Source organism: Triticum urartu, chromosome 2A (genome assembly GCF_056163025.1).
Source record: "Triticum urartu cultivar PI428250 chromosome 2A, HENAU_Tu73, whole genome shotgun sequence".
NCBI classification, from domain to species: domain Eukaryota; kingdom Viridiplantae; phylum Streptophyta; class Magnoliopsida; order Poales; family Poaceae; genus Triticum; species Triticum urartu.
This window is the reverse complement of record NC_141874.1, coordinates 707,686,710-707,758,798: the sequence shown is the minus strand read 5'-3', so window position 1 is coordinate 707,758,798 and position 72,089 is coordinate 707,686,710. Positions and strand designations below refer to the sequence as shown.

Here is a 72,089-nt window from a genome sequence, read left to right as displayed (position 1 = left end):
ATCTATCATGTGGGGCCGGCTTTGGAGAGGAGATATCCGGCGCTCCACGAAGGCGGCCACCAAGTCGGCCCCGCTTAGGCCTTCCGACTGGATCATCACCCGAAGCCGGGAGACGGCGGCGTTCCCGGCCTGAGACAGTGACCGGGACCGGAAACTCCATGAGGGCTGCCTCCCAGCCGGTGGGCCGGCTACGTAAGCCGGCAGGTTGACGTGGTCCCCTTGCTCGGCGACATTCTTCACGTAGAAGTATGATTTCTGCCAGATCTTCACCAACTGGATCAAGGGGATGGGCGGGAATGGGTTGTTCTCGCTCTCCCTCCTCATGGCGATGAAGGCCCCGCAGGGGGCGGGCACGCCCGCGACGATGGTGCCGAGTTTGCTCTGGAAGAACTCCCCCCAGAGCTCCAGCGTGGGGAGCAGCCCCAAGAAACCTTCGCAGAGGGAGACGAAGGCCGACAGCAGCATCACCGCATTGGGCGTGAGGTGATGCAGCTGAAGGTTGTAGAACTCGAGGAAGGAGCATAGAAATCCACTCGCCGGAAGGCCGAAGCCGCGCAGGAAGTGCGAGCGGAAGACGACCCGCTCGCCCTCCTCCGGCGCCGGCGAAATCTTCGTCTTCGGCGCCAGGTGGACCCGCACAAGGTTGGCGTCGGGCAGGCGCCGAGTCTGGCGGAGGAACTCAACGTGGTCCTCATGGACGTTGGAGCCGTCCCACGAGCTTGACAGCGCCATGGGAGCGAGACGATGTGGAGGCGCGGCGGCGCTGAGACGGGAGGCTGCGGCGGCAACGAGAGGAAGAAACGAGATGAGAAGGGGCGGAGCGAGAGAGAGCGTGCGAACCTCTGTTGCTCCCCCTCCTCCCCCTACTTATAGGCTCGCGTGGCGGAGCCGAGGAGGCGCGGCATGGGGAAACGTGGGGATCGATCGTGCCCACTCCCCCATGTCCCACGCTTATTGTGCCTTAACGGCGAAATAAAACCGCCGCGGGAAGGCGAGCAGCCCATGTGGGCCACGGAAGATCCGCGCTCGGACCAAGGCCTGCGAGTGGCGGGCCCGGGCTTGCGGCGGCGTCCCGTCGCGCGCGTGCGCTGGCAGGATCTCGCTGCCACGTGTCCGTGGGAGGGCCCGCGGTCAGCACGCAGGTCGCCCCCTTTCCCGCTTGCAAGACGCGGAGCTCTCTGAAGTCGGCATACACCCGCAAAGCCGGCTCTTCAGGATGGGAAGCTGACCAAGCTTCTCGTCCCTTTGTCCGCCTCGGAGCTCGATCAGCTTCGGGGACTACTGTCGGAGTAAATAGCCATGGGTAGCCTAGCCGGCTTCCCCTGGCCCTTCTGAAAAAATTACGAGCCCGTCCGGCTCTCGAGAGCCCAAGACATGGGGCCGCCTTCCCCTTGCTGGCTGACATCCAGGCCGACTTTCGGAAGGCGGCCCGACTTTAGCCCTCATGAAGAAAGCCATGGGAGGGCCGACTTCGGGAAGCCGCCCATGAGAAGGCCGACTCCAAGAAGCCGGCTCCCATAAAGCGGTCGAGACCATACCCTCAAAGTTTGCACCCACCTAACGGCGGTGCGACGGGGCGTCGCTACAGTGAAGCCTGCCACCCCCGAATCCCGGAGCACGCCTGGCACAGTGCGCCGTACGGAGTGGCCATGACCCGTCCGGCGCGGCACTGTTGCCATGTTGACCCTAATGTCTCCCACGACGGGCCGCCAGTGTGGCCCACAGACGGTGGGCCCCTTCGGGCAGAGAGACACCCGAAGGTGGCTACGCCTCCCCCAGTCGGCCCGATACAGAGCCGGCTCCCCGCAGCCGGCCTGCCACCTCCCTCGAAGGAGACGCCCCATTAAGGAGACAAGACGCGGTGAGGCTACAGCGATCGCCCGACGGGCGGCAGCACTGTAGCCACGCCTACCACGATGAATCCCACATCACCAAGATGGAGCCACAGTAACCCGCCGCCGACCAGGCCCTGGACAGTGGGGCCTGCCTGTCGACCAAGGGGCCGGGAGCCGGCAGGACCCACCAGTCGGCGGGCCCCAGCAGCCGGCGAGCGCAGTCACAGACGGCTGGGCCCCGTGCCCAGTCGGATTACCATTGTACCCCCGGGGGGTAGGCTTATATAAACCCCCCGGGCACCCATGCAAAGGGTTGGACCCCTGCTAGTCCTAGACACCACGCAAGGAGAAGAAGCAGGCTAGCCGTGCCCTTCTTCCTCCTCCCACCAAACAGCTCAAGGAGCATTGTGTAGCTACTTGTTCATCTAGTGATCAAGCGGAGACCCCGCATAGCAGCAATAGGGGTGTTATCTCCACGGAGAGCCCCGAAGCTGGGAAAGATCCGCCAGCGTGCATGTATTCGCCTTATCCCGTTTCCAGGCACCGGCGATGTCTTACTGGCTCCCACAATGATAAGCCACGCGTTGGCATATGTCGCACCTACCACCCGACAATGCCCATTAGTCCCGGTTGGTGGCACCAACCGGGACTAAAGGTTAGACCTTTAGTACCGGTTGGTGCCACCAACCGGTACTAATGGGTTTTGAGGCATTAGTACCGGTTCACCTGGGCCCTTTAGTCCCGGTTCGTGCCACGAACCAGGACTAAAGGGTGCGATTCCCATTAGTCCCGGTTGGTGGCACCAACCGGGACTAAAGGTTAGACCTTTAGTACCGGTTGGTGCCACCAACCGGTACTAATGGGTTTTGAGGCATTAGTACCGGTTCATGGCACGAACCGGTACTAAAGGTCCCATTTTCAAACTCCCCCCCTCCCCCGTGGACCGCCTTTTTAGTTTTAGAAAAAACAAAAGAAAATGATGGAAATGTCAAAAAAATAAAATAAAATAAGTTTCCCATGTGATATGTGGTCTACTTGTTGGGAAAATTTACAAATATGAATTTCGACTTTATTTGCAAAATCTCTCTGGAATTTGTAAAATGGGCATAACTTTTGCATACGAACTCGGATTAAAAAAAATTTATATGAAAAATCATCTACTCGAAAAGTTACTTCCGAATTTAACAGGGGGTTACGGGGCTTTTAAGATCTAGAGTGGAAAAAATCGAAAAAATTACTAGTCAAATCTGGTCAAACAGTGGTCAAGCTGTCGTCAAACAATGGTCAAACTAATTATTCTAGAATATTAGTGTTACTAAATAATTATTTCAGTTATTTTGAATTTTGGTCAAATCTGGTCAAACTGTGGTCAAACTGTGGTCAAACTAATTATTCAAGAAATATTAGTGTTACTAAATAATTATCGTTTTTTAAAACAATAGTTTCAAACTCAAACAGTGAAATGTCTCACTTCATGCTCAAGCAAAATTCATGAAGGTTAATAGGATTGACATCTTACTATTGTCAGGAAAACAACAAGTGCAGACTTGGAAACGAGAGAGAATAGAACCCGGAAGTTAAGTGTGCTCAGGCTGGGGGAGTGGGAGGATGGGTGACCGTTCGGGAAGTTAGATGATTTGGAATGATGAGGGGTGGTTAGAGGATAAATTGAGCAGTGATGAGGGGTGGTGATTACACACTAGAGGTTAAAATAATTCAGAAATTTGAAAATAATAAAAATAATTCAAAAAAATCATAAAATTTCCTTTAGTCCCGGTTGGTGTTACCAACCGGGACTAAAGGTGGAGCTCCACGTGGCCGCGCCATTTAGTCCCGGTTCGTGTAACAACCGGGACTAAAGGGGAGAGGCATTAGTACCGACCCTTTAGTCCCGGTTTGAAAACCGGGACTAAAGGGGCCTTACCAACCGGGACAAAAGCCCCTTTTTCTACTAGTGAAGAGACCATATAGGATGCCCGCAAAGGATTTGGAAGAGATTAAGAAGCAGATTAAGGAGTTACTGGATAAAGGTTATATTCGCCCAAGTTCTTCACCTTGGGGATCACCCGTACTTCTAATGGAGAAGAAGGATGGATTGTTAAGGATGGTTGTTGATTATCGAGGATTGAATGAAGTAACCATCAAGAACAAGTACCCACAACCGATGATCAATGATCTGTTTGATCGATTGCAAGGAGCTAAGGTATTTTCCAAGATCGATCTGTGATCAGGATACCACCAGTTGAAGATTCGAGAACAGGATATACCTAAGACGGCTTTTACCACCAGGTATGGGCTGTACGAGTATACCGTTATGTCATTTGGTCTGACTAACGCACCTGCATATTTTATGAACATGATGAACAAAGTGTTTATGGAATTTTTGGATAAGTTTGTCGTGGTGTTCATTGATGATATTTTAGTCTACTCGAAGAATGAAGAGGAGCATAAGGAGCATTTGCGTTTGGTACTTGGTAAGCTCGGAGAACATCAGTTATATGCCAAGTTTAGCAAATGTGAGTTTTGGTTGAAGGAAGTTGGATTTCTCGGACACGTTATATCCGGAGAAGGTATAGCAGTAGATCCCACCAAGGTTGACACTGTGACAAGTTGGGAAGCGCCAACAACAGTGGGAGAGATCCGGAGTTTTCTTGGACTCGCAGGATACTACCGAAGATTCATCGAAAATTTCTCGAAGATTGCGAAGCCTATGACAGAATTGTTGAAGAAGGATACCAAGTTCATATGGACTGAGGAATGTGAGGCCAGTTTCCAGGATTTGAAGAAACGTTTGGTTACATCACCAGTGTTGATTTTTCCAGATCAGACCAAGGATTATGAGGTGTATTGCGACGCTTCACGTCGAGGACTTGGAGAAGTGCTTATGCAGGAAGGAAGAGTTGTTTCTTATGCCTCACGACAGCTCAAGCCTCATGAGTTGAATTATGCCACACATGATTTGGAGTTAGCAGCCGTAGTGGATGCATTGAAAACCTAGAGACACTTTCTCATTGGAAATCATTGTGAGGTGTACACAGATCACAAGAGTTTGAAGTATATTTTCACGCAGAAGGAGTTGAATCTCAGACAAAGGAGATGGTTGGAACTCATCAACGACTATGACATGAGATTGCTTTATCACCCTGGAAAGGCTAACGTAGTAGCTGACGCGTTGAGCCGTAAAAGCCATGTCAACACCATAATGACGGGAGATTTACCAAGAGAGTTAGCCAAAAATCTTCGAGAGCTATGTTTGGAGATAGTCCCGAGAGGCTATGTAGAAGCATTGGAGATTCAGTCTACTTTGATGGATAAGATCAGAGAATCCCAGAAGGCCGACAAGGAGATCGCTTCTATTAAGGAGAAAATAAGCAAAGAAAAATCTAAAGGATTTCGTGAGGATGAGCACGATACCTTATGGTTTGAAGACCGTGTTTATGTGCCTAATGACCCGGAGATCAGGAAGTTAATTCTGCAAGAGGCCCATGATTCACCATATTCGATTCACCCAGGAAATACCAAGATGTATTTGGATTTGAAGGATATTTTCTGGTGGACCGGAATGAAGAAGGATATTGCGGAGTATGTAGCAGTTTGTGATGTATGTCAGAGAGTAAAGGCAGAGCATCAGAAGCCAGCAGGATTGCTACAGCCATTGCCGATACCCGAATGGAAGTGGGATAAGTTAGTGATATGTCTCCGTCGTATCTACTTTTCCAAACACTTTTGCCCTTGTTTAGGACTCTAACTTGTATGATTTGAATGGAACTAACCCGGACTGACGCTGTTATCAGTAGAATTGCCATGGTGTTGTTTTATATGAAGAAAACAAATATTCTCGGAATGACCTGAAACTCCACGGAACATCTTAGAAAAAAATGATAAAAAATCCTCGCCAAAGATGAAGACTAGGGGGCCCACACCCTTCTCACAAGGGTGGGGGGCGCCCCCCCTAGGGCGCGCCCCCCTACCTCGTAGGCCCCCTGGATGCCCTCCGACGCCAACTCCAACTCTATATATTTGCTTTCGGAGAGAAAAAAAATCAGAGAGAAGAAATCATCGCATTTTACGATACGGAGCTGCCGCCAAGCCCTATAACCTCTCGGGAGGGCTGATCTGGAGTCCGTTCGGGGCTCCGGGGAGGGGGATTCATCGCCGTCGTCATCATCAACCATCCTCCATCACCAATTTCATGATGCTCACCGCCGTGCGTGAGTAATTCCATCGTAGGCTTGTTGGACGGTGATGGGTTGGATGAGATTTATCATGTAATCGAGTTAGTTTTGTTAGGGTTCGATCCCTAGTATCCACTATGTTCTGAGATTGATGTTGCTATGACATTGCTATGCTTAATGCTTGTCACTAGGGCCCGAGTGCCATGATTTTAGATCTGAACCTATTATGTTTTCACGAATATATGTGAGTTCTTGATCCTATCTTGCAAGTCTATAGTCACCTACTATGTGTTATGATCCGGCAACCCCGAAGTGACAATAATCGGGACCACTCCTGGTGATGACCATAGTTTGAGGAGTTCATGTATTCACTATGTGCTAATGCTTTGTTCTGGTTCTCTATTAAAAGGAGGCCTTAATATCCCTTAGTTTCCAATAGGACCCCGCTGCCACGGGAGGGTAGGACAAAAGATGTCATGCAAGTTCTTTTCCATAAGCACGTATGACTATATATGGAATGCAGTCGTACATTACATTGATGAATTGGAGATAGTTCTGTGTCACCCTATGTTATGACTGTTACATGATGAATCGCATCCGGCATAATTATCCATCACTGATCCGGTGCCTACGAGTTTCCCATATACTGGTTTACGCTTATTTACTTTTCCGCTTCTACTGTTACAATCACTACAAAATACCAAAAACATTACTTTTGCTGTCTTTACTTTTGTTGCCGCTACCACCACTATCATATTACTTTTCAACTAAACACTTTGCTGCATATACTAAGTTTCCAGGTGCGGTTGAATTGATAACTCAGCTGCTAATACTTGAGAATATTCTTTGGCTTCCCTTGTGTCAAATCAATAAATTTGGGTTGAATACACTACCCTCGAAAGTTGTTGCGATCCCCTATACTTGTGGGTTATCAAGACTAATTTCTGGTGCCGTTGCCGGGGAGCATAGCTCTATTCTTTGAGTCACTTGGGATTTATATCTGCTGGACACTATGAAGAACTTGAGAGATCCAAACACCAAGATCTATCCCTCAACTATGAGGGGAGGTAAGGAACTACCATCTAGCTCCGCACTTGATTCACCTTCTATTATGAGTAAGCTAGCGACACCTACACCTGCTTCTGCTATTCGTTCTGATATGTCGCTTGTTATTGATGATGCCACTTCTGCTATGCATGATACTTATGATGAAACTGCTTCTATGCCTGATACTACTGTGCCCCTTAGTGAATTTCTTGATGAAAAAATTGCTAGGGCTATAGAAAAAGAAATTATTGAATCTGAATACGATGATGATAGTGATGATGAAAATATGCCTGTTATTCCTGAGGGTTATCTTTTCAATATGGAATCTTCTGCCGCTATTTTAGCTTGCAAAGATAGATATGAGCTTAAGAGGTTATTATTTAAATGGAACAAAGAATCACTTAGAGATAAAATGAAACCCGACTCTGCTTTTGCTACTTCACCTATCTGTGTTCCTGATAAGGATTATGAATTCTCTGTTGATCCTGATATAATTACTTTGGTTGAATCTGATCCGTTTTATGGCTATGAATCTGAAACTGTTGTGGCACATCTTACTAAGTTAAATGATATAGCTGCCATGTTTACGAATGATGAGAGATCGCGTTACTTCTATATACTCAAAATATTTTCGTTCTCATTAAAGGGTGATGCTAAGATATGGTTTAATTCTCTTGATCCTGGTTGTGTGCATAGTCCCCAGGATATGATTTATTACTTCTCTGCTAAATATTTCCCTGCTCATAAGAAACAAGCTGCTTTGAGGGAAATATACAACTTCGTGGAAATTAAAGAAGAGAGTCTCCCACAAGCTTGGGGAAGGCTTCTCAAGTTACTTAATGCTTTGCCTGATCATCCTCCTAAGAAACCTGAAATACTTGATATCCTTTATAATGGACTAACCGATACTTCCAGAGATTACCTGGATAGTTGTGCTGGTTCTCTTTTCAGGGAAAGAACACCGGATGAAGCTGAAATTCTATTGAATAATATGTTGACAAATGAAAATAATTGGGCACCTCCTGAGCCAACTCCTGCTCCAATTACTGAGCTCATTCCTAAACCAACTCCGAAGAAGAGAGGTGTTTTATTCCTCAGTCCCGAAGATATGCAAGAGGCAAAGAAATCTATGAAAGAGAAAGGTATTAAAGCTGAAGACGTTAAGAATTTACCTCCTATTGAAGAAATACATGGTCTTAATATACCGCCTGTTGAAGAAACATATGATCTCAATTCTTTATTTACTGAAGAACCTCCTGATCCCGATATCCCGACACAGGTAGTAAAGGTAAATTCTCTCTATAGATATGATAAAGCTGAGGTTCCTCCTACTAAAATTGCTAGTTAGTGCTTGGATGAGTTTGATAACTTTATGTTTAAGCAAGACGACTTCAATGCTTATTTTGGTAGACAATTAAAAGAAAATGCTTATGTGATTAGACTCTTGGGTGATTATATGGCTAATATTAAAGGTGAACTTAAACTTGTTAGAAAACATGCTTCTATGGTTACCACTCAAGTAGAACAAGTACTTAAGGCTCAAAAAGAAGTGCTTGATGAAATGAATAGTAAGAAAAATGACTATGCTGTTAGAGTGGCTACTAGAACTGGTAGAATGACTCAGGAACCTTTGTATCCTGAAGGCCACCCTAAGAGAATCGAGCAAGATTCTCAAATAAATAATATTGATGTTCCTAGTTCTTCTAAAAACAAGAAGAAGAAAAATGATAGAACTGTGCAAACTTCTAGTGAACCTATTGCTGAACCACCTGATAATCCAAATGATATCTCTATGTCTGATGCTGAAACACAATCTGGTAATGAACATGAACCTAATGAAAATATTAATAATGATGTTCATGATGATACTCAACCTAGTAATGATAATGATGTAGAAATTGAACCTGTTGTTGATCTTGATAACCCACAATCAAAGAATCAACGTTATGATAAAAGAGACTTTGTTGCTAGGAAACATGGTAAAGAAAGGGAACCTTGGGTTCAGAAACCCATGCCTTTTCCTCCGAAACCATCCAAGAAAAAGGATGATGAGAATTTTGAGCGCTTTGCTGAAATGATTAGGCCTATCTTTTTGCGTATGAGATTAACTGATGTACTCAGAACAAATCCTTATGCTAAATATATGAAGGATATCATTACTAATAAAAGAAAGATACCGGAAGCTGAAATTTCCACCATGCTTGCTAATTATACTTTTAAGGGTGGAATACCAAAGAAACTTGGAGACCCCGGAGTACTTACTATACCTTGCTCCATTAAAAGAAATTATATTAAAACTGCTTTATGTGATCTTGGAGCCGGTGTTAGTGTTATGCCTCTCTCTTTATATCGTAGACTTGACTTGAATAAGTTGACACCTACTGAAATATCTTTGCAAATGGCTGATAAATCAACTGCTATACCTGTAGGTATCTGTGAGGATGTGCCTGTTGTGGTTGCAAACGTTACTATTTTAACGAACTTTGTTATTCTTGATATTCCCGAGGATGATAGTATGTCTATTATTCTTGGAAGACTTTTTCTTAATACTGCAGGGGCTGTTATTGATTGCAACAAAGGCAATGTCACTTTTCATGTTAATGGTAATGAGCATACGGTACACTTCCCGAGGAAACAACCTCAGGTTCATAGTATCAACTCTATTGGAAAAATTCCATCGATTATATTTGGAGGTTTTGAATTTCCTATTCCTACTGTCAAGAAGAAATATGATATACTTATTATAGGGGATGTGCATATCCCCGTTGAGGTAACTTAGTGTTATTCAAAATTTCTCTGGTTTCATGATTATCGGAATGAGTTTGTTAACAAGACTTGATCAACCTTGTTAGTGGATTCTTTTTGACGAGCATGAGATGGATGAAACTAGAAGCACAACCTTCTATACCCCACTTTTACTTTCTGTTATTTATATTAAATAAAGTAAAAATAGTATTTTTCTATCTGTTTCCTGACTTATCCGTGCAATATAAAAATATCCCAAAAATAAAAGTCCTCAGAATGACATGCCAATTTAATATAATTTTTTCGGGAATATTTGATGATTTACTGTGCAAAAATTACCGCGGGAGGAGCTGCCACTTGGCCACGAGGGTGGTGGGCGCCCCCCCCCACTAGGGCGCGCCCCCTGCCTCGTGGGCCCACGATGGCCCTCCTCCACTTATCCCAGCACCCATCTTCTTCCTCTGTCTCACACAAACCCGAAAAACCAACTCAAGCACGAGTTCCAGCCACTTTTGCTGTGATTTTCGATCTCCTTGCTCAAAGCACCTCTCGCAAAACTGCTTGGGCAGATTGTTCCTTGGTATGTGACTCCTCCATTGGTCCAATTAGTTTTCGTTATAGTGCTTTATTCTTTGCAAATTTGTGCTGCATAGGTGACCATGTTCTTGAGCTTGCATGTCAAATTTACATGGTTCCAAGTAGTTCTAATGCTTGATATAGGCTCTAGGCACTTGTAGGAGTAGTTGCCATCAGTTTTATTTAAGTTGGTTCACTTTTGTTTGAAGTTACTACAAATTTCAGAATTTTTCAGAGAAAAACAATATGCTTAGGAAGATGTTCCAAGGTTCCTCTAAGAAGCAAGGGCCCAGGATTGCTATGCGCGATGCTGATGAGGATCCACCACGAGACGCTCCAGTACGGCCTTGCGAATGGCCGTCGAAAAATTTCATGGACCGTGCGGGAATTAAAGAAGAATTCAAAGCATATTTGCGCAATGCCGGTCTTGAGGATTTTGAGGCTAACAAATGCCCCCAGTATCATGATCTCACAAGTTCATTTGTGAGGAGGTTTGAGTATTCATCTTCACGTAATTCTCCTTCAGTCATGTTTGATCTTTATGACAAATCTTATACCATGGACCTAGAGGATTTCACTCTTGCATGCAAACTTCCATCATGGGGCAGTATTAGGGATCCCCCTAAATCTGAATTTAGAAACTTTCTTGCTAGTATAACTGTAGGGGAATCTAGAGATATAACGCAGGCTACCATAGGGAGCATTCACTTTCCTGCTATACATTATTTTGCTCTCTTCATTGGTAGATGCATAAATGCTAAGGATGAAGTATGTCACATGTGTGTCCCTGATCTTAGCATTCTTAGGAGTGCTGTGTTAGGGAACCAATCTTATCATATGGGAGCCATTGTAGCTCGTAGGTTGCATCATAATAGACATAATGGAGATTTCTTTGGAGGAATTTATGCAACCCGCTTAGCTTATTTTCTTGAGATAGACATTCATGAGGGTGATACGGAGTTGCCTCCTGCACATTTAGATTATGACTCTAAGGCTTCGCGCCAGTTTGTCGAGAGGCCTGAATCACCTCTCTTATATCGTTTAATTTTTGATAAACAACGTGTTTTCCGTATTACTCTCCCTGTTCCTGCCTTCTTTGATTCACAGACAAAAAGAAGATATGTTATTACTAGAGAAGAGGCAGAAGAGTACGAGAGGAGAGCGGAGGCAGCTCGGCTCCACGCTGCAGCTCAGCAGGCGATAACCGCTGCACATCAGTATGATCCCAACTATTCCTCCTCATCACAGTACGACCCCAACAACTATTATTATGGATATTCGCCAGGCCAGCCGTGGCCATAGACCAACTTAGGCCAAAAGCCTAAGCTTGGGGGAGTACGTATTTCTCACCGACATTACATTTATGTTCACACACACTCATTACTAGATGTCGGTGCTCATACTTTTTCACTGTAATATCCATGCTAGTTTATTTCCTTTTTCCTGCTTTCTTCTTGTGTGTTTGCTAAACCTTAAGAAAAAACAAAGAAAATTAGTAGTAGTTTATTTTTCTGCTGTAGTCATAATAATTAAAAAGAAAACCCAAAAATATTTCCCATTCTTTTTTTGCTTGTTGGGAGCTTTCCCGTGTAAATAGTTTTATTTCTTTTCTTTTCTTTGGGGGTCAGTAGGAGAAGACCATAATTAAATTGTTGAAGTGGCTCTTATATGCATATTTGTTGAATTAACCCAGAGCCCATATTGCCTTGTCTTCTCCTGTTTATTGTATGCTCGTAGATTCCAGCTCAGTCCAATGCACGTACACTCTTACTATTATTCACACCATTCGGTCGTGCAAGTGAAAGGCAATTATGATGATATATGATGGGCTGACTGAGATGAGAAAAGCTGGTATGAACTCGACCTCTTTTGTTTTTGTAAATATGATGAGTCCCTCGTTCTTGATTCAGCTTATTATGAATAAACATGTTTTCAATTACAATTAGAGATCATAGTTGCTTGTGCCATGCTTGATTAGCTATGAGTTATAATGGTTTACCTTGTGTGCCAACATGCTATTGAGATGATTATGATGTGGTATGATGGGGTGGTATCCTCCTTTGAATGATTTAAGTGACTTGACTTAGCACATGTTCACGCATGTAGTTGAAACAAAATCAACATAGCCTTCACGATATTTATGTTCATGGTGGATTATATCCTACTCATGCTTGCATCCAATGTTTATTAGTTTTAATGCATGTACATGACTGTTGTCGCTCTCTAGTTGGTCGCTTCCCAGTCTTTTGCTAGCCTTCACCTGTACTAAGCGGGAATACTGCTTGTGCATCCAATCCCTTAAACCCCAAAGTTATTCCAGATGAGTCCACCATACCTTCCTATATGTGGTATTTACCTGCCGTTCCAAGTAAATTTGTATGTGCCAAACTCTAAACCTTCAAATAATCATTCTGTTTTGTATGCTCGAATAGCTCATGTATCAACCAAGGTTGTCCTTATCTTCCCTATTAGGCGGGTTATTCTCAAGAGGAGTGGACTCCGCTCCTCACTCACGAGAAAATGGCTGGTCACCGGGATGCCCAGTCCCATGCTTTATGCAAACTAAATCAAAAGTAATTGCAAACAAAACTCCCCCTGGGACCTGATGTATGTTGGAGGCACTCGTTGTTTCGAGCAAGTCATGGATTGATGCTTGTTGGTGGAGGGGGAGTATAAACTTTACCATTCTGTTTGGGAACCGCCTATAATGTGTTTAACATGGAAGATATCGCCATCTCTTAGTTGTTACGTTGACAATCAAAGTATACCGCTCAAAATACAATTTATCTCTATTTAAAAACCGAGCTCTGGCACCTCTACAAATCCCTGCTTCCCTCTGCGAAGGGCCTATCCATTTACTTTTATGTTGAGTGATCACCCTCTTATTAAAAAGCACTAGCTGGAGAGCACAGCCGTCATTTGCATTCATCACTGTTAATTTATATTGGGTATGACTATGATTGGATCTCTTTTACCATGAATTACAATGTCTAGTCAGTCCTTGATCTTTGAAGGTGCTCTGCATTTATGTTTTGCAGTCTTAGAAAGGGCTAGCGAGATACCATCTTGTTATATCATATTATGATTGTTTTGAGAAAGTGTTGTCATCCGAGATTTATTATTATGACTTGCTAGTTGATTATGCTATTGATATGAGTAATTATGAGACCTGAGAATTATTGCAAATGTGGTTAGTTATGATCTATGCTGAAAACTTGAATGCTGGCTTGACATAGTTACAACAACAAGAGCAAACAGAGTTTGTAAAAGTTTTTCTTTCTTTCTTTCAGTTTGTCAACTGAATTGCTTAAGGACAAGCAAGGGTTTAAGCTTGGGGGAGTTGATATGTCTCCGTCGTATCTACTTTTCTAAACACTTTTGCCCTTGTTTTGGACTCTAACTTGTATGATTTGAATGGAACTAACTCGGACTGGCGCTGTTTTCAGCAGAATTGCCATGGCGTTGTTTGATATGCAGAAAACAAATATTCTCGGAATGACCTGAAACTCCACGGAACATCTTAGAAAAAAATAATAAAAAATCCTCGCCAAAGATGAAGACCAGGGGGCCCACACCCTTCTCACGAGGGTGGGGGCGCCCCCCCTAGGGCACGCCCCCGTACCTCGTGGGCCCCCTGGATGCCCTCCGACGCCAACTCCAACTCTATATATTTGCTTTCGAAGAGAAAAAAATCAGAGAGAAGAAATCATCACGTTTTACGATACGGAGCCGCCGCCAAGCCCTAAAACCTCTCGGGAGGGCTGATATGGAGTCCGTTCGGGGCGACAGTGAGGGGGATTCGTCGCCGTCATCATCATCAACCATCCTCCATCACCAATTTCATGATGCTCACCGCCGTGCGTGAGTAATACCATCGTAGGCTTGCTGGACGTTGATGGGTTGGATGAGATTTATCATGTAATCGAGTTAGTTTTGTTAGGGTTCGATCCCTAGTATCCACTATGTTCTGAGATTGATGTTGCTATGACTTTGCTATGCTTAATGCTTGTCACTAGGGCCCGAGTGCCATGATTTCAGATCTGAACCTATTATGTTTTCACGAATATATGTGAGTTCTTGATCCTATCTTGCAAGTCTATAGTCACCTACTATGCGTTATGATCCGGCAACCCCGAAGTGACAATAATCGGGACCACTCCCGATGATGAGCATAGTTTGAGGAGTTCATGTATTCACTATGTGCTAATGCTTTGTTCCGATTCTCTATTAAAAGGAGGCCTTAATATACCTTAGTTTCCAATAGGACCCCGCTGCCACGGGAGGGTAGGACAAAAGTGTTGGGAAACGTAGCAGAAATTCAAAATTTTCTACGCATCACCAAGATCAATCTAAGGAGTAATCTAGCAACGAGGGGAAGGAGAGTGCATCTACATACCCTTGTAGATCGCTAAGCGGAAGCGTTCAAGTGAACGGGGTTGATGGATTCGTACTCGTCGTGATCCAAATCACCGATGATCCTAGTGCCGAACGGATGGCACCTCCGTGTTCAACACACGTACAGCCCGGTGACGTCTCCTACGCCTTGATCCAGCAAGGGGAGAAGGAGAGGTTGGGGAAGACTCCATCCAGCAGCAGCACGACGGCGTGGTGGTGGTGGAGGAGCGCGGGACTCCAGCAGGGCTTCGCCAAGCACTACGAGAGACGAGGAGGGAGAGGGGTAGGGCTGCGCCTACAGGGAGAGCAAATCACACGTGTTGGGCAGCCCCAAACCTCAAGTATATATAGGGGAAGGGGAGGGGCTGCGCCCCCACCTAGGGTTCCCTCCCTAGGGGTGGCGGCAGCCCCCAGATCCCATCTGGGTGGTGACCACAAGGGGGAGAGGGGGAGGCGCACCTCGGGTTGGCCTTAGGGCCCATCTGCCCTAGGGTTTGCCCCCTTCCCCTCTTGGAGGCGCCTTGGGCCTTGGTGGGAGGTGCCCCAGCCCACCTAGGGGCTGGTCCCTTCCCACTATTGGCCCATGTAGGCCTACGGGGCTGGTGGCCCCACCTGGTGGACCCTCGGACCCCTCCGGTGGTCCCGGTACACTACCGGTGATGCCCGGAACACTTCCGGTGGCCAAAACCATACTTCCTATATATCAATCTTTACCTCCAGACCATTCCGGAACTCCTCGTGACATCTGGGATCTCATCCGGGACTCCGAACAACATTCGGTAACCGCGTACATACTTTCCCTATAACCCTAGCGTCATCAAACCTTAAGTGTGTAGACCCTACGGGTTCGAGAACCAAGCAGACATGACCGAGACAACTCTCCGGTCAATAACCAACAGTGGGATCTGGATACCCATGTTGGCTCCCACATGCTCCACGATGATCTCATCGGATGAAACATGATGTCAAGGACTTTATCAATCCCGTATACAATTCCCTTTGTCTAGCGGTACGATACTTGCCCGAGATTCGATCGTCGGTATCGCGATACCTTGTTCAATCTCGTTATAGGCAAGTCTCTTTACTCGTTCCGTAACACATCATCCCGTGATCAACTCCTTGATCACATTGTGCACATTATGATGATGTCCTACCGAGTGGGCCCAGAGATACCTCTCCGTTTACACGGAGTGACAAATTCCAGTCTCGATTCGTGCCAACCCAACAGACACTTTCGGAGATACCTGTAGTGTACCTTTATAGCCACCCAGTTACGTTGTGACGTTTGGCACACCCAAAGCACTCCTACGGTATCCGGGAGTTGCACAATCTCATGGTCTAAGGAAATGATACTTGACATTAGAAAAGCTTTAGCATACGAACTACACGATCTTTGTGCTAGGCTTAGGATTGGGTCTTGTCCATCACATCATTCTCCTAATGATGTGATCCCGTTATCAACGACATCCAATGTCCATGGTCAGGAAACCGTAACCATCTATTGATCAATGAGCTAGTCAACTAGAGGCTTACTAGGGACATGGTGTTGTCTATGTATCCACACATGTATCTGAGTTTCCTATCAATACAATTCTATCATGGATAATAAACAATTATCATGAACAATGAAATATAATAATAATAACTAATTTATTATTGCCTCTAGGGCATATTTCCAACAGTCTCCCACTTGCACTAGATTCAATAATCTAGTTCACATCGCCATGTGATTAACACTCACAGGTCACATCGCCATGTGACCAACATCCAAGAGTCTACTAGACTCAATGATCTAGTTCACATCACTACGTGATAAACACTCAAAGAGTTCTGGGTTTGATCATGTTATGCTTGTGAGAGAGGTTGTAGTCAACGGGTCTTGCCATATTCAGATCCCTATGTGTTTCGCAAAACTTTATGTCATATCATAGATGCTGCTACCACATTCCACTTGGAGCTATTCCAAATTATTGCTCCATTATACGTATCCGGTATCTCTACTCAAAGCTATCCGGATAGGTGTTAAGCTTGCATCGACGTAACTCTTTACGTCGAACTCTTTACCACCTCCATAACCGAGAAACATTTCCTTATTCCTCTAAGGACAATTTTGACCGCTATCTGGTGATCCAGTCCTAGATCACCTTTGTACCCTCTTGCCAGACATGTGGCAAGGCACACATCAGGTGCGGTACTTCAGCATGGCATACCGTATAGAGCCTATGACAAAAGCATAGGGGACGACCTTCGTCCTTTCTCTTTCTTCTGCCGTGGTCAAGCTTTGAGTCTTACTCAACTTCACACCTTACAACTCAGGTAAGAACCCCTTCTTTGACTGATCTATTTTGAACTCCTTCAAAAACATGTCAAGGTGTGCGTTCTTTGAAAGTACCATCAGGCGTCTTGATCTACCTCTATAGATCTTGATGCCCAATATGTAAACAGCTTTATCCAGGTCTTCCTTTGAAAAACACTCTTCAAACAACCGTTTATGCTTTCCAGAAATTCTACATCATTTCGGATCAACAATATGTCATCCACATATACTTATCAGAAATGTTGTAGTGCTCCCACTCACTTTCTTGTAAATACAAGTTTCTAGCAAACATTGTATAAACCTAAAAGCTTTGATCACTCCATCAAAGCATATATTCCGATTCCGAGATGCTTGCTCTAGTCCATAGAAGGATTGCTGGAGCCAGCATACCTTTTAGCATCCTTAGGATCGACAAAACTCTTTATTGTATCACATACAACTTTTCTTACGAAAAACTGGTAAGAAAACTTGTTTTGACATCCATCTGTAAGATTTCATAATCGAAAAATACAGCTAATGCTATCATAATTCCGTCGGACTTAAGCATCGCTACGGGTGAGAAATTCTCATCGTAGTCAACTCCTTGAACTTGTGAAAAGACTCTTTCCCACAAGTCGAGCTTCATAGATGGTAACATTACCACCCACGTCCGTCTTCTTCTTAAAGATCCATTTATCTCAATGGCTTGCCGATCATCGGGCAAGTCCACCAAAGTCCATACTTTGTTCTGATATATGGATCCTATCTCGGATTTCATGGCTTCTAACCATTTGTCAGAATACGGGCCCACCATCGCTTCTCCATAGCTTGTAGGTTCATTGTTGTCTAACAACATGATATCTAAGACAGGATTACCGTACCACTTAGGAGTAGTACATATCCTTGTCGACCTACGAGGTTCGATAGTAACTTGATCTGAAGCTTCATGATCACTATCATTAACTTCCTATTCAACAGACGTAGGCGCCACAGAAAACATCTTTCTGTGTTGCGTCACTCTCTGGTTGAAGTGAAGGTTCGACAACCTCATCAAGTTCTATCTTCCTCCCACTCAATTCTTTCGAGAGAAACTCCTTCTCGAGAAAGGACACGTTCTTAGCGACAAACAATTTGCCCTCGGATCTGAGATAGAAGGTATACCCAACTGTCACCTTTAGGTATCCTATGAAGATGTGTTTGTCCGCTTTGGGTTCGAGCTTCTCCGGTTGAAGCCTTAAGCATCGCAGCCCCAAACATTAAGAAACGACAACTTTGGTTTCTTGCCAAACCAATGTTCATACGACGTCGTCTCAACGGACTTATATGGTGTCCTATCTAAAGTGAATGCAGCTGTCTCTAATGCATAACCTCAAAATAATAGCAGTAGATCGGTAAGAGACATCATAGATCGCACCATATCTCATAAGGCTCGATTATGACGTCCGGACACACCATTACCTTGTGGTGTTCCAGGTGGCTTCAACTGCGAAACAATTCCACAATGTCTTAAGTGATTGCCAAACTCATAACTCAGAAAATCCCCTTTTGATCAGATCGTAGGAACATGATCTTCTTTGTTATGATGATTCTTAACTTCACTCTAAAATCGCTTGAATTTTTCAAACATTTCAGACTTGTGCTTCATTAGGTAGATATACCTATATCTACCCAAATCGTCAGTGAAGATGAGAAAATAGCGATATCCACCGCATGCTTCAATTCTCATTGGATCACACGCATCAGCATGCATGATTTTCAACAAGTCACTTGCCCGTTTCATTGTACCTGAAAACGGGGTCTTAGTCATCCTGCCCATGAGGCATGGCTCGCATGTGTCAAGTGATTCAAAAACAAGTGACTCCAAACATCCATCGACATGGAGTTTCTTCATGCATCTTACGCCAATATGACCTAAGGGGAAGTGCCACGAGAAAGTGGTACTATCATTATTAACTCTACATCTTTTGGCATGAACATGTGTATTACCACGACCGAGATTCAATGAACCATTCACATAGGGTGCATGACCATGAAAGGTATCATTCATGTAAACAGAATAACCATTATTCTCTAACTTAAATGAATGACCGTATTGCAATGAACATGATCTAATCATATTCATGCTCAACGTAGACACCTGATAACATTTATCTAGGTTCAATACTAATCCCGAAGGCAGATGGAGCGTGTGATGGTGATCTCATCAACTTTGGAAACACTTCCAACACACATCGTCACCTCGCCCTCAGCCAGTCTCTGTTTAGTCCGTAGCTTTTGCTTCAAGTCACCAATAATAGTAACTGAACCGGTATCCAATACCCAGGTGCTACCAGGAGTACTAGCGAGGTACACATTAATAACACGTATATACTTTGTTGAAGTTGCCAGCCTTCTTATCTACCATGCATTTGGGGTAATTCCGCTACCAGTGACCGTTCCCCTTACAATAGAAGCACTTAGTCTCGGGTTTGGGTTCAACCTTGGGTTCCTTCACTAGAGCGGCAACTGGTTTGCCATCCATGAAGTTTCCCTTCTAGCCCTTGCCCTTCTTGAAACCAGTGGTCTTATTAAACCATCAACACTTGATGCTCCTTCTTGATTTCTACCTTTTGCGGTCTTAAGCACCGCGAACAGCTCCGGGATCAACTCCATCCCTTGCATGTCATAGTTCATCACAAAGATCTAGTAGCTTAGTGATAGTGGCTAGAGAACTCTATCAATCACTATCTTATCTGGAAGTTTAACTCCCACTTGATTGTAGCACCCAGACATTCTGAGCACATGCTCACTAGCTGAGCTATTCTCCTCCATCTTGTTGGCAAAAGAACTTGTCAGAGGTCTCACACCTCTCAACACGGGCATGAGCCTGAAATCCCAATTTCAGCTCTTGGAACATCTCATATGTTCTATGGCGTTCAAAACGTCATTGGAATCCCGATTCTAAGCCGTAAAGTATGGTGCACTAAACTATCAAGTAGTCATCAGGATGTGTCTGTCAGGTGTTCACAACATCCACAGACGACGTTGTAGGGGTTTGCACATCGAGCGGTGCATCAAAGACGTAAGCCTTCTGTGTAGCAGTGAGGACACTCCTCGGACTACGGACCTAGTCCGCATCAGTGCTTACAATATCTTTCAACTTGGTCTTTCTCTAGGAACGTATTGAAACAGGGAGCTACAACGTGAGCTATTCATCTACAACATATTTGCAAAGACAATTTAGACTATGTTCATGATAATTGAGTTCATCTAATCAAATTATTTAATGAACTCCCACTCAGATAGACATCCCTCTAGTCATCTAAGTGAAACATGATCCGAGTCAACTAGGCCGTGTCCGATCATCACGCGAGACGGACTAGTCAACATCGATGAACATCTTCATGTTGATCGTATCTTCTATACGACTCATGCTCGACCTTTCGGTCTTCCGTGTTTCGAGGCCATGTCTGTACATGCTAGGCTCGTCAAGTCAACCTAACTGTATTGCGTGTGTAAATCTGTCTTACACCCGTTGTATTCGAACGTTAGAATCTATCACACCCGATCATCATGTGGTGCTTCGAAACGACGAACCTTCGCAACGGTGCACAGTTAGGGGGAACACTTTTCTTGAAATTTTAGTGAGGGATCATCTTATTTAAGCTACCGTCATTCTAAGCAAATAAGATTTAAAACATGATAAACATCACATGCAATCAAATAGTGACATGATATGGCCAATATCATTTTGCTCCTTTTGATCTCCATCTTCGGGGCTCCATGATCATCATTGTCACCGGCATGACACCATGATCTCCATCATCATGATCTCCATCATCGTGTCTTCTTGAAGTTGTCTCGTCATCTATTACTTCTACTACTATAGCTAACGCTTTAGCAATAAAGTAAAGTAATTACATGACGTTTATGTTGACACGCAGGTCATAAATAAATTAAGACAACTCCTATGGCTCCTGCCGGTTGTCATACTCATCAACATGCAAGTCGTGATTCCAATTACAAGAACATGATCAATCTCATACATCACATATATCATTCATCACATCCTTTTGGCCATATCACATCACAAGGCATATGCTGCAAAAACAAGTTAGACGTCCTCTAATTGTTGTTGCAAGTTTTTACGTGGCTGCTATAGGTTTCTAGCAAGAACATTTCTTACCTACGCCAAAACCACAACGTGATATGCCAATTTCTATTTACCCTTCATAAGGACCCTTTTCATCGAATCCGATCCGACTAAAGTGGGAGAGACAGACACCCGCTAGTCTCCGGTCAATAACCAATAGTGGAACCTGGATGCTCATATTGGCTCCCACATATTCTACGAAGATCTTTATCGGTCAGACCGCATAACAACATACGGTGTTCCCTTTGTCATCGGTATGTTACTTGCCCGAGATTCGATCGTCGGTATCTTAATACCTAGTTCAATCTCGTTACCGGCAAGTCTCTTTACTCGTTCCGTAATACATCATCTCACAACTAACTCATTAGTTGCAATGGTTGCAAGGCTTATGTGATGTGCATTACCGAGAGGGCCCAGAGATACCTCTCCGACAATCGGAGTGACAAATCCTAATCTCGAAATACGCCAACCCAACATGTACCTTTGGAGACACCTATAGAGCTCCTTTGTAATCACCCAGTTACGTTGTGACGTTTGGTAGCACACAAAGTGTTTCTCCGGCAAACGGGAGTTGCATAATCTTATAGTCATAGGAACATGTATAAGTCATGAAGAAAGCAATAGCAACATACTAAACGATCGGGTGCTAAGCTAATGGAATGGGTCATGTCAATCACATCATTCTTCTAATGATGTGATCCCGTTAATCAAATAAAAACTCTTTTGTTCATGGTTAGGAAACATAACCATCTTCGATTAACGGGCTAGTCAAGTAGAGGCATACTAGTGACACTCTGTTTGTCTATGTATTCACACATGTATTATGTTTCCGGTTAATACAATTCTAGCATGAATAATAAACATTTATCATGATATAAGGAAATAAATAATAACTTTATTATTGCTTCTAGGGCATATTTCCTTCACATTGGCCCCTGGGCCTCAGATTGGGTGAGGTTTCGGATTTGATTCCACCCACCCACCCGTACATAAGCGATCTATCCCAAATTACGCAAGAACCCGAAGAAACAGTACATCATTACTGGGCCAGATTCCTCCTGGTTATGAACAGGATAAAGGACTGCCGCGAGGAAGACACAATTTCATTCTTCTGCAATAATTGCACGGACAAGGGAATCCTCAATGCCATAAGTCGCTGTGATATTACATGCTTTGCGGACTTGGCGTCCATAGTACAAAAGTACTGTGCGATGGAAAGTGCCTGGAAAACCGAAAAAAAATTGGGAGAATCCGGCCTTGAATACAAACCCAGTCCGAAATAAAAGGGTGCATCATCGCCAGACACCCGGGTTCGATACCAAAAAGCAAAAGCCCTCTATAGGGCACGGAACGTGCTGGAAGGATGGCTTAATGGACCCTGTAAAATTCACAGTGCAGAGGGCGCCACACCAACTCATAGCCTTAGAACATGTTGGATACTCCGGCAGATGGCAAAAATTGGCGAAGATCTTCTAATTCCAGAAGCCACAGAAAGCCACCCCAGAGACACCAGTACGGTATTAACAGTCTTCGAGACTTTCGCATCAAATAATATGTGAAAAAGAACACTCCGCAGCCTTGCCGAAGTCTACCAAGTAGCAACAATAAACCCATGGAGCGACACGGCTATTACTTTAAACGCCAGTGATGAACCTAAATTCCGAACAGCCCGAGCACCAGTCGCATTGGTCCTCAGTCCAATAGTGGACGGCTTTCGTCTTACCAAGGTACTCATGGATGGCGACAGCGGATTGAACCTCATTTATGAGGAAATCCTTCAAAAAAATGGAAATAGACTGGAACCACATTGAGCGAAGCAGCACAACCTTTAGAGGAATAATCCCCAGTCAGGAAGCGCGCTGTACAGGAAAAATCACATTAGATGTGGTGTTCGGCACGCTGGATAATTATAGGCCCGAAGAGGTCACGTTCCAGGTGGCCCCGTTCAGTAGCGGATATCACGCTCTGCTAGGGCAGGAAGCGTTTACAGTCTTCCAAGCAATACCCCATTACGGGTACATGAAGCTCAAGATGCTTGGGCCTAACGGAATCATCACTCTCGCTAGTGATCCGGACATAGCACTCCGCGCCGAAAACAAGACAGCCGCACTGGCTCTCGAGGCGCTATCCGAAGCCCTAGCGGTTGAGGAACTGACCGTGCTGCGCTCCACGGTGAATAGGGACGATGTGATACTCGATAAAAGATCCAAGTCCACCTCCTTTAAACCGGCGGATGAAATAGTCAAAGTCCAGGTCCATCCAATGGACCCCAATAAAACAGCTTCCATCAGGGCACAGATAAACCCTGATGTAGACGCCGCACTGCGAAAGTTCCTATGAGAGAACTGGGACATTTTCGCCTGGCACCCTTCAGACATGCCAGGAATCCCACGTAGGTTGGCCGAATACAGCTTAAATATCCTAAAAGGATTCAAGCCAGTCAAACAGGCTCTTCGGCGTTTTTCCAAACCTAAGAGACAGGCCATGGGAGAAGAACTAGCCAAGCTATTGGAGGTCGGATTCATCAAAGATATAAAACACCCGGACTGGCTAGCAAACCTGGTGATGGTACCAAAGAAGGACAAATCCTGGCGCCTGTGCGTTGATTTTAAAGACCTTAACAAGGCTTGCCCAAAGGATCCCTTCCCTCTCCCCCGCATCGATCAAATTATCGACGCTACCGCAGGACACGATTCGTTGAGTTTCCTCGCCGCATACTCCGGCTACCATCAAATAAAGATGGCAGAGTCGGACCAAGCTGCAACGGCATTCATCACACCATACGGCCCATTCTGCTTCAACACAATGCCCTTCGGGCTCAAAAATGCCGGCGCAACATATCAGCGCATGATTCAGACATGTCTGGCAAACCAGATCGGCAAAACAGTGGAGGCATACATAGATGATGTGGTCGTTAAAACAAGACATGTCGAAACTCCAGTAGACAACTTGAGGCTAACATTCAATAACCTCCGAACATACGACATCAAGCTCAACCCAGAAAAATGCGTTTTCGGCATTCCAGCCGGAAAGCTCTTGGGCTTCATTGTATCCGGTAGAGGAATTGAAGCAAATCCAGCCAAGATCCGATCTCTGTCACAATTGGATATCCCGAAGGACCTCAAACAAATGCAAAAATTAACCGGATGCGTGGCGGCTCTAAGCCGCTTTATCTCCCGCTTAGGAGAAAAGGCCCTACCCCTTTACCGCCTCCTTCGGCGCACCGAACACTTCGAGTGGACGGATGCAGCCATGGCCGGAATCGACGAAATAAAAGCCATCTTGGCAACAAACCCAGTCCTGGCCATGCCAAACATTGGCGAACCAATGCTATTATACATTGCAGCAACCCATCAGGTCGTAAGCGCAGTGCTCATCGTCGAACGAGAAACGGACGGACACAAATTCCCCCTTCAAAAGCCGGTCTACTATGTGTCCACTGTCCTTACTCCGTGCAAGTCACGGTACCCGCATTATCAAAAGATTGCGTACGCGGTATTTATGGCATCCTGGAAGCTACAACACTACTTTCAAGAGTGTTCAATAACAGTAGCCTCGGAAGTGCCACTTAACGATATTATAAACAACCGCGACGTGACGGGCCGGATTGCAAAATGGGCCATTGAGCTCCTCCCGTTCGACATAACTTACAAGCCACGGCGAGCTATCAAGTCACAAGTTTTGGCCGACTTCGTCGCAGAATGGACGGAGGTCGAACTCCCTAAAGAGTACGGCACATATTCAAATTGGGTCATGTACTTCGACGGCTCCAAAATGTTGGCCGGTCTAGGGGCTGGCATCGTGTTGACGTCCCCCATAGGAGACACAGTTCAATACGTACTCCAGATAATGTACAGACTCCAACAACGCAGCCGAATATGAGGCCCTTTTACATGGTCTCCGGATGGCAGTATCCATGGGTATTCAACGCCTAGAGGTGCGCGGGGACTCGAACCTCACAATATCCCAAATAAATGGAGACTTTGATGCCAAGGATCCAAAAATGGCAGCTTATCGCAACGCCATCCTAAAAATGTCAGTTCGTTTCGAAGGGCTCGAATTTCACCATATAGCCCGGGAAAATAATCAGGCGGCAGATGTCCTGGCATGCATCGGCGCAAAACGCGACGTAGTCCCCTCCCCCCAACATCTTCTTGGAAAGGCTATTCAGGCCATCTGTATTATGGGAAGGGGAACCCGGCAATAACAGCCCGGACCCAACCGCACTGCCCGATACCGAACACTCTGACATAATTGGAGGCTCTACCAATGAAATAACACCTTCAGCCCACGTAATAATGGCCGTCATCGCCCCGTGGACAGAACCATTCCTCGCCTACCTTACTAGGCAGGAACTCCCCGAGGACCAAAATGAGGCACGCTGCATAGTGCGGCGATCTAAAGCCTATAAAGTCCATGAGGGTGAGCTTTATAAGAAAAGCACTACCGGAGTCCTTCAAAGGTGCATCTCCGAAGAGGAAGGGCGGAACCTCCTGGCTGAAATTCATGTCGGACTCGGTGGTCATCACGCTGCAGCTCGGTCCCTTGTAAGCAAGGCCTTCCGTATAGGCTTTTATTGGCCGACGGCCCGAGCAGACGCCCAGGACTTAGTCCAACGATGCGTCGGTTGCCAGCTTTTTGCAAACCAAAGCCATATGCCACCTACCGCCCTCCAAACTATCCCCATCACTTGGCCCTTCGTGGTCTGGGGGCTTGACATGGTTGGACCCCTTAAAGGCGGAACCCACAAGAAAAAATACTTATTGGTCATGGTGGATAAGTTCACCAAATGGATAGAAGCCAAGCCTGTTAAGACGGCCGAATCCGGACCGGTGATAGACTTTATATCCGGGGTTGTACATCGTTACGGTGTCCCCCACAGCATCATCACTGATAACGGCACGAACTTTACGGCCGACGAGGTAAACTCTGGTGCAAAAACATGGGGCTGGATTATGCTTCCGTCTATCACCCACAAACTAATGGCCAGGTCAAACGTGCAAATGGTCTTATCATGAGCGGCATCAAACCCAGATTAGTGCGGTCCCTTAAGGAATCTAATACGCACTGGGTAGAGGAGCTCGACTCTGTACTCTAGGGGCTGCGGACCACGCCAAATCGCACCACCGGATACACACCATTCTTCATGGTGTACGGCGCAGAGGCAGTCTTGCCCTGCGACATAATTCATGACTCACCTCGAGTGCGCATGTAGGAAGAAAGAGAAGCCGAGCTTGATCGGCAGGACAGTTTGGACGCCTTGGAGGAAGAGCGTGACGTGGCAAAAGCCCATTCCGCATTCTATCAATAGCAGGCTCGAAGATACCAAAGAAGAGAAGTACGGGCCAAAAATTACAACGTTGGCGAACTAGTTCTACGTCTACCGGACAAGAAGAAGGATAAACTCAAGCCCAAGTGGGAAGGTCCCTTCATAATTGACCAAGTCCTGACTGGTCGAGCGTACCGCCTGCGAGATGCATCGGATAACCGATTCGAGCCGAACCCATGGAATGCAGCCCGTCTCTGAAGATTCTATGCCTAGCACCGGACTCTGTGTTCGTTTCCTTCCTCTGTCCATTTTTATATACTTTCTGTCTTACATTTCTCTCCTTCTCCTCTCTCTCTCCTATAGCCTTTAAAGGCTCATAAAGTGACGCGCTATCTGCGCTCATCAAACTTGGGGGCTTCTTTAAACAGAAGCTTATTTATACGGGCTTTCATGCCCAACACATGCGTCACACTTCCGCATGTACCTTTTATTCGCCAGTATATGCATCGATATGACTTAAGTTTTGGCTAAGCTGGGTTGCCTGGCTCCTGTGCTTACCCTACGTTCCCGATTGTTCGGCTAGGTGGTAAAGGGAGCACCTCTGCGATTGTTACTGCCGTGTCAGCCGGATGTGTACCTCAGACTAGGTGAAGCCGAAAGCTAGCGTTCTTAAGGGAATATTCGGTCGGTGAACTAAAGATGATCTTTTTTATTTATCTATACGCCCCCAGATGTTTTTCCTGCGTCTCTTTTCGCAGAATGGACATGCACTTTAGGGCATGCCTCCCAGGGAAAGGAACCCCTAACGGAACTATTCTCCCTGGAAGATGTTTCTTACTAACCATGTAATATAACATAACTAGTTGGGCACTTGTCTGTTCAAGCACTAATGACCCCTACGCCTGGTCTCCATGCATACCCCGGTTCTTATATAACCGCGAGGGTATTCAGACACACTCCGGACCGTCAGGTCCCGAGGTTGAAGCGAAAAGGTCGGCCATGACAAACGATCTACAATCCGGCTAGAAGGCATTACACATGTCAATTATAATTACATAGTCAATCTGATTGATTGTATTCCTCTTCAATACCATCTAACAGGCTGTCTAGTTTACAGTCCTGTTGGGAATACTTTGCGGCCAATTCTACTTGGCCGTATACTAAGCTCACAGGGATCTCCTTCCCATCGGGCCCCACGGGTCCCACCTCGGCCATGTGGTTTGGGTCAGCCTTCGTGTACCGCATCTTCACCATGGCCCAGGCCTCCCTGGCGCCTTGACGGCAGGCCGACATCTTCCACAATCGGAAGCGCCGCCGCGCTCCCTTCAGCTTCTCTACAAGCTCTCCAAGGCCCTCGGGCATGGAGACGGATGGCCACAAGGCCTGGGCGACGCTTTGCATCACCTGCCGAACTCGCTCGTGCAGTTGTGAGAGCTCGAGAAGAAGGTCACCCGTAGAACCGGGCATTTCCTCTGCAGGACGACCTGTTAGCATACCTACTGACATTACTCTGTTAGTCGACTTCCTCGCCGAACTCTTTTTTCAAAGTTCATTTAAGCACTTACTATATATGCCGCGTCGAAGCCGCTGATTGTCCTTCACGGAGTCCAACAGTTGGGCACGAACATCCTTCAGTTCAACGCCCAGCTTGGTGTTGGCATCTTGGAGATCGTTCTTCTCCCGCCTCACCTTTGTCAGCACACTCTCACCAGCCTTCACTTGGCGTCGGAGTTATTGCTCTTCCGGATTTAATCCGGCGCCATCTGCAATTTCATTTGTCAGATTTGCACCCACGCCGCACTTCGTAAAATACTTATCTTTCGAAGCGTATATTACCAGAGGGGGTCTCCTTGGGCTCCCCTTCCGCGGCTAGTGCGGCCTCAAGTTGGGCTTTGCACTCTTCCAACTCCTGGGATAGTAGGGTATTCTTTTCTGTAAGAACCTACATAACAAATGATCCTTAAATCAGTCATTCTAACTGTTCAAGTCTCGGGGGCTACTGGTATGTATACAATTACCAAAGTTTTCTTGCCCGTATGTCTTTTACATACTGCTTCGTGGCTCTGGCTAGACCATTTTGAGCGGCACGGAGGTACGCATCTCCCGAATTGAAGGCATCCAACGCCTCTTGGGAGAAACAAGCATCGCGAAGAACTGTCCGGTGACGCCTGTGGTTCATGGCACTCTCCAGCTCGGAATTGGTGGCAGACAGCCTGTCCGCATCCTCTGTCGGAGGAGCGTCCGGTGCGCGCCTTGTGTTCGCCTCCGCTTCCGGACCAGGCTTTGGAGCCTGGCTGGTGGAGGCGCGATTGTTAGCCCCTCTGGATATAGTCCGGCGAGGTCTCTTCGTCCTGAAGAGAGCACGAGCGTTAATATGCCTTGAAGGAATAACACCTGGGAATAAGATGGCGCGCTATACCTTTGCGCCGGCATCTCAGTCCGGACCGCACTTCTTTTCAGCCCGCGGGGCCTTGCCGCCCCTCGTTGGCTAGTCGCCACAGGCTCGGCCTCCCGTCTCAAGGACCTCCCCTGCAAAACACAGTTGTCATACGGCAATCGAAAACACGCGAGGATAGATCCTTTTTCAAAGTGTTGGGACTTCGGTCTCAGTTACCTGTGAGGCTGGGAGTAGCCCTAGGTAATCGGTCGTAATGGCCACCAAGGCGTTGTCCTTGCTCCATTGATGAAATACCCCATCAATCAGCTCCATAGATAAGTTCGGATCCTCTTGAGAGGTCGGGTCGAGGGACCGTCCCGGATCCTCGGGTTGTGGAGGAGGGCTATTTATTTCTTTAACAGCCTGGTGCAGTTCCTACGTTGAAGTCGTTAGACTGAATATTTAACGATAGGAATATAAAATGGATGGGCAAGTAAAAGTGTCCACTTACCCACTTGGGGGATTGTACATAGAAAATCCACCCTGTGGGTTGACGCGGAGAAATTCCTCCTCTTCTCCCTTGTACAAAGCGGACAAGGTCTTTATTAGAGCGGCAGCCGAATCCGCCCCCTTACGGCCGTAGCGGGTGGCATCGTCCTCCCCGTTGAAGTCCCACATGGGGCGGCCTCTATACTGAAGCGGCTGCACCCCTCGCATGATGCATGCGGCCATGACCCCGATCATGTTCAGTCCGGAATGAGCTAACAATCTTATCCGGCCCATCAAGTAAAGAACATCCCTGTCACTTTCCCTCTGAGGGCTCCGTGGACGCCAGCTTAGGCGCTTCTTTAAGGGAGCACTGTCGAACTCAGGGAGGCCGATCCGGACAGGATCCGGCAGCGGGACGTCCTCTATATAAAACCATTCCGAAGGCCAGTCCTCGGACGCCTTCTTTGGGGTTTCGGATAGATATCCTGTCCCGGCGATGCGCCACACTTCGGCTCCTCCCACTTGATACATTGACCCCTTATTAGAACGGGGCACGAGGCAGAATAGCCTTTTCCACATCGTGAAATGAGCCTCGCAGCCCAAAAACAGCTCGCAAAGGGCTACGAAGCCCGCGATATGCAATATGGAGGCAGGCATGAGGTTGTGCAGCTGGAGGCCATAGAACTCCAGGAGACCCCGGAGAAACGGATGAATTGGAAATCCGAGCCCTCTTATTAAGTAAGGGACAAGGCATACCCGCTCTCCTTTGGAGGGATTGGGGGCGCTCTCCGCTTGCTCTCCGCCATTATAGGTGGCAAGTCCGGCTCAAACCGGGACCATATAGGCCGGGGGGAGAAATCCCTTGGTCTGGAGCATCACTAGCTCGCTGTGCGGGATGGAGCACCTCTTCCAATCTCTGGGCTGAGGGCTGGAAGGGCGAGAGGAGGAGCTGCAGCGGTCGGCCATGATGGAATGGACCTCTGTCGGATACGCTCCGATGAATACTCGCGGAGGGGAGAAGGTATGGTTTGGATCTAAATCCTCGTCCCCTTAAATAGGCGGCTCATTCACGCGGCTAGGGGTGTAAATATAAAAACACCCTGACTTTTTGTATTCGTTTGACACGTGGAAGACGGCCATTATTGGGCGTAGAAGCCAAGGAGCGCTACAAGAAACCGGACATTATTTAACAGGTACACGGAATTTGGAGAACCCGCCTTGCAATGCCGAAGACAATGTGCACGCCGGACTCGTCGTCATTGAAGCCTGGTTCGGGGGCTACTGAGGGAGTCCTGGATTAGGGGGTGTCCGAATAGCCGGACTATACCTTCGGCCAGACTCCTGGACTATGAAGATACAAGATTGAAGACTTCGTCCCGTGTCCGGAAGGGACTTTCCTTGACGTGGAAGGCAAGCTTGGCGATACGGATATGTAGATCTCCTACCATTGTAACCGACTCTGTGTAACCCTAGCCCTCCCCGGTGTCTATATAAACCGGAGGGTTTTAGTCCGTAGGACGAACAATCATACCATAGGCTAGCTTCTAGGGTTTAGCCTCCTTGATCTCGTGGTAGATCTACTCTTGTACTACCCATATCATCAATATTAATCAAGCAGGACGTAGGGTGTTACCTCCATCAAGAGGGCCCGAACCTGGGTAAAACATCGTGTCCCCTGCCCCCTGTTACCATCTGCCTAGACGCACAGTTCGGGACCCCCTACCCGAGATCCGCCGGTTTTGACACCGACAGCGGCCTTCATTGCCACCTTGTACCTCTCTATGTTGTCTATACTCGTGTCCTGGTAAAGGCATATGAAACAATATTTCTTCTCCTTAATAGCCTTCTGAACATCATCATCCACCACCAGGCATCTTTAGCTTTGCTTCTACTTTTCTTGGACACTCCAAACTCCTCTGAATCTACCTTACAAATGCAGGTCATCATCTTCATCCACATATTGTCTGCATCACCTCCTTCCTTCCAAGGGCCCTCCTTAATGACCCACTTCTTGAAAGCCTGAGCTACCTCCCCTTGACCTTCCACTGCTTTGTTCTAGCGACTGTGGTGCGCTTATCCAGCTGGACATGAATCTAAAAGCGGAAGTCAGCCACCATAAGCTTATGCTGAGGAACAACACATGCCTTCTCTTCTCAAGGGATGAAATCAATCTGGCTAGAGTATTGACCACTATTAAAAGTCACTAGATGCGATTCTTTCTTTTTAAAGAGGGTGTCAGCTACGATCATGTCATAGGCTAGAGAAAAGTTTAAGTCATCTTCTTCTTCTTAATTTCTTATGCCATAGCCAAAGCCCCCCCCCCATGCATCCCTTCAAAACCCATGTTAGATGTACCCACCTAGCCATGGATGTCTCCTCCTATGAAGAGCTTCATCCCAATAAGGCACACTCCTAACCATGTCCTCTAGGCCTTCCCAGAACTCCCTCTTGGTGTTCTCATTATGGTCTACTTGCGGGACATACGCACTAATAATATTGAGAATTAAGTCCCCAACTACTAGCATGATCAAGATAATCTGGTCCCCACACCTCTTGATGTTTACTATTCCATACTTGAGGCTCTTGTTGATCAAGATGCCTGCTCCGTTTCAGTTTGCAGTCATCCACATGTACCATAGCTTGAAGGCAGTATCCTCCACCTCCTTCGCCTTCTGTCCCCTCCATTTGGTTTCTTGAATGCAAAGCATATCAATACCTCTCCTCATCGCTGTATCAACTAGCTCCTGAAGCTTACTTGTCAGAGACCCTACGTTCCAGGTACCTAATTGGATCCTCCTAGGCTCGGCTAGCTTCCTTACTTTTCACACTCATAGAGTCAAATGCGAAGACCCTTGTTCATTTTTCACTACACCCGGGAGTCAATGTAGCATGCCACTAAGTATGTGACGACCCGATCCTTACTCACTTGTCACCGTATCCAGATCAAGATACAACGCGTCACTGGGAGGGGGGGTGACCCGAACCTTTTCCATTTGACACCACTCGGATTCCGAAATGGCGCGTCGCTGAGAGGGTTATGCCCGGACGATCCCCCGTTATACCTCTCAGCCACAAAAATTTCTTCTGGACTATCCGCTGATGTACGACACTTGTAAGGTATCCACGCTACCGATCTAGAAGAACGGTAGCACTCCATGGACCAACTTGAAGAACTATTGAAAGAACTAGATGGATGGGAGCATGTAGGGGAATGTGTTGGTTGCTTTATTGATAAAGCGGGTCAAAAGCCTTTTTCGATAGGGGAATGTCCCCCGGAATATAATTGCGCGCACGAACATGCCCAAGACACTGCAGAGGTACAAGGTAGCAATCAATCTCACAAACCACCAATGCATCGGAAGAGGAAAAAGGAGTTGGTGCAGCATGACAATTCCTGTAACTTGTTACACCTTTAGACGCGAGATGTCTCCCGAATGATTTGCTGATTTAATGTCGAAGTTACAACACCTCCCAAGTATCCACGCATCTCGTACTAGAGGTACAACAGCACTGTGTGAACCAGCACAAAGAACCACCGATAGAACTGGCTAGAGGTTAGAGAGTTTGGCCGCGGGAGTATCTGAACTGGCCCATCGACAGGATATTTCCTTGCGACATATATTTTTTCAAAATGGAGGCAAAACAATTTTTTTTTCATGCGGCATTATTGCTGCCTTATGTTTTCTCCTTATTGTAGAGCCCATCAGCTGATACCCTTTTTTTTGAACATCAGTACAGACTGTGGCGGAGCTTCAATAGCAAACATGGGCGGGACAGTACAAAGAAAGACTCAGTATTTTTATTCTGATGGCCCAATTTACAGTATGTCTCCATTGCATCTCCCTTTGGCTGGGCGGGCCACGGCCGTTTTTCCTAGCACGTAGCTCCGCCAGTGAGTACAGACACAAGCGCTCATATACACGCGCATACACTCACCCTTATGAACGCACACACGCACACCCTACCTCTATGAGCACATCCGAAAGACTGAGCCGGCATATCATCTTAAGATTTAAGAAGTCATCGTAGGCGCCTCGTCGTCGACGGGAACGTCTCCTCCCACTGAATGCACATAGTCAGAAATCCTGAAATAAATCCAGGAATAAATGCGAGCACCAGGATTTGAACCCTGATGGGCTGGGATATCCTATTTAACACGGTATAAGCAGATTTTTTGATAAAGGGCGCTTTTATTATCTCGAAATGTAGCATCAAGCGGATACAAAATATTATGAGTAACACCCGGCCTCTGCATAATTAGGATGCACACAGCCCAACACGGAAAGTCTGACAAAATGAATGGGGAAAAACGACAAATCGGCGACAGTAGAGTCCTATAGACCGACACTATACCTATGTTGCAAGGGATGGTGGACCGATCCGGAGATTATGCTGCCACCCATGTTGAGTAAAAATCACCGTAGCCACCTGCTTCAACCGCGTACACACCGCCTTGAACAGCGGTTGGTACTCCACTCATTGTAGCGTAGACCACGTACAAAGCGAGTGCGTACAACGGTATAACCAGATAGAAGTTAACAACAGTGCAACATGGACACACATTCGAGTGCGCTGAACCAAATTAAACGACATTTCTATCTGGAAAGTAATTTACTTATAGACTTTACTTGATGACACTTGGTACGTACAAGTGTCCCTACGAGGTGGACATATTGCAGTGACATGGGCTATAAACTTGGCCGGTCGGCTCATGAGGACGAGGGCCAGCGCCGCCTTTTTGGCACTCGAGGAGGATGGTCGCCAGCGCGGTAGTGCGTGACTTGTCACTTGATAGAGCATCTCTAGTGGATGGTGTAAATTTGGACGTGTATATCTCCATATACACGTTCATATACACGTTGCTAAATTATACACCTTCCTGTTTTTCAGTGGAACGTGTAAATTAGGACGTGTATATTTCTAACGGCTATATTTTCAAACTTCCAACGGCTATATTTCCAACGGCTATATTTCCAACGGCCATATTTCTGATCTATATAAACCACCCTACCAGCTCTCTTCCAGCACACTTCTACCTGTGACTTCTCTTCTCACCTAGATTTCTCTATCGTTTCTCACGCAACACAATGAACACATCCACTTGGGACATGAGTTCTTCGTCATCTTCATCTGGCGACGATGAACTCATACTTGCAGCATTTGCCGAGCGCGAGGAGGAAGAGAGCAAGAACGCTCGACGCCATGGCGGTTCCAAGCATGGACGTCAGTCAATCGATCGAGGAAGAGATGCCGGATTTCTTCTTCTCTGGGACGACTACTTCAAAGAAGTTCCTCGCTTTCCCGAACATTTGTTTCGACGAAGGTTCGTAATTAGTACACTTCTCTGCTTTGGTCCTTTTTTCATTTCCCTGTCTCATTTAATTTTTATGCACAGATTTAGGATGTCGCGTACTTTGTTCAACCGCATAGCTGATGGTATACTTGAGCATGACTATGATGATTATTTTACGCAAAAAAGAAGTGCTTCTGGAGCTCTTGGGTTACATCCTTTGCAAAAGATGACCGCGGCGATGCGGATACTAACATATGGAGTAGCAGCTGATTATGTTGATGAGTACATCCGGTCCGCTGAGTCTACTAATTTAGAGTCTTGCAAGAAATTTGTGATCAAAATTTGTGAAGTTTTTGGGGAAAAGTACCTGAGATCTCCAAATGAAGAAGACATTGCTAGGTTACTTGCAATAGGGGAGGAAAGAGGATTTCCCGGTATGTTAGGGAGCATAGATTGCATGCACTGGGGGTTGAAAAATTGCCCCAAAAAATGGCATGGCATGTTTAAAGGCCATGTGAGCGAGCCCACTATGATCTTGGAAGCAGTTGCTTCACAAGATCTTTGGATTTGGCATGCTTATTTTGGTTTACCAGGGTCTCTGAATGATATAAATGTTCTTCAACGTTCTCCTGTTTTTACAAAGCTGGCCGAAGGCCAAACTCCTCCAGTGAATTATAGCATCAATGGCCATCAGTACACAATGGGGTATTACCTTGCAGATGGTATCTATCCACGGTGGGCAACATTTGTGAAGAGCATACCAGCTCCAACTAGCAGAAAGCATAAAACTTTTGCCAAGAAGCAAGAGGGGGCTAGGAAAGATGTGGAACGAGCCTTTGGAGTTCTGCAATCCCGTTTTGCCATTGTTCGTGGACCTGCTAAAGGATGGAAACGTAAAGAAATCACTGATGTCATGAAAGCTTGTGTCATAATGCACAATATGATAGTTGAAGAGGAGCGACAAACTGGTCAGCAAAGCTGCACTTTTGAGGCAATGGGAGAAAGAGTCACAGTCTCTCGTACTCATGCGGAAGAACTGAGCTCTTTTATTCAGATGACTCATCGGATTAGAAATTTCGATGAACATGATCAGCTTAAACTTGATCTAATTGACCATGTGTGGCAAAAGTTTGGAAACGAGTAATCCATGTCTTTGTAATGCAGCTATCAATAAAAATATTTATGCAATGAGTGATGTAATCCATGTCCTCAACTAGCAGAAAGCAGTAAATAGTTCTTACAACTACAACATATAGCTCACATTACCCTAGGCCGTGAGCAAGGATCTCCTTCTGCTTAGCTTGGTAGAACTGCTTTTGAACATCAGTCATACCACTTGGGTCGATGAGCATGATCCTCTCATCTAATTCAAACTGTCTCCGTGCATCCTCCCTCTCGTTTCGTGCATCCTCATTCTTTTTGAGTGCAATCTCCTCTTTTCGCAATTCCAATTGTTGTGCATAGCGAGCATTTCTTGCCGCCTCTTTGATCTCATCCTTCTCTAGCTTTGCTGCCCACACAGTTTCTAATGACAGCTTGCAAGCACTGTCATCAGCTTTACCTCTCTTGTCCCTCTTCACACCATCAGGTCTTTTCTCATGTTCAAGAGCATCAGTGTGTATCGAGGTAGCATCAGTACGTACCGAGGATGCATCAGCCGGATCATTGGTGGCTGTGCCCGGACTTGCATCAATGGTCTTCTTTTGTTTCTTAAGAGAAGTTTCAACTTCTCTTGTCTGCCACTTTGGATACTTCGAAAACTCTACATAGCAATGCATCAGTGTGAAAGGCTTCTTTTTTTTAAGATCCATTTCCTTGAACAAAATGTGTGCATCGTTTGTCTGCACATATAAATATGTTGTTAAAATAAGCACAACACATATAGAATATTGCACATCACATATAGAATTACAAGAAATGCGCATACCTTTTCTTCTATAGTCCTTCCACTTTCTTGCCTATTTAAAATCTGCTGAAGGCAACCACAAAATTTAGAGGTCTCTCTGTTAATCGTTGTGTAACGGCAATTGATTGCATTAGCATTACGCTCCGGCCATGATGATTCCTTGTGTGTGTTGTAGTACTCTGAAATTCTATCCCAATAAGCATCTCGGTTTTGATCTGTTCCAACAATATCCAAACTTGTATTTGCCCATGCTGCTATGAGAACCTTGTCCTCATCACTAGACCAATTTTTTCCTTTGTTGGATTTTCCTTTCTCTGTTATTGCAGAACGATGCTGAGTTGATGGAGTTGCCTGCTCTCCAATTGGACTATCTGGTTGTGTTTGTGTGTAACCAAAACCAATGGTGTCCAAGAAGCTTTGGTCACCCTCCATCTGCAAGCAACCAATGCATAGCTATTTTAGACCACAATCTGACATCAAATTAACATGGCCAAGCAACAAGCAACAATTTTTGGACAACTAGGCCTCCCCAGCCCGTCCTCTCCCCAGGCCTCTCCCATGCCCGTCCCCTGCCCGTCCTCTCCCCAGGCCGCATCCCGCACCCCGCCGCCCGCCCGCACCCCGCCGCCCGCCCGCACCCCGCCGCTCACACAGCGCCGCCCGCCCGCCCGCATCCCGCCGCCCGCCCGCACCCCGCCGCCCGCCCGCCCGCAGCTAGCGCCGCCTCCCCACGCGGCCGACCTCCCGCCACCGCCAGATCTAGCTGCAGGCCGTGCGCCGCCCCCCCCCCCCCCCAACCCTGCTCGTCCCCGCCCTCCCGCTCGTGAGCAAGGTCGGAAGAATTTGTACCTTGGGCGACGGCGACCTGAGGGCGAGCTCCTCCGATTCTTCCTCCAGGCGGGCGCGGGACGAAGCCTCCGTCTCGTTTTCGCCAGCTGACGAGCGTGGCTTGCTCGTGTATATTTGCACGCCTCGTACCGTCGTGGACTGGGCGTGGATATTTACACGCCCTTTTACACGAGTCGCTGGGAGCCATTTTTTACCAGGCATCGTGTATATTTGCTATACACGTCCATATAGATGATCCACTAGAGATGCTCTTAGCATTCGACGGCTTTGTAGGGTCTGCAGCAGCAGCTGTCTGAAGCAAGATATAATACAAGGTGATCTGAAGGCCAAAGACGATGAGGAAGAAGATTGTTGCTGCCCCAAAGGCTCCAACTCCTACAGCGACACAGTTGTGGCCTATACTAATCCTTAATTTTCCGGCCCTGGGACCGAGCGCTACCATGGTGCCCAGCATGAATAATATCACCGCTTTTATCGCAAGGAACCTGCAAGCACGTTTCAAATTTCAAATTTTGGATCTTTTTTGGGAAAATTTCAGTTTGGAATTTGTTGAATAGATCGTATTTTACGTTAAAATGTTAAGGTAGCTAGGTGTGAATCCATATTCCAATAATGATTAATCCAAATTAATGATCAAAATGGCGTAGGGTTTTTACTTGCTGTCTTTTTTCACTGTGGCATGGAGCTCGAGCTGTACAACTTACCACGAGGCGGTAGACAAGAGACGGGCGACGCGCTTGCACTCGCTGGGGAATTCCCACGCCCCGCAGAAACCGGTGGCCGCACTGGCGAGGATCTGAGTTGTCAAGGCCAGCACCGTCGCTGCGGCGCCGCACGCCATCGCCGGTGATGTCGAGCAGGACGGGTGGGGTAATGGCATGTACGACTGCATGCATAGTTGAAATACACTATCCGTTAAGAATCAAAATATTAGTTAATTAGATTAAGAATGGCCGGAAGGCCGGGCCGGCGTACGTGCCTGCGACATCAAAACGGTGCCGGCGACTCCGAGCATGGGCGTGATGACGCCGAGGACGCCCGCCGCCGCCGCCATACCTTGTCTCCCCATCGATCGGCCGACCTCGCTGCTAGCTAACCTCTTGCTGCTTCTCGGTGCTAGCTTTCAGTGTGTTCACTCGACAGTTCGTCAGATATACAAGTTTACACACACGCACGCACGCAGGTATATATGGATATATAAGCAATTGTGCGCACATAGGTATCTAAGGTAAGGTTAGCTACACGACACGGTTGTGGTAAAGGCTGTTGTGTTGTGGCATCCCGTCATAAACTATAAGTGGTACTTAATCAATCAATAGCTTGGGTCAAATATATATGACTAAGGTGCAGGCAGCCTGTCTCAAACGCATTGTGGAAGGATGTTCCTTTGGCTTCTCAGCCATGCTCATGATGACTAACTATGCCTTTGGTTGTTGCGAGACTTCTCTTAATGATCACGCAATCGTTAACTGTAAATGGTGAATGGATATAGGCTGAATATAATACTACGAATGGGACGCAAAGAGTGTGGTTGATCGACGTCAGCGGGGTCGCCCATAGGCCATATATAGATGGTATGCCTGCAGATGATAAGTACTCCCTCCGTTCCTAAATATTTGTCTTTCTAGATATTACAATAAGTGACTACATACGCAGCAAAATGAGTGAATCTACACTCTAAAATATGTCTACATATATCCATATGTGATAATTCATTTGAAATGTCTAGAAAGACAAAAATGCATATCCATCGCCGGGTGAACATGTACTAAATCTACAGTGCTACGACAGATAAAAATGGCGGTTTCACTTATTGGTTAGTGGGCGGGGTTAAAAGAGGAGTGCCTCTCGTGGGTGCGGGTAGCGCCCGACGTTTTCAGAAATTACAGGTCGAACTTGTATTGCGATCATATGGAATTTTTTGATCTGATTGATCATGTTAATTATCACAAATCTGAGTCGGATATACGTTTCACGATCTACCCCGACGGCGGAAACCGATCGGTAGGGGTATGTTGTGTTCCAACCGTGCCAATGCCGATTATCAGAAAACATAGTCTCATTGACCCCCTTGTGCGGACGTTCTCACTAACCGTGCACAAAACTTATCTATCACATAAACCGACTATCAAGAACAACACCATATCTCATCTGTCGCCTCCCGCATATCTCATATGCATGTAATCCCAATCCGAAACCAATAGTAAAGACTCTGATACCACTGTTGGGCTATGCGACGTGCAATTATTGTCAATAAAAATTTAATCCTATCGTGCATATCATCCATGAGCATGCTTAGGAGATAGATCATGAGATTTTTACTAGACGCGCAGTCTATCACAAGAAAGAAGAGTAGGAGCAGCACGTCACCGGAGTCATCTCCCCCCATCGCCGGTCTCCCTCGAACAGGTTCGCTGGAGCAGGGCAAAGCGCAGTACCTCTAATGGTATCCTTGTGTGTAGGATGAACGTCATGCGGCGGACTGCTAAGTCCGATCACATGGTTGCTGCCGAGTAGAGGTGGCTAGTTGCAGCACATGCAAAGCCTTAATGACGACGCCGAAGCGAGCAACCAAAAATGTTTGTTGCACCTCTACTATATATATAGGTATCCATTGTGGGCTAATCACATGGGCCCCACACGATTCCTAAAGCTCAAAGTTTATTCGGCCTAGATCCAAGTCCTGGTCGAATCACTTCCCACCAGCGAATTTGGATCCGGCCTCACAGGTTCCTTCCCTTATGACCATGACCCCTTAGGTTTTCATCCACTAATTACGAGTCAGATCTCATTAGATTCGACCAGTCGATGATGGCTTCTAGCAAAATGTGCTGACTCCAAGTGTCTGATGAAGTCGGTTTGGCTAATATGCATAACGTCTAGATTTTTTTTCTTTTTGCCTCACGATATATGTTGCCGGTCTCAAGACGAGTTGATCATCCTTGTGCTAGCTCCGCCTCTTTCTTGTTACAGTAATGCCTACCTACTAAACCGGATTATCTCATAATATTGGTCGCATAGCCATGCTTATCTAGGTCCGATTACAAGAAGGGCCTAGAGCATATCTCTCCAGATCAAAGTGGCAAATCCAATCTTGCTCGACCATGTCTCACGACATGGATCAAGACAAGCCCGAAACTTCATTTACAACTATCTAGCTATAGACTTGCATTTCATCAGCCCAAACAGGTCGGTCACCATCATGAGTCCATGCGCCGACCTTAGGTCTTGGACACAGAACGCATGTCGTACTAGAGACTAACAGATGACCACATCTCATTTTTGGAAATATGCCCTAGAGGCAATAATATTATATTTCGATATTTATAGTGAAGAGCTTATATTCTGTGCTATAACTGCTATGATCCCGGAATATGCAATTCGGTGGAAACTCATATGCACATGTGGAATGATAGATGGTAAAACCAGATTTCTAGTCTCGCCTTTAAGATTAGCTCAAGTGTTGTTAGTGATCATATTTTTCGGATATTATGATATCCTTAAGTGCAACGATAGTCCTAAAACAATTTTCAGAATATAATGTTGGAAGAACGATCATATTTAATTGATCCAAACTTGTTTGTTATACTTTGAGATACTATCGTCACTAGTAAATTGTTATAACACGAAGAGTTAACGTGTGGCTTAGTTCCTTTGACCATGAGAGTATCGTAGTCACTTCTTACCAGATGATGAACTTTGGGCTTGCTCAAACGTCATCTATAACACGGTGGTCATAACGACAACTTACGGGTTCATCGAAAGTTTGACAAGAAACTAGATAGCTCAAGAGTGGGTTTGCTCCTCCGGTGATGGAGAGGAAACATAGTAGAAAACAAAAACGCACCTACGCACACCCAAGATCAATATGAAGATGCATAACGGGTTGGGATCACGGTCGTTTCTGTCACCATGTTGTAGTGGAAGATGAAAGTGTCGATGTAGATCGTACTTGGAGTCCCTCGAACCGCTAATGAACGATCCCGCAAACCACCCACGAACAGTCCCTCGAACTGAAGACCAAAAGCATGGCCTCTCTACTTGGTTGCAAGCGTGCAACCTTCATGATCCAGTAGCTCTTTGTAGTCCAGAGCTAATCGTCACTGGAGAATTAGAGGGAGGAGATTGGAACCACAGCGGGCTTCTAATTATGAGGATTAGGGTAACTAGATCTTACTCTAATTAGTCAATTAGGACCAACTAGAACTAGAAGTAGAAGAACTAGAGAAGGCTCCAAAACTTGTATATACAATTGTGGCCAATACCTCAAGTATATATAGGTTAGAGGGGATGGAGAGGCAGCCACCAAGGAGGGAAAGCCTCCTTGGGGTGCTAGCCACAGGGGGGAGGAGTAGGACTCCTCCACTAGTAGGACCCCCCCCCCCCCAAGGAAAGGGGGCGCCTCCTCCACTTGTGGCCCAAGTTGCCTTTACCCTCATGGAGTTTTTAAGGACCGTTGATATTTAAATTAAAATAAAAACTTTTTAATAATTACTAGAATCTTTTATATATAATTTAACATCACGAGAAACATTTTCCACCTATATATTCATTATCGCCAATACCCGGCATTTTCCGATAAACTCCGAAACCCTTCCTGTGACCCCGAATGCTTCCGGATCCTTTCGAAACTATTTTGAATATTTATGAAACAATCCCACAAATATACTCTCATCACTCCCGTCTCAATAACACTTATCGGGTCATGATTGCCTTAAGATTGTGACTTTCTAGGTTTGGTAACTCATAGACATGAACGAAACCGTTCGTTCAATGATCGACAGCGAAACCGTGGACATCCATATCGATCCCTATGAGCACACGAATGATATTCGAGTGAAACTTTGGTTATTATATGATGTTCCCTTTGCTTCGTGATACTTCACAAAACCCGGCATGCATCGGTATCCTCCTGAGTCATCACCATGTTCACTATACCATTATCCTCATTACTGGTTTTGTTCTTCTTTCTCGTTGTCGTCTCCCGGCATCCCGTGATCATGTGTCTGGCCAGACGATGATGGATGCTGTCACATTGAGAGGTCCCTAAGAATATCTCTCCATCATCGGAGGAGCAAATCCCACTTTCGAGCTATCTAGTCCCTTGTCAAACTTTTCGATGAACCTGTAAATTGTCGTTATGATCATCGTGTTAGAGGTGATGTTTGAGAAACCCCAAGGTCCATCGTACGGTAAGATGTGACTACGATACTCTCATGGTATAAGGAGCAAAATCACATGTTAACACTTCGCGTTATTACAATTGATTACAGACGATAGTATCTCAATTCATAACAAACAAGTTTGTGTCGATTCAATATGATTGTTCTTCCAATGTCATAATCTCAATGTTGTTCTAGGACTATCGTTACACTTAATGATATCCTAAGATCCGGAAAACATGATCATTAACAACACTTGCTCTAGTCTTAGAGGCGAGACTAGGAACCTACCATTTCACACGTGCATATGAGTTTTCCACTAAATGGCATATTCCAGGATCATAGCAATTATAACATGAAATATAAACACTTAAGTCATAGTAGTTTTCGTCGCATGCTCTTACTCCGAACCCTCCTTCTTGGCATGTAGAGGTTTTCTTCCATGACATGGCATCACTTCATTGCTTACTTCCTCGGCTCCCTCCACCGTTCTTTGTCCAGAAGCGCGTCTTGTCATTTGAACTCCTACTTTTCTCCTCATCGCTAGAGTTATGCTTAAAATTCTCAGCTTTCATCCACGGCCCATAGTCTCCTTTCCTTTCTTTCAATGGGTTTGTGCTATTCATGTCTTGGTGGCAAATCACACCACAAGCATTGCAGAAGTCAGGAAGGAACTCATATTTAAAAGACACCACGTGCTCCTTTTCCTTCTTGTTCTTCTACAATTCATCGGCCTCCTCTAGCAATTCTTTGTGTTCAACTTCCTCCTCATCATCATCTATTATAATTGTTATCCCTCTCATAAGTGGTTTAGTAATATCCAATTTGACCTTTATTCTCATGAATTCCCTAGTTGCCATCTCATTCTCGTCAACGCCCACATCTATGACCTCACCATTCCCTCCCGATGGCTTCTCCATTTTCCTTGTCTGTCATGCCCATCGGGATACCATCCGCTCTGATCCAAATCAGGATAACTTGAATTAGTACTCCTCTAGAGTTTTTCTTGGTTTGAAATCTTCCAGAACCAACAAGGATTTATTAAACATCCAGTGGCCACTGGTTACAACTTTCCTTCCCCCATCTTCTCTGAAGGTGAATAGGAATCTATTCATCGCCAAATATTTACACTCTATTCCTTTGAACGGACACCAAATCCAGCCCAGGGTGCTACAAGGGAATCCACCATAGCTGGCTGTTTGACATTAGTTTTCCAACATCATGCGGCTTCTTGTTAAATAAGGAACTGCTGCTTCTTTTACTCATCTTTACCCCACTTTTTCAGATTCCAATAGCTGCAATGTCTTTAGTTTCCTCTCAACTCCTTCCATCCTGAAGCTGGACTCTTTCCTTGGGAGATGCCTATGCAAATCACCGCCTCCTTTGGGCGCTGCCTCCTGCGATGCCCTAACCCACCTATCCTCTGCTGCCAAACTCCTCCCAACTAGGATTCCAGAAGAAACTCAAAGGCGTCCCCTTGCTAGAACGCAAAGGATTTTGCTAGTGGATGAAAAAGTGGGAAAAGGAAAGAGAGATTCGTGAGAGTTCTGTCAATAGTTGAGAAGAGGAACCAGGCTCGATTAGAAGCAGTACCTTGCTGGGATCAATTCATTAGATCTGGTGAGAGCACAATTGAGATTGAGATTGGGATTAGAATGGTGTGTGCATGTGAAAGGATGATCATGCGCACGCGGTGGCTTTGGCTTCAATCCACGGATGATACCCGGCCATGGCGGAACCTCCATCTACCGCATGACCCCGAGGCTCAGCAGATATTCCGTGCATCCACCCATTGGCAGCTGGGGAACGGGAGGACTTGCCGTTTCTGGACCGATCACTGGCTAAACGGGCAATCTATCGTCGAGTTCGCTCCTACGATTGTGGCCATCGTCTCGAAGCGACATCGCCGCACGAGCCTGGTCTGCGAGGCCATCAAGAGCCGCTCCTGGATATCTGGTATCCAGGGCGCGCTTGGGCCAGAGGCCACCGTCGAGTACATCGACCTCTGTCGCTGTATCCAACTGGTCTCCCTCTCCAGCTCCCCGGACACAATCACCTGGCGATGGACCGCAAGCGGCTCATACTCCGCACGATCTTGCTACCGCGCGCACTTCTTCAGCTCCACGACTGCCCAGTTCTGGCAACTAATCTGGCGCAGTTGGGCACCTCTCAACATTAAGTTCTTCCTTTGGCTTGCGTCGCAAAATTGCTGCTGGACTGCAGATCGTCTAGCCCAAAGGGGCATGCAGCACAACCCGGTCTGCGGTCTCTGCTCGTAGGAGGAAGAAACTCTGCACCACATCCTCGTCGGCTGTGCGTTCTCTCGCATCACTTGGCATGAGGTTCTCTCCTGGTGTCGCCTACCTGTGCTGCCACCCGAGGGAATGACGCCATTCTTCTCCTGGTGGTCCGATGCCGTTGTTGCCGCCCCCAACTGCCTTCGCAAGGGTTTTGCTTCCCTCGCCATGATCACAGCCTGGGCCATCTGGAAGCAAAGGAATGCAATCATCTTCGACAATGCGCAACCATCCCATGCCCAGCTGCTCACGAGCGTCAAGAACGAAGCCCGGCGTTGGGGACGAGCCGGAGCTGTAGGATTAGCATCGATCATCCCTATGACCTGACCGCGATGTTTTGGGGCTGAGCAACCCCTTCTTCCACTGCTCCAATGTAGCCTCGTCAACGCGTCCTAGTGTACGTTGATCAAGGTTGCAACCCTGTATTCTCTTCTACTCCTACCTATCAATGGAAAGATACACCCTCGAGCGTATTCACGAAAAAAAAAAAGCTGGAAGGATTGGATCTTGTGTAGACTAGCCAGAACCCATACCTCAGTTCGCTGGAGGGACCTAGAACCGTCACGAATAGGACAGACTTAATGACATTTTTTGCACTAAAAATAAAAATGAGTCGGTGCATGTATGATCATGTGTTTTATACTCTCTCTGTAAAGAAATATAAGAGCGTTTAGTGGGAGTATAACTTTACTAAACCGCCGTAACGATCGCTAGTAACGCGGTCCGAAGCCGTATAACTTGGGCGGGCCACGCCGTGTGGATCAGTCAGTCTTGCACGACTTAACGCCTGCATGCATTATTGCAAGTGGCAGGGCTAACAGCGCTGGATCGTTTTCAGTAGAGCAAGACCAGGTAATTTCCCTTCTCAAACAAAAATAGACCAAGTAATTAGGACCGTCCGTCCGTCAAAAAGAAAGGACCGTCCGCGATGTTTGGTCAAGTTTTGGTAGCTACGCGTAATCGCCAAGCCACTGAAGAGACGAGCCAACAGTGCTGCAGTTCGGTAGTCCTCGACGTGTGGTACGCACAAGACCAACGCGGATAAGCAAAACCTCCGTGTGCATCGGGGGCGACCTACCTGTGCAGTGTGCCCTTCCAAAGTCTGATGTCGTGTGAACTTTGGCTGGTAGTTTCGTGGTAATGAACTTGGGGGCTTCGGGCTAAGATATATATCCATTTAAGAAAATGTGGTGACCCTTATATATTGACAAGATTTGAAAATACGTCCTCGTGATCACCATATCACGGATTCGCGGTGTATGCTTTCTGATTGATAGCACACATTCACGTATGCATTCTCAGTCATGGATATATGTGTCTGTCTAGAGCATATTTAGATGCGTCCTAATTATTGCACACATCTAAATGATTCAATCAAATTTAAAATAAATTAAAATTATTCACACGAATCTTTACGTAAAATCACAATAATATGGAACCAAGATGTACAATACTTAAAACACACCTAGATGTGCTTTAGCAAACTGTAGATATAATGATTGTAATATAGAACAAAATAAGAAATATTCATGCTTTTCTTCCAAATTGCTTTCATAATGTAGTATTACTCTCTCTCTCTCTCTCTCTTTCATAATGCGGCCACCTAGCAAGCAACCAGTGTAGTGTAGTGCCTGGATCGATCTCAAAAGTCTTGACGTACTACGCCGTACGTAGACTATACGGTCGCCGGTAGTTTCCTACGGTCGTCTACGGTAGTGCATGTTTTCTCACCACTTGGGAAGGGTGGTAAGCATTTGCATACCAATGCCAATACCGTGTACATGTTTTTCTTAGGGGGCAGTTCACTATACCTACCCACGGAAAGACTAGCATCATAGTATCTGACAAAAAAAACTTAATTATCTCGGTTTTTCTCGAAATCCTAGTTCATACTTGCATTGCATTGCATGATGGTGATGGTCAACAGGAGGTTTAAGGATTCGTCGCAAAAATATATAAAAAATAGACGGGTCCCCTCTAGCGGTTCTATATAAACACCTGGGCTTTCATTGATTCTGCAGCGTTCTTATAGAGAACTGCCGACGAGTTACTAGTTGTTCTATCTGATCTCTCGGTATCAGGTAAACTAACTATCAAACTCTTCGGTTGATATACAAGTCTCACAATAATCTATCTATCACCGCTGATTTTTGCTTGGTCGTATCATTTTATGAGTTAGTAATATTCAACTTTTCTGCGTTAGATAATATTACATCTCGTACCACTAGTAGAAAAAGAATCAAATGTGAAGCACATTAGTGCCGGTTTGAATTTGAGCCGGCACTAATGTGACCATTAGTGCCGGTTCCAACGGCTAGACGGGCGGACATCATTAGTACCGGTTCATGGGCAATCTTTAGTACCGGTTCATGCCACGAACCGGTACTAATGAGGCCAGTGCGGCTGTGGTCAGGCTGGGGCCCCCACGAAGACCTTTAGTACTGATTCATGGCATGAACCGATACTAGAGTTTTTTATTAAGCTGATTTTTAGTCCCACCTCGCCAAGGTAGAGGCAGTATGAGCGATTTATAAGCCGTGAGTGCAGAGACAATGACGAAGAGGCGCAATGCTCACCTGCTTCAAGCCTTTCGGAATAGCATAGATTGCACTGAGCTATGTGCAGTGCAGTCTACACTATTCCGAAAGGCTTGAAGAAAATTAACCAGTATTGCACCTCTTTTTTATTTTAATAACTTATTTGGACTCCGGACTTCTTTTGTATTCAGTATGCAGCATTCAAAGCGATGTCATCAATTTCTCAGACATCATTTGCTATTTTTCAGTCATTTACCTAATTGTTTAGAGAGCTAAATGACCGTGAAATTGGAAATCACTACAAAATGAACTATGAAAATGTTGAAACTTGGCATGATATCATTATTTCACCCACATAGCATGTGCGAAAAAGTAGAGAGGGTCACGGCAAAAACTGAACGCACTTCGTGTACAAACTGGACAATCTCTTTCGGAGTATCAGGGTTTCGGACGAGAACTCATCTGTTACATGGGCACTTCAATATTTTTTAAACTTATTTGAACTCCGGACTTCTTTTGCGTTCAGTATGCAGCATTTAAAGCGACGTCATCAATTTCCAACATGTTCTAACATCATTTGCTGTTTTTCAGTCATTTACCTAATTGTTTAAAGAGCTAAATGACCGTGAAATTGAAAACCACTACAAAATGAACTGTGAAAATGTTAAAACTTGGCATGGTATCATCATTTCACCCGCATAGCATGTGCGAAAGAGTAGAGAGGGTCATGGCAAAAACTGGACGCACTTCGTGTACAAACTGGACAATCTCTTTTGGAGTATCGGGGTTTCGGACGAGAACTCATCTGTTACATGGGCACTTCAATGTTTTTTAAAATTATTTGGACTCCGGAATTCTTGTGGGTTTAGTATGCAGCATTCAAAGCGACGTCATCAATTTCCAACATGTTCTAACATCATTTGCTATTTTTCAGTCATTTACCTAATTGTTTAGAGAGCTAAATGACCGTGAAATTGGAAATCACTACAAAATGAACTATGAAAATATTAAAACTTGGCATGATATCATTATTTCACCCGCATAGCATGTGCGAAAAAGTAGAGAGGGTCACGGCAAAAACTGAACGCACTTCCTGTACAAACTGGACAATCTCTTTCGGAGTATCAGGGTTTCGGACGAGAACTCATCTATTACATGGGCACTTCAATATTTTTTAAACTTATTTGAACTCCGGACTTCTTTTGCGTTCAGTATGCAGCATTCAAAGCGACGTCATCAATTTCCAACATGTTCTGACATCATTTGCTGTTTTTCAGTCATTTACCTAATTGTTTAGAGAGCTAAATGACCGTGAAATTGAAAATCACTATAAAATGAACTGAGAAAATGTTAAAACTTGGCATGGTATCATCATTTCACCCGCATAGCATGTGCGAAAGAGTAAAGAGGGTCATGGCAAAAAATGGACGCACTTCGTGTTAAACTGGACAATCTATTTCGGAGTATCAGGATTTCGGACGAGAACTTATCTGTTACAGCGGCACTTCATTTTTTTAAACTTATTATAACTCCAGACTTCTTTTGCGTTCAGTATGCAGCATTGAAAGCCACGCCATCAACTTTCAACCATCAACTTGGCATGGTATATAAAAATAAATGAATAGAAGAAAATAAATAAAGCAGAAAAGAAAAAAAGCAGAAAAGAAAAAATAGCAGAAAAGAAAAAAACTATAGCAGAAAATAAAAAACTATATAAAAAACTACTCAGAAATAAATATAAGAAAATAAATATAGCAGAAAAGAAAAAAACTAAGAAATAAATAGAAGAAAAAATAAAGCAGAAAAAAAACTATATATAAAAATTTGGGGCGCTGCCCTGTGGGCTTGCTAGACCAGGGGCGTGCAATTTCAGGCCCACAAGGCCCAGCAGACTCATAGGGCAGCGCACCGTAGTTAGGCCCAGAAGCCTGCTTTATAGAGGAGTTCGAAAGGGCAGCCGCGGCTGGGTTTATAAACCAGTGCGGCTACCCTTCGTTCGGCGAGGTGGGACTAAACTTGTGCACCGCGGGTGGCAGCGCACAACCTTTAGTACCGGTTGGTGGCTCCAACCGGTACTAAAGGGTGGTCTTTAGTACCGGTTGGTGGCTCCAACCGGTACTAAACGTTACTCTTCCCGCCTCTTGGCCTGTCCAAAGTTGGCCTTTAGTACCGGTTGGTGGCTCCAACCGGTACTAAAGGCCCATCCTATATAAGAAAACACTTCAAAAAATTCAGTTTCTCATATACTTCTTCTCCTCTGTCCCGTCGCCCGCCGCCCCCGTCGCTGCCCCTTCAACGCCCCCGTCGCCACCCCTCGTCGACGCCCCCGTCGTCGCCCCGTCCCCGTCCCCGTCGTCGCCGCCCCGACCGTCCCCGTCCCCGTCGCCGCGCCGCGCCCCGTCGTCCCCGCCCGGCCCGTCCCCGTCCCCGTTGTCGCCGCCCCGTCCCCATCCCCATTGTCGCCATCCCCGTCGTCACCATCCCCGTCGGCGCCGGCCGTCGCCGCCTCCGTCGCCTCGCCTCGCTGATGAGATCCTGCCCCGGCCGCCATGTCCACACACACATTGTTTTTTATTTTTCAGTTATAAATTTTAGTTATAGAAATTTTTATGTTTTTTATTTATAGAAATGTTAGAAATTTTTATGTTTTTAGTTATAGAAATATTAGAAATGTCAGTTATATATAAATGTTTTTTATATAAATGAATTACCTAGATAAGAATGTTAATGTTAGATGAATTAGATAGATAAGTTAAATATTAATGTCAATTGTTAGATGAATTAGATAGAGAAGTTAAATATTAATGTCAATTGTTAGATGAATTAGCTAGATATTAATTAATTAGGTGTATGAGATTATTTGAACTAGTTGAATTAATATAACTAGTTTATTTTTAGTAAATGCTTAGTTGAACTAGCTAGTTGAATTAGTACTAGTTTATCTTTAGTAAGAAAATTTAGGTATATGAGATTTGAAGATCTAATTAAAATATTACTATATATAGCTACTTTATATATTTTAGTAAGAAAATTAATAGAACTAGTTTATTTTTAGTAATTTCTTAGTTGAATTAGTTGAATTAATAGAACTAGTTATTATTAGTAAGAAAATTTAGGTATATGAGATTTGATGATCTAATCAAAATATTACTATATAGAACTACCTACTTTATTTTAGTAAGAAATTAATAGAACTAGTTTATTTTTAGTAAATGTTTAGTTGAATTAATAGAACTAGTTTATTCAGTTGAATTAATAGAACTAGTAAGTGTTTAATGTTTCACCTATATATGAACATATGTTAGATATTAATGTCAAATATTAGATGAATTAGATATAAATTATATGTTAGATATATATTTAATTTAGTTATATGAGATTTCATTATCTAATTAACATTTTATTATATAGAACTAGCTACCTTATTTTTAGTAAGAAAATTAATAGAACTAGTTTAGTTGAATTAGTTGAATTAATTAGTTGAACTAGTTAGTTGAATTAGTTGAGCTACTTTATTTAGGTATATTTTTCGTCAGTGCTTAGTTGAATTAATTCAATTAATTAGTTGAATTAACAGAATTAGTTGAATCAATAGAACCAATAAGTGTTTAATGTTTCATCTATGAACATAGGAATATCATCTGACGACGAACACGATTTCATTATGTGTGAATACTGCGAAGACCAGCGCGGCCTGTACGGCAGAAATTTTCTAGTTGATGTTAGACGCTTCAGCATCAAGCTGGATGAGAACTTCGAAGTGGATACAGTAAGTCACAACGACAAGTCTTTTTCATAATTAAGCATGACTTATGCTTCATTTGCTTCAACTTTTAATTTTAATTTTTCACTATTCTACTAGCGTATCCCCTGCCATGCAAGAATTTTTGTCTTGGATAAGATAGGTTTCAGTCCTAACAAAACTATGGAGGTAAAAAGAGTTTACTTGAAGACCGAACATGGTTATACCTTCAACGTCAAATTATACAATGCAGACACATACACCTATTTTGAATGCAAAACTTGGCAAGCACTATGCAAGGCTTATGCATTTGAGCCTGATATGGTTATCACCTTTGATATTCGTCCGGAAGATGATATTGAAGGTAATAGAGACATCTGGGTCGATGTGCAGACGCCTCCAGTTCTACCATTATGTGAGTTTCTCAACCATATTTATGTCTTCGATATGAGATTATTTGAATGAGTTGAATAATTAATAGATCTCAATTTATATTGACAGCTTATTTCCAATCAAGTAAACATGTCCGGCGCTTGGTAGACAGGACCATCCACTGTCCCGGGGCTGAACTAAACTGCGAGGAGACAAGTCATTATGTTTCATGACTTGAGGATCTTGATGCTGTCAAGACAAATTTTTTTTCCTGCACTTAGAAATGTTAGTACTCAAAACATGCGACCAATAGTGTTCGTACTGAACTACGGTCACATATATTTAGGAAAGATGGTAAGATTTCTACTATTTCTTCTAAGTGCATCTTTTGCATACATTATTTTTTTAAGCTAAACTTCATTGCTATGTATGTTACTATACGATGTTCTTCAACAGGGACTCCCAATGAATGTTGTGCCTGATTGGATCGAGACTAAAGGTACCATGAATATTGTTAGCTTACGGCCAAGATATCCTACAATGCACTTTAGTGCATTCAGGATTTCTAATAGCGAGGAGTGCTTAATAGTAAAAGACTGAAGCAAAATTGTGAACGATCACATAGAAGTACTAGGGGGCAGCAATCAGAAGCGCAACCCACGATTAGGAGACAGGTTCATCTGCATGCTCCAATATAATGAATCAGGAAAGCTATATATGTTCTATGCTATTTTACCTGAGTGAGAGCAGCAGGTGTGATTAATTAGCTAATTCATGTTCTTAGTACTTGTCCTCTCATGTCTGTATTCTTCGTCCTGAACTTAATCTCAAAGAGTGATTTGCTTTTGTGGTGTTATGAACGCTTATAATATCATTACCATGTTAAACTCGATGATATCTTTGCTTCTGGTACAAGTGAATGTTTCTTCTTTAAGCTAGTGTTGGTGATGATTAGATAACGGTAATGACTATGATGATTAAGTAGTGGTAATGAGATGACTATTATATGATGATTTTTAGCTAGCTATGAAAACTGTTGTTGGTGATGATATATATAATGCAAGAGTTTTTATATTAATATGATGATGATGATGATGAGTTATTATATCATTTATGAAAGAAACTGCATATTAGTTTCAATTGGATGGATTCTAGTTAAGTGATCAAGTATATGCCATATCCATATTACCTCGATCACTTAATTAGGTGATCAAGTATATATAATATGGATATGACATATACTTGTTGACTTAGCTAGGATCCACATGCATCCAGTCAAACTAATCTGCGGTACATTCACCTAATGATTTAACAACTCATTATAATGTAAAACAATCACTAAATTAAATTGAAAACATAAAAATAAAGTAAAAAATAAAAAATAAAACCAAAACACATCCAAACATTTAGTGCCGGTTGGTGTTACCAACCGGTACTAATGTCCTACGCGCCCATGGAGCTGGCTCGTGCCACGTGGTTGCCCTTTAGCACCGGTTTGTGCTGAACCGGTACTAAGGAGGGGGAGGGGGCTTTAGTGCCCACACTTTAATGCCGGTTATTGAACCGGCACTAAAGGGCCTTACGAACCGGTGCTATTGCCCGGTTCTGCACTAGTGTATGTTTGTTCCGTATCTATCTTGGATTCTTGACGGTTAATTAATGGAATCTCGTAGACGAAACTAATCTTTGTCTACGTATGAGAGACTGATTATCGAGCTGACCCACAGATCTCCCAGAGAAGGTGCAGAATCATGACTCTTCTCGGCACGGTTGGTCAGCCTCGTCCTCCGTCGAAGGTGATCTCCCGCCGCGACCACTCCAAGCTGGGGCACAAGCTGACCCGGGAGCCGACGGGCCAGGCCAAGTTCCAGTGCAACGGCTGCCTCGAGGAAGCCACGGGGTGCGACAGGGACACGTGCAAACCCTGCGACTTCGACCTCCACCAGGCCTGCAACCTCCAAGAAGGGACCACGCTGGTGCACCAGCTGCTGCCCAAGAGCAGGTTCGTGCTCCGCCTCGAGGCCCCCCCTACCAAGCAGAAGCAGCGATACAGCGCCTGCGGCACCCACACGCAGGGCACCCACTACCACTGCGCAGCTGGGACGGGCCATTACCTCCACCCGTGCTGCGCGATGCTGCCTATGGAGATCAAGCTGAGTGATGAGCTCAGCTTCGAGCTCCGCGAGAAGGGGTCTCGCCGCTGCGCCAAGTGCAGGGAAGGAGGCGGCGTCAGGGACTACTGGTTCTACTGCTCCACCTCCACCTCCAAGAAAATGTACCTGCGCGAGAGAGTATTTTCTTCTGCCGAGCTCAAGCAGTACCGAGTCTCACTCTCACGTCAAGGAGACTGCGTTGTGGAAGCACGGGTCGGGGAAGGCCGGGATGAAACTGGACACCATAGGCGACATCGTTAAGGCCCTGGCGGGCATCGTCCTCGCGGTGCTCACTGGAAATCCGGTGGCGTTAGTTCCTGCAGTGATCGATCTGGGCTCCAACGTCATCAAATTGTTGAAAAAAGGTAGCTAGCAGCTCCATCCTTGCTCATCCTACGCACGTACGTACAACTTGTTGGTGACGGGCTGCATGGTGATATATGTACGTACGTAACATCCTACTATTTGTACGATATAGTCCCCGCCTGCATTGTGTATTTGTGATCGCTACAGTCCATTTCCCATTTCTTCTTCCATGTCGAATAATGTCAACACGTTATTATATGTAAGTGTAGATGTGTGTAATGAATAAATATTATGATGATATGTAATCTTGGAGAGTATATCTTGTGAGTTTGAGATATGTGATTGTTGTTGTCTAGCCCTATCTCTCCTCCTCATCTGAGAGCTCTCTCTCTCTCACGGACGTAGAATAAAGAACGAGGAGAACACAACAAGATTTTGCCCGGCGCACGTACGCCGCCAGCCGCACGAACGGCCGCTTATATTTCCTTCCTGAGCACAAACTCAGCCACACACACACCACTCCACGGCGAGCACACATACACTCCGAAAGGCTACATCTCTCTTTGGCTCTTCTACACAGCAGCACCACGGCCACTTCAATATGTAGACGCACGCGCAGCCCAGCCGCCCAGATCGGCCACTAACCCATGCACTAACTACCTAGCTAATTCCTAGCTACATGCACGCTACTAACAACCTGGACGTCACCGGCTTTGTAGCCAGCAGTAGACGCAGCGCCCACGCACCATGCATGTAGGAACTGCCGCACGGAGACTCCACTCGCCACGGCCACGGACGCGGCCACGCACCGGCGTCCTCGCTCGACCAAGACACGCACACATGCTGGTCACCGGTGGTGGTGTGGCTTATTCCTAACAGTGATCTTGCAGCTATTCAGCATGCTATCGCTATATATGTTTTGCTCGGTGACCACTTCCATGCCTTCACTGTGTACATGGCATAGTACGTCATCATAACCTCATGCTGTAATACTTCCCTTCTATCAATGAAAAGATATGCATCCTTAGCGTATTCGTGAAAGAATATATGTTTTTCTTAAATCTCCTCTTCTAAATAGAGTTGGCGAAAAGAATTAATAATTGATGGCCAGCTAGACCGATGTCTAGTTAGTATTTAGGTCTTGGGCAACAGTCTTTTAGGATCGTGCACAGACCCAGTCGTCGCCTCCTACATTCAGTAGGTACATCCATTAGTTAATCAGGAATAGCGTGTCTCAGGTTTCAACGGAGTGGGACGAGATCGCTGCAGGTGCTGCGTTGGAGGATTTAACCTAGTACAGGAAGATTAGTCATAGGAGGAAACTATTCAATTTCTTCCGTCATGAAAGGCCACAATATTACCATCATCATTAACACACGTCCCACCCGAGACCACGCTACCGAGTTGATATGAACGTTAGACAATTCTTCCCTACCGAAGAGAAATTGCCCGTTGTGTTCCGTTGGTCCTAGAAAAGATGACTCAGTGCATCAATGCATGCCTAAATTGGACCTTATTTTAAAACTTTTAAAGGATTGAGACAAGGAGATTCTTTGTCACCTTTGCTTTTTGATATTGCTGCAGATGTGTTAACCATTATTCTGGACAATGCTATGCAGGAAGGGTTTGTAAAAGGGGTACTTTCTAAATTGAACAATTGTAAAGTGAATATGCAGATGACAAAATTTTCTTATTACAAGATGATGAAGATAGTGCAAAAAAAATTTGAAATTCATCCTAACAGCATATGAACAGATGTCTGGACTGACCATAAACTTCCATAAAAGTGAAAATTTTCTGTTTGGAGAGGCAGTTGATAAGACTGATATATACCAGGAGATTTTTACTTGTGAGGTGGGAAATATACCCATTAAATACATAGGATTGCCTGTTGCGGTGTTAGGTTGGGGAATAGATTTTGGAAGGGCGTCACTGAAAAAATTGAGAAAAGATGTGCATGCTGGCAGGGGAGACTCCTCAATATGGCTAGGAGAGTAACCCTGATACAGGCATGCCTGACCAATATTCCATTGTTCATGATGTCTTTTTATCCTTTTCCTGTGGGAGTAAGGAAAAAGGCTGATTTCTTTAGGGCCAGACTTGTGTGGCAAGAAGACGAAAAAAAAGGGTATCATTTGGTTAATTGGAAAACATGTTGTTTACCAAAAGAACAGTGGGGGGGGGGGGGGGCTGGGGATCATTAATTTGGATATAGTGAACAAAGCCCTGCTAGCTAAGTGGCTATGGAAACTGGACATGTGTGGATATTTTGAAAAACAAATTTCTGTGTGGGGTGGAAAAGAAACCTGGGGATTCCCAATTTTGGAGCAGTTTAATGGGAGTTAAAAAATATTTCCAACATGTTAAAAAAGTGATTGGGGATGGAAATGAAACTAGATTTTGGGAGGGTTGGTGGGTAGGGGCTGGACCTCTAAAAGACCTTTACCCTAGATTATACAACATCAGCTTTGATCACAACGTATCAGTGACAGAAGCTGTGGAAAGAGGGTGGCAGGGTTTTAGCTTTAGAAGAGATTTAAACACAGAAATAACTGGGCTTTGGAATAGTTTGAAACAAAGATGTGAGGAGGTAAGGATGCATGGGGGAAAAGATCAGCCTTTATGGATGCTTACTAAAAACAGAAAATTCTCGGTTAAATCTTTATACTCCTTTATGATCAATGATGGAGTGGGATTTCCACACAAATTTTTGTGGAAAACTAACATCCCATCAAAGATTAAAATGTTCTTTTGGCTTTTGGTCAGAAGAAGCAGTCTGACAAAAGAGAACTTGACTAGGAAAGGGTGGAAAGGATCAAAAGAGTGCATGTAATGTGGAAAAGAAGTAAATATCGACCACTTATTCTTTGAATGTTCGGCAGCTAGATTGGTCTGGAGCCTGGTTAAATGTGCTTTTGATCTCAGACGCAGCCCAACTAATCTCAATGATTACTTGGGAGGGTGGCTAAAAACATTTAAGAAACCAGAGAAAAAATTAGTTCTAGTGGGGAGTGCAGCTATTTTCTGGGCTCTTTGGAAATATAGAAATGATATAATCTTCAGATTGAGAAAAATTCATGATCCGATGATATTCATTCGTATGTGTAATTGGATTGTGGATTGGTCGATTTTGCAGAGAAAAAAACCAGAGGAAAGACTACTGCAGCTGGGAGCAAAACTAATCAAGCGGGTGGCAAGTGAGATATATAAGGCGACGCAGGGGTGCAGGCTGGGAGTTCGGCGACTGGAGGGCTAAACCAGCGAAGGAGCAAACCAGACTTCCTTTCTCTATTTGTTTGTTTGTTTCGTCTTGTTACCCTGAACCTGTGGTAGAAATAACTAGCTGGCGTCTGATGTATACGATGCATTCTCACTTTTGTAATCCCGATGCGGCAGTAGTTAGAACTTTAGCTCGTTATGTAGCCTTGATGCGCATGTGATGGAACCTACTGGGATCTCGACTTTGTTGCTTGCTTTTGGTTTCATTAATGAAATCGAAGGAAAACCTCTTTTATTCAAAAAAATCAATGCGTGCCTAAACTAGTAATTTGCATTAACAATCACGAGGACCTAGTAATTTCCCCTTATACAGATAGAAACATGACCAAGTAACTACGTTTGGCGAAGTTTCCGTGTGAAGCTTCGTGCGTGGAACCACCAAACCACTGAACAAACGAGCAACTACGCACTTCACCAACGGTGCTGCAGTCTGTGTTGGAACTTTGGCCGGTAGTTTCGTGGTAATGAACTTGGGGCTTCGGGCTAGGATAAATTTCCATTTAAGAAAATGTGGTGACCCTTATATATATTCCAACAGAAGAACACACATCCTCGTTGGTCACTATGCCACGGCTTACGCGTTCTCATTGATAGCACACATTCACATATGTATGTCCCGTCACACATGCATCCACAATGTACCGCGGTACGTTAGGTTGAACAATAATTAATTTGCTTTCAATGCAGAGGGTGTGAGTCAGTCAACAAGACTTGTGGAGTCATCGCAAAATAGAAAGAAAACAAGACTTATGGAGGAAGCCATGCAGTGCAGATCGTTATGCATGGATCCACTGTACCGGTTCTATATATCATGGAAGGTTTCCATGGATTCTGTAGCTTCCATAGGACGACCACGACCTAGCTCGGCTGCTATATCCGTTCGATCGATTGATCGGTAAACTATCGAACTCTTTGGTTGAACTCCAACTCAACGCACATCACCAGAATTTCTTAAATAAATACGGAATTCCTGAAATAAATTCAATAGAAATATGAGTATCAGGATGTCGGTGCACAGAAAGTGGATTCTATTTTGTACCCATTTATTTGTGCGCGGGCGGTTGGAGCCGCGTCTACGGCTACATCTAGCAGGACAAAGGAAGGAAGCAAAGTCACAAGACAACCAGAGCAACGCTAAGCCAGAAACACAAAGAGCAAAGGGGCGAGGTGAACTCCCCCGGCAAGGCCCTTGCCGGGGCGGCTTCCACAGCCCCGGCAAGACCCTTGCCGGGGCAACTTGCCCAACACCCTTGAGCCGCCACCCTTGAGCCTAAGAGTTCTAACACCATCAACCACTTTGGAACCGAGACTCGGGAGGCACCTCCATGGTGGCATGCAGATCTCTATGGAGACCAGAAGCACACAAGACTAGATGATAACCAGAAGGCGACGATCCTCGGCAAGATCCTTGCGAAGGATACCCACGAGACCCCTGGCAAGACCCTTGCCGGGGACGACCATGATACCACGGCAAGACCCTTGCCGGGGCCCCGGCAAGACTCTTGTCGAAGACATCCGCGGGGCCGCAGCCAGGCCCACGTCTGCCAAGACTCCATCGTTGTTCCCATGCAGCTGCCAGCCCACCAGCTAGGCAGGCACCTGCGTGGCAACATGCGGCCTCCAGGCCGACTCGACAAGCACCTGCGTGGTGGCATGCAGATCTTCGTGAAGACTCTGCCACCGCACCGACTCAGCAGCTAGCCAGCGTGGCGCTACACGCTCGTCAGTGCGGACGCGCGTCGAAGCCAGGCGGGGTGGCGACAGCTAGGACGAGCTTCCTTGCCGTCCCCGATAAAGCAAGAAGGGCATGTCGGCAGCGCATTAAATGCGTTTGTCCTACGATACCAGGAGATAGACTTGACTACTGTATAACTTTTCACCTCCTGTATGCCACCATGGCAGCCCCTTTGACTATAAAAGGAGGCCCACGGCGCACTGAGAGAGAATTCGGATACTTTGGACCCTGCACGCCTTGTAGCTAGTCCAAGAACACCATATAAACACAAACCAGCAGGAGTAGGGTATTACGCATCACTTGCGGCCCGAACCTGGATAATCCCCATGCGTTGATCTCTCAATCCCGCTCTTTCCACATCCTCGTGCCCGCCAACCGTAGCAAAAAGGGATTCCTCGTGATCCCGTAGGTGTCGTTTCCCCTGACATCTTTGGCGCGCCAAGTAGGGGGTGCAAGCTGTGAAAATCCGGTTTGAAGGTTAGCACACCGACTTCATCATCACCATGGCCCCCAAGAGAAAGGGGATCACAGCGATCGGCTCGTCCGGGGCCGGCCCGTCCGCGCCAGCGCGAGCAGACGGCCAGGTGCCCACGGATGGGGCCAGAGACGTGGCCTGCGAGCGTCCACGACATTCTGGCGATCGGAGCCAGGCGAGTGGCATTGTCCGAACCCGAGTCGACGAGCCGCACGCCGCTGGGTCCGGGGGCTGGGTCGTGCTACCCACGGGCGGCGCGGCAGCCTCTACGGCACCCCAGCTGGCGCCCGCGTCGCGCCCTTCCCAGGCCGCGCGCGATGAGCAACACCGCGATGCCGAAGCCCCCGGGCACCGCCGCGGAAAGAGCCCTATGCGCCACTCGCAAGACGAACCAGGCCGGCGTGCACGCTCAGATGCCGGTGCAAGCGGCATGCGACCACGAGACCGAGACAGAGCCCCTTCTAACCCGGTTAGAAGTCGGAGCGCATCATGATCTACGCAGATCTCGCTGCCACCTACGCCAGAAGAAGCGCTGGCGCGCGTGCAGCTACTCCTTGACTTCCCCCCTGCCGTGGAGTGATGTCTACTACACAACCTTCTTCTTGTAGACGTTGTTGGGCCTCCAAGTGCAGAGGTTTGTAGGACAGTAGCAAATTTCCCTCAAGTGGATGACCTAAGGTTTATCAATCCGTAGGAGGCGTAGGATGAATATGGTCTCTCTCAAGCAACCCTGCAACCAAATAACAAAGAGTCTCTTGTGTCCCCAACACACCCAATACAATGGTAAATTGTATAGGTGCACTAGTTCGGCGAAGAGATGGTGATACAAGTGGTATATGGATGGTAGATATAGGTTTTTATAATCTGAAATTATAAAAACAGTAAGGTAACTAATGATAAAAGTGAGCGTAAACGGTATTGCAATGCATTGAAATAAGGCCTAGGGTTCATACTTTCACTAGTGCAAGTCCTCTCAACAATAATAACATAATTGGATGACATAACTATCTCTCAACATGCAACAAAGAGTCACTCCAAAGTCACTAATAGCGGAGAACAAACGAAGAGATTATAGTAGGGGTATGAAACCACCTCAAAGTTAATCTTTTCAATCAATCCGTTGGGCTATTCCTATAAGTGTCACAAACAGCCCTCAAGTTCGTACTAGAATAACACCTTAAGACACAAATCAACCAAAACCCTAATGTCACCTAGATACTCCAATGTCACATCAAGTATCCATGGGTATGATTATACGATATGCATCACACAATCTCATATTCATCTATTCAAACCAACACAAAGAACCTCAAAGAGTGCCCCAAAGTTTCTACCGAAGAGTCAAGACGAAAACGTGTGCCAACCCCTATGCATAGGTTCATGGGCGGAACCCGCAAGTTGATCACCAAAACATAAATCAAGTGGATCAATAGAATACCCCATTGTCACCACAGGTATTCCACGCAAGACATACATCAAGTGTTCTCAAATCCTTAAAGACTCAATCCGATAAGGTAACTTCAAAGGGAAAACTCAATCCATTACAAGAGAGTAGAGGGGGGAGAAACATCATAAGATCCAACTATAATATCAAAGCTCGCGATACATCAAGATCGTGACACCTCAAGAACACGAGAGAGAGAGAGAGATCAAACACATAGCTACTGGTACATACCCGCAGCCCCGAGGGAGAACTACTCCCTCCTCATCATGGAGAGCACCGGGATGATGAAGATGGCCACTGGAGAGGGATTCCCCCTCAGGCAGGGTGCCGGAACAGGTCTAGATTGGTTTTCGATGGCTACAGAGGATTCTGGCGGTGGAACTCCCGATCTATTGCCGTCCCCGAAGTTTTTAGGGTATATGGGTATATATTGGAGGAAGAAGTACGTCAGGGGAGCCACGAGGGGCCCACGAGGGTGGAGGGCGCACCCCCTGCCTCGTGCTCTCCTCGTTGATCCCCTGATGTGCACTCCAAGTCTCCTCTATTGCTTTCTTTCCAAAAATAACTTTTCCGAAGGTTTCATTCCGTTTGGAATCCATTTGATATTCCTTTTCTGCGAAACACTGAAACAAGGGAAAACAGAAACTGGCACTGTGCTCTGGGTTAATAGGTTAGTCCCAAAAACATATAAAATAGCATATAAATGCATATAAAACATCCAAGGTTGATAATATAATAGCATGGAACAATCAAAAATTATAGATACGTTGGAGACATATCATGGAGAAGCTCGGCGAGAAGAGAGCCATCGTCCAGAGCCTTGTCAGCTTCGCCAACAAAGACGAGCCGCTCCCAGCGGGACCCTCGCACCGGCGTCCTGAGGAGCCGGTGCATGCCGACGGTGGGGGGACCAAAGATGCTACGACCACGGTGCACTCCTCCCCCCCACAGCCGCGACAATAGCCATCGGCACGTCGACCCGGCGTAAGTGACAACGTTTCCACCGCGTCGTTCGACCCGTGAACCAGCCACGACCAATGTCAAGTCCTTCGGGAACGGGTCCAGGAAGACGCTCGAACTACCATCAAACGATGGCGAGAGATGCACCATCAGTCAGATCAGTGTGTGGGGCCTACTATGGACCACCCGGCGTCGGGGGCCCCGGCGACCTGCCTTACGGGGTGGGTTGTCCAGCCTTTACCCGAGAGCTGCGGCAGTTCCAGTGGCCCTCCCACTGCATGTTCAAGCCCGATGTTGGCGAGAAGTACAACGGCAAGACCCACCCGTCGGAGTTCCTCAGCATCTACACCATTGCGATGCAAGCTACTAGAGCTCGCGACGACAAGGTGCTTGCCAATTACTTTCCGTTGGCACTCAAACCCAACGTCATGTCGTGGCTGATGCACTTGCCAGTGGATTCCATTTTTTCTTGGTCGGATTTGTGTCATGAGTTTGTTGGCGCCTTCACTGGAGGCCACCAAGCTCACGTCCAGGCAAGCGAATTGCACATCATCCCCCGGAAAGAAGGAGAAAGCATGCGCAAGTACATACAGAGGTTCAGCTGAGTGCGGTACAACATCCCAGATGTTCATCCCACTGCAGTTATCAGCGCATTCCATCAGAATGTGCACAACCGCAAGATGCGTGAAGATTTGGCGATGAACAAAGTCAAGGATGTGGCCGAACTTTATGTTCTGTCCGATAGATGTGCTCGAGCTGAAGAGGGGAGGAAGTACCCCGGCAAAGACGCTGGTGCGGAAACCGACTATATAGACGAAGACGCCGCCGCCCTGACAAAGAAGGGTCGGCGCCGCAACAGGAAGCGCAAGGGCAAGACTGTGCTTACCGTTGAGGGATCTGGCGAGCTCGGCGCCGCCAAAAAGGCCAAGGCTGACGACCCCGGCAAGGAAGTTGCCGGGTGCGCCGTCTGCTTGGCCCTGGCGGCCGCCTGCAAGCCAAGAGGCTCCGACAAGTAGTCCTGCAAGATCCACCGCACCAAGGGCCATGACCTCTAGAACTTCCGACAAGTTGAGCTGCTTGCTGAGAAGCAGAAGGCTGAATATGAAAGGCGAGACAAGGAGAAGGGCCAGGATGGTGCTGAGGGATCCGACAAGAAGCGTGTGATAACCCACAAGTATAGGGGATCGCAACAGTTTTCGAGGGTAGAGTATTCAACCCAAATTTGTTGAATCGACACAAAGGGAGCCAAAGAATATTCTCAAGTATTAGCAGCTGAGTTGTCAATTCAACCACACCTGGAAACTTAGTATCTGCAGCAAAGTGTTTAGTGGCAAAGTAATATGATAGTAGTGGTAATGATGGTAAAATTTAACGGTAGCAAAAGTAATATTTTTGGTGTTTTGTAGTGATGATAACAATAGCAACAGAAAAGTAAATAAGCAAAGAACAACATATGGAAAGATCGTAGGCAACAGATCGGTGATAGAGAATTATGCCGGATACGATCGATCATGTAACAGTCATAACCTAGGGTGACACAGAACTAGCTCCAATTCATCAATGTAATGTAGGCATGTATTCCGAATATAGTCATACGTGCTTATGGAAAAGAACTTACATGACATCTTTTGTCCTACCCTCCCATGGCAGCGGGGTCCTAGCGGAAACTAAGGGATATTAAGGCCTCCTTTTAATAGAGTACCGGACCAAAGCATTAACACATAGTGAATACATGAACTCCTCAAATTACGGTCATCACCGGGAGTGGTCCCGATTATTGTCACTTCGGGGGGATCATAACACATAGTAGGTGACTATAGACTTGCAAGATAGGATCAAGAACTCTCATATATTGATGAAAATATAATAGGTTCGGACCTGAAATCATGGCACTCGGGCCCTAGTGACAAGCATTAAGCATAGCGAAGTCATAGCAACATCAATCTCAGAACATAGTGGATACTAGGGATCAAACCCTAACAAAACTAACTCGATTACATAATAAATCCCATCCAACCCATTGATACGTCTCCAATGTATCTATAATTTTTGATTGCTCCATGCTATATTATCTACTGTTTTGAATGTTTATGGGCTTTATTATAAACTTTTATATCATTTTTTGGACTAACTGTAACATCCCAAAATTCTACTGTTCTGATTGTTGTGTGATGGATTGTGTGAAATTATTTTATTTTCTCGAGAATTAAAACCTTTTGGGTTCTTGTTTAAAACTTTTTTCTAATCATGTTATAAAAGTTGGGTAACATTTTGTCCAATAAAGAAAACTATGGTTGGGGAAGTTTATTCAAGAAATCAAAGGGCTTTAATTTCTGTTTGACTTTTTTTTGAAATATTGGAAACCACAATCACAATTTTGGATTGAGAATAAGATGAATTTCTCAAATGTGGTGGATGAATATTTCATATGGAGTTTGTCTGGATTTTGGAGTTCCAATTGAAATATGATATTATTTGGAGTTTTACTATCGTTTAAATATTTCCAAATTAATCAAATAAAATTTAATGAGAGGAGATAATATGACTTCTCCAAAACTATTATTGGAAATATTTAATATATTTTTTGGTCATTTTGGGTATTCATAAAACCCCAAGTTTGTGCGCAAAAAATAATTTTATCACGTTATGAAAGTATTGTTTCTAGGCGCTAAATAGTAACTTCGTATATGTGAACATTTTTTTTCTGGAGTTAGTTAATTTTTTGGTAACTTATCTATTATAACTAATTAAACCTGGCAAAGCTACTAGTCCAACCCATCTCATCCTAAGCTATGATTCGCTCAGTGCACGTGTCCAGCAGGAGCATAGCCAACCAAGCCCGCCTCTCTTCAAAAATTATTTTCCTTCTCTTGCTCCTTGGGCCTAGTATTTTTTTTCCACTAAAGCCCATCTAGTGATCACACCTCAAGCCCAGGCGCATGGACGTGCTCGTCTCCTTCTTCTGCACGTTCAATCTGGAGCAGTGGAGCAGGAACATAACAGAAACGGTCATGGCTCCCCACTTCTTCCTCTCCTCCTCCCACTCAATTCATTCCCCATTACAACTTGCCACCAATACAAAAATTATTGAGGAATGTCAAGAGAACTCATTCAGGGAATTAAAACTCAATTTCGTTGCTTTAATTGGACGCACGAAGCCGTGAAACGTACACGCACAAACTGCCATTATTGGCGACGATGAGCTCTCTTGATCTCCATCTCCCGGCCTCCCCTTTCTCTATAAAAGGAACCCTGAGGAGCGCCTCGAAGCCTCCCACCTCCTCTCCAGAAAGCCCTCTCCATCTCCCTCCCCATGGTTGTCAATTTGTAGCCGGAGTTCGAAGTCCGTCCCAGCTTCCGACGAAGTTTCAGTCACATATGGTGAAGCTCCGACCCTTCCTATCATTTATTCTCTCTATTTGTATTTTGCGCACCTCCCTGAACCCTTGAACCTCTCGAATCCACAGCCGAAGCTCACGAACGGCGACGAGTACATCCAACCGGAAACTCCGGCGAACTCCAGCGGGTTCACACGGCTTCCCGAGGACGAATTGGTCGTCAACGACGACATCACCTTCATCACCGCGTCCGCGTGGTGTATTTCACCGTCCGCCTCTCCTACTCGCCGGAGCACGTCCGACCGGACCTCCTTCCCCGGTGAGAATTCTTTTTTCCGTCTCTCGATCTTTTGATCGATCCATGTGTGCTGTTAAAGAAAATGAAGGGAACTCAGTCAGTAGGGGCATGACACGTAGCAGCCTAATCTAAATCCCGTAATACATTTTCAGGAAAATATCCAAACTTCGGAAAATCATATCTCCTAAACCGTATGTCCAAATTCGACAAATTTTATATCCCCGGATTCCTTGGAACATCTAGTTTATTATAAAAATTCGAGATCTTAGTTTTTGGCAAGTTAGAATTTAGTTCTGATTTAAATGTTAAATTGAGTACTTTTGCTATATCTTCTAATCTATAAATCATATAAAAATGTTTATTATATGAAAGTTCGACCTTAGGACATCACCTTTCTGTTGGAACTCATGGCATAATTTTTTCCAGCAAGATTTAGTAACTGTTTTAACATCAACACCTTAATTTGACCTTCTCGATCATTGTTTAATAACTTTTGACATGAAGATAAATCCCTTAGATTGATCCCTAGAAAACCTCTCTGGTCATATGCCATCATCATACAAATTTGGACTTAGGAAAGGTTACATAAATTTTTGTAACATAAACCTTATGGCATCAACTCCATCTATCATTTTCATTGGACCCAAGTCAAATATTCCAATCAAACCCATTATAGACTTTGTCGTAGAACCTTGCCTCACAACTCTTCAAGCCGTGATCTTCACTTTGTCCCAACCCCAGAACAAACCCTATATCATATTTTCATTCTTGATCTTATCTCAACCCGTAACCAAGTCCTAACAACTTATGTAGGAATGTTTTTTTTATTTTGTATTGTAATTTGAATATTTTATTTGGATGTTGTTGTGTGTTAAAGTACTTTCTTATGTCGTTAGATATATCGTAACGAGAAGGAGAGACGACTCAATAGAGTATTTCATCTTCATCAACAGTACAAGGCAAGTTACATCTTGATCATGCCCTTTTATACCTATGTTTTATATATGCATTTAGTCCTTTGATGTAGGGTTTGCATGAATATGTTAGTTGGCTATATTGTAAACCCAGTAGTGCAATGAGGTAGGTCCGAGCCTTTACTTCTTTGTCACCAACGTTGTAGGGATTTTGCTATGCCATTGTAGACGGGGATTGGTATGTGAGATCATGAAAGTTGCGAGTGAGATAATAATTAAGGGTAACCTTAAGGTGGCAACATTAACACACATCTGGGTGGATTGGTAAGGGGCACCCTGGAGAAACCAGTGGACTTGCCCGGGCACCCTGGAGAAACCAGTGGACTTGCCCAGGGGATCCTGGAGTACCCGTGTGATCACCCTATGGACTGCCACCCAGGCTCAAAGGGATTCATCAATTTTTCATGACTAGAAGCTTACCTGCACAGCCACAAGCTATTATGGGCTCTGGCTTAGTTGAGTACGTTGTGTGACCTCTTATCGTGGTAAACTAGCAGATGTAGTTATATATGTAGGTGTACCGGTCTACCCAGGGTTAAGAGGGAACACTTTAGAAAGACTATGTCTTCATCTTCCGATTCTCAAACACCAGGCAGCGCGAGGACTACAAAGGAGGTGATCGAGTCTTGTGGGGAAAAGTGTGCAAACCTCTGTAGAGTGTAAAACTAATCGATTAGCCGTGTCCTCGGTTATGGACAATTTGAGCATCTAGAAAGTGGGAATTGAGCAATCTCATCACTCTTAATTAATTTAATGGGTTTTAATGAATTTGGGTATAGATTGAATGGAGCAACCATCTCAATCATATCATGATGAATTATGTAGTAACAATATGATATTCTTTTGATGATACGGAAAAATCAGCTTTATGCAAATTAAATTTAGAACCATCCACCAGCCATATTGCATGTATAAATAGGACATTTATTCATCTCTTGTGGTGTGACTTGCCAGTACATTCAACGTACTAACCTACACGGCTGCAACATATTATGTTGCAGGTATTATCCGACGAGTAAGTGATACGATAGGGTTACGGTCCGCACTCAACTTGCCGATGGCGTTGATGGGACTCCACACCCTTTTTCCTGTTTCCGCTGAGATTCTTAAGGTATGTATCAATTTTTTTTGTTACTTATACATGTGATTGCACTTTGATATATACATTGATGTATTGTGTGTGCTAGCATTCCCATCCAGGGATAGCACAGATACACAGAGACTTGACCGTCTGAGGTCGGGTTGCTGCAGAAATGGTATCAGAGCACATGTTGACTGTAGGACGTGACCCTAGGAGATGGCTTAGTACCAGCAAGACCCCAAGAGAACAATTTTGCCTTGAAATTTTCCCTCATCTTTTGAACCCTTGACCAAAACTCTTCTTATTTCCAAATTTTAGATGGAGAATTTCACCCTGAACATCAGAGAGCACTACAAGGACGTTCTTTGTGGTCCAACCCTCATGGTACTGTTCAGACTGTTGAAGTTGCCGATACCGGAGATCAAGGTGAACAAGAGAAGAACCGGAACTTGGGGCATTAAGACTCGAGTTTTTGGACGTCAAGGAGACCCCAAGAAAGGAGACATCACATATGAGATGATAGACCGCAACAAGGATATGGGCATCAACACTGACATTCATGATGCAATTGCACGCCTGTGCTATCATCATCGTAATGAGCTAAGCAAGAACAGTTTTGGAAATCTTGGATGGCAGAAAGCTGGTGGAGCACATATCTTATTGACGAAGGAGCAAAAGATGAAGTTTTCACCTCTGACGGTGTATAACCAAGACTTGGAGCATTACATCAAGAACCTCCAGATGGACCTTCTCGAAGTCTTATTCGTTAATGAAGCACTGCATGAAGAACTCAAGGCCCAGAAGCTAGCGGTAACCAAGCACGCGGAGGAAGACCTTGAAGTTTAGAAACTTCGTCAGGAACTGGAGAACAGCAGGACCATAGCTCATGCCAAAGATGTTGAGATCTAGAAGCTCAAGAATCAACTCCAAGACATACTGGGATGCCACAGGAAACTCCGTCTCGATAGAGATTATTTGGCTGAAGAACTGGAGAATATCCAACACAAGCAGAAGAAGCCCCGTGGAGACCAGAACCAAGATCTGGAGAAGTTAGTTTAGTAGTAGACCACCATGAGAAAATAACTTTGAACGTTTACGCTTTGAGTATCTGACCATACCAACTTATGTGGGTGGCAGTACTATATTAATGTTTGATTGAATGAATGTGTGAATCATGATCTACTTGTGTGATGTGTGTATCTCTCTATTCTTCCAACTCCATCTCATCTCAACACCCTTGGACTCAATAGATGATGAATGAAGATGGACTCAAATTCTCGGGACCCAAGACTTAGTTGGAGACCGAGCAATGGATTCGTAACATGGAGAATCACCTGAGGATCAACCTTGTTGAAAGAAAGGATGAAGTACGATATGCTCTTCAGTACTTTGAAGGAAGTGCCGCAACATGGTGGAAAATGCATCAAGCCATACAAGGATGGAATGGAGCAAAGAGTTGGGAAGAATTCAAGACGACTCTACTAAGGTCTCGTCTTACCCGGAAGCCTTACGATAGTAAGATGATGAAGAAACCTTGTGTCAGGACCCCGATTCTAAGTCACACCGATCTAGCCTGTAACACCTCATATCACTTTGCGGCCTCACGCACGGTATTCCCACGGGTGTCGCCTTACCATGGCCCGGGACCGTTTGCGCCTTTTGGCTCACGTATATGATAGTGTCGCTAGCATCCGTATGATAGAGAACCCGGGTCGACATGATTAGTTGTGAACCCAAAGTGGCACTAACTTACGGGGACAGGCATACACGAATCAACATCGAGCATGTCGGTCAGCAGCGTGTGAATCCGGGCTGTAGCACTGGGCTAATAGGACTCCGAGAACCCGTGCTGTAGCAGGCTAGGCAGGACTCCGGATGTCACCGCGTGGCATTTCCCCGAAGGGACAGACACATGAATGAAGTGAATCACATGCCGGCCAGTCAAGTGTTTCGGAGCAGCAGTGCTGGGCTAGCAGGACTCGGGTGAACCGGGCTGTAGTGGACTACTATGGCTCATGGAAGCACAAGATTACATTTCCCCATAAGAGAGGCTACCAAGGATAAACAACTAGGTTGTCGGATCCCACACATACCAAGCATTTCAATCATACCCACAATATGCTCGATATGTGTAAATACAACATGGCATCACAACATAACTCTACGACTCAAGTATTTATTCATTAGGCTCCGAGGAGCCAAGTATTACAAACATGGATCTCATGACCCAACATACAGAGCATACAAGCAACAAGCACATGCGGAAGCTTAACTTGTCTGAGTACAGACAACTACAAATGAAGAAGGCTGAGAAGCCTGACTATCTACAAGACCCTCCCAAGGGTACAAGATCGTAGCTGAGGTAACGAGCTAAACGTCGAAGTCCACATGGAACTACTAGCGAGACTGAAGTCTCTCTGCAAAACATAAATTAAGCAAACGTGAGTAGAAATGTACCCAGCAAGACTTACATCAGAACTAACTACATATGCATCGGTATCAACAAAGGGGGTGGTGGAGTTTAACTGCAGCAAGCCAGCTTTGACTCAGTGGCTAACCTGAACTACAACTGCAAGTAACTCTTTTGAGGTGGCGCACACGAGTCCACATATTCACCATATCAATACTCCACTATGGATCCGCTCCCGTCTCCCCACGAGAACGCCATCCATAGCACTCACGCTTATCTTGCGCATTTTAGAGTATCCACTTTCACTTGTCTATGAACTATGCAAGGGGTCCAAGTTTCCATATCCCAGGAATCCGGCTATTCGAATAGATAATGAAAACCCTGCAGGGGTGTACTTCTTCACACACGCTCTCACCACTTATCACCATGTACACGTCATGTATCTCGGCAACCTTCAAGCGGAAGCCTGGCGAGGGTGTCGGCCACGACCTGACTAACCACACATGTCTCTCGTCCAGGTTTATCGCCTATTCGGGTTCCATCCGCAAGGAGATCCGGCCGGGGTGTCGCTCACGGCCCCAAACGATGTGTATAGGGTTCCCAAGCCCACCATCCGGGTGCCACGTGGTACACCGGGCCACTGTGCCTAGTCTGTCCCAAGCCCACCTGTACCGGGTGCCACTTGGTAGACTACTAACACTACCTACAAACACCAGAAACTAGTTGCAACTCCTGGACAGATATCGAGTGGATTAATAAGTCGAGAGGGGTCGAGTTACCGGAACCCAATGTGTGGTAGTAACTGTTCATGGATCACAAACACAGAACTCAGTTCCTGAGAACGGCTGCAATGAGACAACCCACCATGTACTCCTACATGGCCTCTCACCGCTACCTTTACCAAATCGTATTCACACACTTAGCTCTCAACGGTAGGACATGTTCACCATGTTCCAATTCATTCCCGATGAATCAGACTTGACTCAACTCTAAGCAGTAGCAGGCATGACAACAAGCATGAATGAGTAGGCACATCAGGGCTCAAACAATTCCTACTCATGCTAGTGGGCTTCATCTATTTACTGTGGTAATGACAGGTCATGCAGAGGAAAGGGGTTCAACTACCGCAACATGTAACATTTGAAACGTTGTTGTCCTAATGCAGTAAAAAAGAGCAGGAGCGAGAGAGTGGGATTGTATCGGAATGACCAAGGGGGTTTTGCTTGCCTGACACTTCTGAAGAGGAACACACTTCATCGGTGTCATCGTTCTCGTCGTCGGTACACGTCTACCGAGAGGGGACAAGCACCGGCAACTGAGAAAGAACACAATCAATGCAATGCCACAATATGATGCATGATCATGACATGGCAATATGCTGTGATTTGAGCTAATGCATCTAGCTATGATTTAAATGAAGTTGATTTGAATACATGATTCAAATTCCAACTCCATATATGATTATTTAAATGCCCTTTATTTGTTTTGTCCAAAACAGAGGACAAACATTGTTCAAACATGCATGAAAATGGTACAAATGGATTCCTTGAATTTTTCTGATAATTTTTCATATATAAATTATTTGATTTGGAGCTACGGTTGAATTACTATGAATTTTTGAAGTTTAAAGCAATTTCAGGGATTTCCAGAATTGTTTTTAATCTAGAAATTACATTATTGCGTCAGGGTGACGTCAGCAGTCAACAGGCGTCGGTCCAGGTCAAATTTGACCTGTGGGTCCCGCATGTCGGTGTAACAGGGTTAGCAGCAGAGCCTGACGAGTGGGGCTAGGTCAACGCTGAGGTGGCAAGGTCAAACTGACCAGTGGGCCACGGGCATTAGCTTAATCTAAGCAGGGGGATAAACCTGTGATTAATTAAGGGTGTGGGCCCATTTGTCAGTGCGGAGGAGGTTAGTTAGCCACGTCATTAGTACTAATGATGGTGCCACGTCGGCTGCCGCCGGGGTTGGTCGCCGGTGAGCACGCAGCACGGCGGATGGCTTCGGGTTCGCGCTATAGGACATGGATCGACGAGCGGTTTGCGGCTACGGGTTGCTGGCGCTTGCGCGCATCTGATGGAGCAACCACGGGGAGCTGCGGCGGTCTAAGGCGATGGTAGCAGTGAGCTAGGCAGCGGCCGG

The 72,089-nt window shown here is 45.4% G+C and overlaps 1 protein-coding gene and 1 pseudogene across 1 annotated transcript; one reads left to right on the top strand and one right to left on the bottom strand.

The window, feature by feature from the left end:
• Positions 1–35,891: 35,891 nt before the first annotated feature.
• LOC125538045 (uncharacterized) lies at positions 35,892–37,035 on the bottom strand. Its single transcript, XM_048701353.2, has 2 exons — positions 36,557–37,035; positions 35,892–36,470 (listed from the first exon to the last, which is right to left on the bottom strand). Exons 1-2 carry the CDS (start codon positions 36,965–36,967, stop codon positions 35,892–35,894), a joined length of 990 nt encoding a protein of 329 aa, XP_048557310.2. The 5' UTR covers positions 36,968–37,035.
• Positions 37,036–53,245: 16,210 nt separating this feature from the next.
• On the top strand, positions 53,246–54,150 carry LOC125538044 (uncharacterized; annotated as a pseudogene).
• Positions 54,151–72,089: the final 17,939 nt, after the last annotated feature.

Excerpts from the sequence above, each read along its gene's own strand:
- LOC125538045 (XM_048701353.2), bottom strand. The coding sequence starts at position 36,967 with ATGGAGGGTGACCAAAGCTTCTTGGACACCATTGGTTTTGGTTACACA. Across the intron at positions 36,471-36,556 it reads GAAGGACTATAGAAGAAAAG|ACAAACGATGCACACATTTT; the intron begins GTATGCGCATTT and ends TTATATGTGCAG.